At 32.5% G+C, this 72,089-nt stretch overlaps 3 protein-coding genes and 2 long non-coding RNA genes across 10 annotated transcripts; 1 reads left to right on the top strand and 4 right to left on the bottom strand.

Moving 5' to 3' along the window:
- Positions 1-1,230: 1,230 nt before the first annotated feature.
- On the bottom strand, positions 1,231-11,928 carry LOC113700973 (actin-related protein 7-like). 2 transcript variants are annotated; one of them, XM_027221400.2, is made up of 7 exons: positions 11,702-11,928; positions 10,640-10,855; positions 9,627-9,768; positions 5,343-5,587; positions 3,238-3,421; positions 1,989-2,056; positions 1,231-1,621 (listed from the first exon to the last, which is right to left on the bottom strand). In XM_027221400.2, exons 1-7 carry the CDS (start codon positions 11,777-11,779, stop codon positions 1,469-1,471), a joined length of 1,086 nt encoding a protein of 361 aa, XP_027077201.1. In that variant the 5' UTR covers positions 11,780-11,928; the 3' UTR covers positions 1,231-1,468. The 2 variants fall into 2 exon arrangements, with proteins under 2 accessions (XP_027077201.1, XP_071915728.1); XM_072059627.1 differs by lacking the exons at positions 1,231-1,621; positions 1,989-2,056 and adding an exon at positions 2,629-2,768.
- A 26,083-nt stretch (positions 11,929-38,011) lies between these two features.
- Positions 38,012-39,810, bottom strand: LOC113702167 (mitogen-activated protein kinase kinase kinase 20). Its single transcript, XM_027223201.2, has one exon. The coding sequence runs from the start codon at positions 39,377-39,379 to the stop codon at positions 38,135-38,137; it is 1,245 nt and encodes a 414-aa protein (XP_027079002.1). The 5' UTR covers positions 39,380-39,810; the 3' UTR covers positions 38,012-38,134.
- Positions 39,811-41,672: 1,862 nt separating this feature from the next.
- LOC113702168 (uncharacterized) lies at positions 41,673-45,248 on the top strand. Of its 5 annotated transcripts, none has more exons than XR_011818320.1 (6): positions 41,673-41,823; positions 41,917-41,982; positions 42,104-42,146; positions 42,325-43,220; positions 43,370-43,437; positions 43,580-45,248. It is a non-coding gene; the product is annotated as an uncharacterized lncRNA (long non-coding RNA). The 5 variants fall into 5 exon arrangements; XR_011818322.1 differs by having other exon boundaries at positions 41,917-42,146; positions 42,663-42,714; positions 43,097-43,220; XR_011818319.1 differs by having other exon boundaries at positions 41,917-42,146; positions 42,325-42,714; positions 43,097-43,220.
- Positions 45,249-51,092: 5,844 nt separating this feature from the next.
- On the bottom strand, positions 51,093-56,145 carry LOC140011084 (uncharacterized). Its single transcript, XR_011818323.1, has 2 exons — positions 56,037-56,145; positions 51,093-53,351 (listed from the first exon to the last, which is right to left on the bottom strand). It is a non-coding gene; the product is annotated as an uncharacterized lncRNA (long non-coding RNA).
- A 1,556-nt stretch (positions 56,146-57,701) lies between these two features.
- LOC113702043 (uncharacterized) lies at positions 57,702-65,638 on the bottom strand. Its single transcript, XM_027222991.2, has 6 exons — positions 65,265-65,638; positions 65,021-65,160; positions 61,762-62,114; positions 59,418-59,514; positions 59,052-59,339; positions 57,702-58,930 (listed from the first exon to the last, which is right to left on the bottom strand). The coding sequence occupies exons 1-6, from the start codon at positions 65,401-65,403 to the stop codon at positions 57,953-57,955; spliced, it is 1,995 nt and encodes a 664-aa protein (XP_027078792.1). The 5' UTR covers positions 65,404-65,638; the 3' UTR covers positions 57,702-57,952.
- Positions 65,639-72,089: the final 6,451 nt, after the last annotated feature.

The following is a 72,089-nucleotide window of genomic DNA, read 5'->3' as shown; positions in this document are numbered from 1 at the left end:
AGAATCTTTAAACTTTTGCCATGTAAAAGAAGATTGAATGATTTTATTTGAATGTGCTTTCCCAAAAACTACAGTTGTCCAGTGCACAAAAATAGGAATCGTATCATTGTTTGAACATTAGAATTTTTTAAATTTTTTTCCAGCCGATAAAGGATGGAACTTAAGAAGCGGAGAAAGGGTAGAAGTGTTTGAACTCAAGATCTCTAATTTTTTGGATCTCAACACTAGATTAAAACCTCCTTCGATATTTGAACCGGAAATTCCTTTTTTTTTTTCTTTTTTTAACATCCCACCCCTTTCCACACCCCTACCACCCCAAGCCCAAGAATCTAACCCTGAACGTAGCAATAGGAAATAATTGAACCTGAAATTCTTTATAATTCTAGAAAGATTAAAACAACCATTGAAATATTTATCTATAATTTTGTGTACCATTTATAAACACACACACATGCATATATACATGGACACATGCATATATACATGGGTGCGTACACAACACATATATGTATAAACTTATAATATGTGGCCCAAGTTTATTATATAAAAAAGTTGAATTATTATGTAATGATATTCTAATCCTAGTTTAATCATCGTGGAAGTCAATAAAGTTCTTTGTTTTTAGTACTATTTTAATTCTTCGGAATGGATAATGGGAACTTCTTTTCTTTTTTCTTTTTTTGGGGGGGGGGGGGTGGGGGAGGTGGGGTTGAAGAGGGGTTGTGGAGCGGGAATAGGGGGATGGTCGTGCAAAACTAGAGAGAAAGAAAGAAAATCTTCAAAATTTTGAGAGCACAAATGCAAGGTAAAACTTTACTAGTTTTGACTTTTTTTTTAAAAATAAAACATTAGCAATAACATACGAAGAGAAGTCTGCTGATATAAAGGTTTGCCAATTTCCTTTTACGCCTTGTACGAATGGAAGGAGGCTTTATTATTCTTGGCAGAAAAAGGGAAATCATTTGAACAGCCCTTCGATAAGTTGACAGAATAAAGATTGTGGGTCAGAAAAGAAAAATTAGATGGTATTCAACTCCAAAATACTTTTTGACCATAATACTCATCATCAAACTTAAAAAAGTGGGCAGAAGCATAGGACCAGCATACTCATCCCAATCTAGCAGCAAAGACCCAACACCCAACCCCTTAGTCTCCTCCTATCATCTCTGTCTAAGCTATCATCTCTGTTTAACATCTAAGCTAACAGATAATTGATCCGCCAGTGGGACAAAGCCACAAATCTTAAATCTTACCATTGGGAGTTGTCAGGGTTAACATAAAGAGCAGGTAGTTAGAAGTCAGAATCTTCTAAGCTTCACCATTACCGCATGTACAGTAAACAGCAGGTAGAATACAACACGTACCCGGTGAACTGTGGTTACTGTCCAAGAAACCACTTTGCAAAAATAAACATCAGGTGGAATGGAAGTGGAATTTACAACCAACTGAAAATTTAGAAACTCATTCCTCAAAAGCATTTGCGATGAACAACTGCAGGCCCATTCTCGTCATAATCTGCCTTGGTTATATGTTGATTCTGTGGGAAAACAACTTTGGCGAGTATGGCTCCCCCTACCCATGCTGAATATGTGATCAAGTTCTCTGGCATATATTCTGGTGGCTGTAATGATTGAAGAATCAGAAGAAATTTCTGGTTTTAATTGCCAGAACCACAACTCTCAAAAAAGTTCAAAACTTTCTAACTCAACCACAACTTCGCAAGTTTCTGGTCCCAATGGTCAAACCAATACCTTCTTTAGCAAACATAAGGAACAGATTATTTTTCAAAAAGAAAACTGAAATTTCTCAAGTTCATTTTGTGGAAAAATTTTAGGAAATGGAGTGATAAGAGAAAAGTTTAGCAAACAGAACAGAGAACCAAAGAACTGTAGGGCAGGAAAAGAATATATTATTGCAGAATTCCAATAGAAGAAATTTCAAATGCAGCAAAGGCAAAAAGAGCTGAAATAACTGTGAAACAACATCACCTTCACTAGAGAAGGGCGAATAGCTGATGAGCAAAGACTTGCTTCTTTCTGAAACCTATCCTCAAAGCCTGTAAAATCAAGCACCAAAATTTGGAGTCAAATCTCTTAGTGATTTCCACTGACAATGTTAGGTAACAAGTAAGGCACTTTTTTTAAGTGTCCATTCAGATTTCTAAACGTGAATGGCAATAATCAAGAACCAAGCTTATCCACTACATACGAGACAAGCTGCAAATACTCAAGCAAAAGACTTCCATGTTATACCTCAAAACTTACATGGCTACTATTCTCGTCACTTGTTTGACAGTCAAACCATAGATCTCCCATGGCATAAAACTAAGCAAGAAACAGTAAAATCTAAGTGGTGCTCATCTCTACCCTATATTTACCTGTTATGGTGGTGTAAAGTACTCAGCATCTTAACATTAATTAGATGATGTAGTCATCTTGAAATTAGTTTCTCACGACTGCTTATCAAATGACCCAAAACCAATCTCTAAATGTGTTATTTTGATAGAAAAGGAAAAGCAAATTATCTTGTATTACTTATTTAGGATACATACTGGAAAGTGGGAAATAGTGGTGAAACGGCATATAGTTTTAAGGCTGAGGTGGAGTTCCAAAAACTTAAAATTCCACATTTCATAATAACCAATGGGCTGGTGTAGTACAATATCTTCATCCCTTTTCGCTTAACCCATCTTTAAGCTGCTCTTTCAAAATGTCCAATTTATCTCGGTACTGACCAAAAAAGACCATTTGCCCTGTGATCCATTTGATCTGCAATAATGTAAGTTTTATTTCTTCAATCCTGAAAAAATATGGTCTACCCAACACCACACAAAAAGGTACCAACAAAATGCAAAATGTAAAGAAAGAATTAGAAGACATAGAAGAGCACAAGATGAGGCCACAAAGCAATATAGAAATGTAGCATCATTCTTCCTGCAAAATTAATGTATTGGCAGTCCACAGTATTATTAAATTTCCAAGGTTGCATTTGAAAGAAACAATATAAGGCAATATCAGGAAAGAAAGCAAATAAGCTGAACAGACAGCTTTATACGGCCAAAAGGACACTAAAAAGTTTAAAGAAGTGCAGGAAACAATTTGATACCTACTTCAACATAACCACAAGAGCACACAGATCACAAGAATATGATCCAGAAATGACGAACATATCAAATTAAGGGAAATCTTCATAAGGTTGCCTGTTCTGATTCAATTATGAACTGATGAGAGAACTCACCAGTCATAGAAGCAGTGCCACCACAAAGCACAGTATTTTCTAGAAGTTGTCGGTGGTTTTCAGAGGAAACAGTTGATATACTACGAACAAGCTGCTCTACCATACCATGAGCCTCTAAACCCATAACTGATGGCTGAAATAAAGCCTCTCCAATGGTGTATCTTTCTTTTCCGATCATAATCACCTGAAACAAAGGGACAAGCGAGCAATAATAAGAATAACCCAAATGTTATAATGTTTACAAAGAAGTTGTCAGGTTATACCCCTAAAAGTGACTGAATTACAACCTCTGCTATCAGAAACAGCTTAAGTATCCATTTGAAAAAGTTCATGAGGACATGCCTAATAAGTATATATATAAAAATAAAATGAGTTTTTAATCATAGATATGCATATAATATCAGCAAGATTTTAGTGCAAAGAGTCACCCAAGAGCCTTTGCACAGCAGGCTTGCACATATTTGGCCAAATAGTGGTGTGGAAATGGACTAAGTGGCAACACACAGATCAAGTGCAATTAAATGGTGGAGACTGACTCCATCTATCTTCCCCAACTTCTGTTGTGGAAACAACTATTTACGACTTATTCCAGACAAGATCCCTATTCTCTTTTGATGATTGCAGCCTGATGCATAAATAAGCCCCCAAACTTTGGTTTCTTGTAATTAACCTCAAATCACCCTAGTCAGCCACACTCTGCACCCCCACACATCAGTTGAAACATGCTCCCCACAAAAGAACTCTAACATCCACCCTTGTGTACCTCTCACCACAACCACCCCAACCCGGTAACTCCTGCCAAGTGGTTAGTTCAAATTTTGATTCGAGTAGACCAAAAGAAGTGAATAGTTTCTTTCATATTTTCATTTTCAATTAATTTCATATGTTACATATTGAATTTTGATATCAATACTAGGTTTTGGTTTTTAAGTCTTTCAAATTGAACTGTACTTTTATGAAATTTTGCTCATTATTGCTCGTTATCCACACGAGGAACTCAAATTCCAGGAAGAAAAAGTCAACCAAGAAGCCTATGCAAGCATCAGAAACCACTCAAGTTAGATAAGAAGGTGCACACGAGCAGCTAAGGACCCATGAGCAACAAAATTTACATCCTATCCGTGGCATCAAAAACACACAGCATTCAATCCTCCCACATATCCACAAAATCATATTCTCCTATTTGAGTAAACTATTCTAAAACATATCAGTATTGAGATTGACTGATCAACCAGTAGTTTTACTGCATTCAGATTAACTGATCAACCACCAAAACCCAGGTTAAACAGGCTTGATTTTGGTGAATATTGGCAACTTGATGCCAATGAAACAAAATTCACAGCTGGCGATGGAAGACAGTCACCCAATCAGCACATGCGCCACAAAAGGGAGCTATATTCTCATTTCCCTTTAATTTCTTTAAGTAAAAACTGAAGGAGCATATCCATTCTGTCCATGTATAACCTAACTCCAGGGGGGTCCCATGAGCACATGGTAGGCCTCAGCATAACATGAGGTAAGAACCCCATAGTACACTTATTCCAGTACTGGCAAAGACATCTAGCACTTATTTTCTACTAGCACTTATGATTCTCTACCAACTCTCCAGATTAACTCTAGGACAGTCCTGGCCTCAGAGATTCAGTTCAGGTTCTAAAATTAAAACAAATGCTTAAAACTAGCTTCTTCATATCTCAACCATCCTCAGCTTTCACTCGCATAAGCACTCACCTCGCTTTATGGCCTCAGGAATGGCAAATAGGTCACACGAATAAAGTTGCATTCTTAGGCACAAGTGGAGGCAAAGTTTTGTCCAAATATCAGTTATTAATGAATAATTTATAGCTATTATGAATGCTGAATTTCCAACTTGGAAGATTGATTCTTAAATTTTACATCAGAATAAGAACTTATCAGCTTGTTTGATATTGGTTAATAAAGTGCAGATGGTTAATAACCACTACTAGATGGGTGAATTCTGCTGCACATAAAACCATCGGAACAATTGTGCTAGAACTTTCAATTTTGCTGCTTTACCATTTAAACTGTTATAGTCTGAACTTTCAATTTTGCTGCATTACCAATTAAACTGTAATAGTCTAAACCTGTCCATCAGGCAAAGTATGCTGCTCCACAGGGCATGACACCTGGATCTTCTCATAATTAACATCATCCTCAGCACAACACGCATATTGCTCCTTTATTTTCTCAGCATCAGACAAACTGAGCTTCACCTGTGGATTAGATTTGGCAAGTTCCTGTACTAGCAGCTTTGTTAAATCCAAGCCCCCTAATTCAAATCTTCTTGAAGCTAGGTGCTGAACGGCACCTTCAATAACTGGTGCGATATCTGCAAATTTAATGTATTACTTAACAGATGACATAACTACACTGCAGCAGATAAGTTTACCATGGAAAACAAGGAAAATAAAATTGTCCAAAAATGAAAGTTACTTCTATAAAATGTTACAAGATACAATACAAAAAAAAAAGAGTAATCAATTATTTTGAGTGTCTCAATAAGGCTATACAATTAATTTGAATAGAAAATATAATGGTACGACATTGTTCTGATCAAGTATAGTTGAGAAGGAAATCATCATAATCTAATGAAGCAAATCGATTTGTCATTTGAAAGATGAGTAAAAAGTCCATATAGTTGAAGAAACATTCTACAGCTACACTGAAGCTGAAAGCAAGAGCCTCCATCAATAAAAAATTTCCTACATCCCAAAGCCACCCAAAATTCTCTCATGCCATCTTCACAACCAAACCCAACCCCCCCCCCCCCTTTTTTCTCCTTTCAGAACTGACCAAGTCCAATAACCCTTTCTATGAATTCAACAACACCATTAGAACTGTCTAAGAAACCATAAAATGAACGGAGCCCATGACAACAAAAAGCAAGCAAATATTGACTGTAGAAGACCAAAAACTATACAGAATTTCCAGTATCCTTTTGTCTGCAATCTTATTTCCAATCTAGAAATGCACTTTGGTAGTGGTTACGATGCAGCCACTTGAACATTTAAGCCACAAAATTATAGTGGCTCGAGGAGACAGAGAAATGGGCCTAAATTGATAGACCATGATAACTGAACACCCAAATCCCAAATCACCCCCAGCTCTCTCTAGCCATCTTCACACCCTCCTATCCACCTCATTTCAGTACTTGTCAAGCCTAATATCCCTTGCTCTAAATCCACCAACACCCTTACAATCATTTGAGAAAACATAAAATCAACAGAGCCCATAGCAACAGATCAAAAGACCCATATAATCTCCAGTACCATTTTGTCCAAACTTTTATTTTCAATCAATAAATGCACCTTGGTAGTGGTTATAATCGAGAACACTAGAAAATTTAAACGACAGAAGTGCAGTGGATTGAGGAGACAGAGAAACAAGACTGTATTGATACATGACAATCAGGAGGTACTGTTGAACTAGTTTTAGATTTTATTTTTTTTATGTTTTTGTTGATTGGTGTCATGCCGGAAGAACCCATAACTTTCCCCTGCCATCTAGAAGTCCTCCCTCCACCTCACTCATGGAACTTGTCAAGCCCAATATCCTTTCATGCAAAACCCACCAACACTCTTAAACTGTTGGAGAAACCATATATCTATATAAATGTCTTTTCCTTCAAACTCTTATTTCCAATCTAGACATACACTTCAGCAGTAATTATGCAAACAGAGACATAATTTGGACTAAGGGTGCGTTTGACAAAACTGAAGTCTGAAAACTGAAATCTGAAATCTGAAGCCTGAATCCATTAAGTTTTAAAAATGTTTAGTATTAAATCAAATACATTTGAATGCATATCACATTCAGTAATAAATGAATAGCTTATCACTTATTTTTGGGAGCAAGTTTTGCCTAGAAAATTCAGTGCCACTTAATTAATCCAGATGTTCAATTTTTTATTATCAAATGCGTCTGAACAAATTAAGATTTGAATCCACTGAGTTTAAGTGTTGAATCAGGGACTAAGAAACTATCGCAGATAGAGGAGATACAGGAAAGGGGGCAGCAATCCAGAGGTGCTCTAGAACAGGTTTTACATTTCCTTTTGCGTCATTGTATGTTGCCTTACTAGATTACTCTTAAAAGCTGTAAATAGCCTTTACCTCTTTTATTTGTAGGTGGAAGTAACCAAAACACCCTCTGTTCAGATGTCAAATATCAGGAAATGACTAATTTCAACTTTCACCATTTGTTAATAATTTGGCAGAACAATATGCCCTTCTAATTTTATCTGTCCAACCACCCTTTTCTACGCAACTGGGATGAATTAACCAAGCCCACAACAGCCACCACATGACTCCAAGCAGCAAAAGTTGAACCTCGGGCATTCTGGGTTTGATCCTATTGACTTGTACTGCTAAGCCATATCCTTTCAGGACAATATATATTTTAACAGCAAAGTTACAACAATAGTTCCCAACATTGAAATCGTAATTAAAGTATATCCACACTTAATGGAAAGCAAAATGAATAAAAAAGGCACTACTAAAATTGTCCTACAATTTTTAAGACAAATGGGTGGTGAGACGATATAGTGTAGAAGGTTTTACACATTAAATTAGAAAAAAAAAATTAAAAATTTAAAAAAAAGGTGGTTACAAATGTTGGTCTCAGAACTGGATTTGTCATGCAAATTTAATACTTATAGAGAAGTTTCCAAGAGCTAGGAGCACATATAATTGCTCATGATCATACTCTGAATGAGAAAGGTACATAGATTTGGATGTGATGAAGCTGCAGCAGGGAGAAAAAAAAATCTCTTATGGCTTAGTATTATGGATACAGCTTACAGTAATAGTAATGTTTTTGCTTCAAGATTTCACAAATTTCTTCCCAGTGTAGCGTAGAATTTTAATGTTACTTGGTTTTCTAATAAATTTACTTGGCAAGAGAATATGAAGTCCAGTTACATTTTCTCATCTTAAAGTAAGACTTGGCTGCTTATTTTTGGCCTTTTTCAGTTTACATTAGATGAAAATCTCTGCTAAATCAGGCCCATCTTCAAGGTTCTCTATTGATACTTGGCTGCTTATTTTCAGAGTTGTCAGTTTATTAGATGAAACCCTGGGCTAAATCAGGCCCATATTCAAGGTTTTCTATTGATACTCTATGCCTCTTGTAACTATAGCATACATTGCAGAAGGTATTTTAAGGCAGGCCATGGTCAAGTTTCAACCTAGGCCTTTATGCCACACACATAGAATCTTTTAAAAATTATTGTCATGTAGTTTTCTTTACATAGATCTTAATACATGCTTTTCAAACAACAATGTACTCTGTCAGGTACATCAACTTTATACACCACCACAGATGAAAATTCGTTCAAAATCCCCTAACAAAAAATGAATCACTAAAGTGAGAACCCTCTCCACTATAAAATTCACAAAAAAGGGAATGATTTGAAACTTGTTAGGTAACTACACAATTTCTATATCATTGCTTCAACCCTTCAAAAGATCAGTCAAACCAACAAAACATTCTTAAACACTACAATCAAAAAATCCTGTACAGAACAGAGCTATTGAAATCCATATATGAAGTGAGAAGGCTTGAGGACCAAAAGACATCACATGATGACTATTAAAACCAAATAAAATCACCATGATTTTCCACCAATGGACTTGTACATTGCAAAACTCCAGCTAACCCACGAATAGCATGGACTAGAGACACTAACAATACACTAGTTGTGAAACACAAACTTCAGACACAAATCGAGGCAATACATGCTAATATAAGCAGCACTGAAATGGTAAAGCTGTAATCATGTGAAAACTAAATGATCCTAAAAGATGCAATCACTACAAGGGCATCATGAGAAACTCCAGAAGCCTCATATCACTCTGTATTGCATCAGATGTACTAATAAATATATTAAAAACAAAGTCGCGCATTAGATAAGGAACAAAAATTGTATTCAAAAGTTCATGAAAAAAAGAATAAGAAATATACCAAGAAATTTGATTCATCAGAACACAATTGTGTAGGGGTAGGTAAAGAGATGATCTCAAGGTATGAAGGGGGTTAAGACTTTGAGTCAGCTTAGAATTGGCATTCCACCTTGAGAGGAAAACTAAATCCGCATGCAACAGGTGCTCAAGGACTATTCTATATGTCAAGAAATGTTCCTAGTAGTACGTAATAACCAGGTGAATCTTTAGATTGGTAATTCAGCATCACAACCATTTGATGAAATAAGATTCAGTTGATGTAAATAGCAAAAATCCCAGTTCTGAGTTTAGGGAGTGTTTCCTCTAAAGGTACTTTTGCATTATCTTTTTTTAAACTGAGTAGTTTGAGTTTATGAGAAAATCAAAAGCAGCAAGATTTACGTACTAAAGGGCAGTTAATTAACATACCAATCTTCCCATGACCAATATCAACCGTGCAGCCTGAGATGCGCCCTACTGCATAAAGCGACAACACTGCTTGCTCAGAAGCATAAAAGCCAGAGATGTTAAATGTTTCAAACATCAATTGCACCAACTGTTCCCTAACAGCCTGAAACCATCAAACCGTTATAGGCATGTTAAACGTTGAATAAGGAATGAATGATACATGATTTTGTACACTTCATGAAACATAAGTATCTACAAAGTAGTTCTTGGTATCTACGAAAATTTTAGCAACTTCTTAACCCAGCCTCAGCATAATGCAACATAACTTACATATCAGTGGGCCTTATGAAATCACCTCTCTTAGCTTTCAGAACATTTAACTCATCACATAGACATGGACAACGATTATTTAATAGTTCAAACATAAAAAGTTCCCAACATAGCCACAGTGCAATGGCACGTAAAATTACCAAAGACCTGGCCTTATGAAAGTACCTTGTTTTTTAAAAACATTTATCTACTCACATAAACATAGATGTCAAAGCTTTTAATAGTTCGAAATTGAAAAGTAGACATCATGACTACAACATACTTCATGATAGGCTACCCATCCTGAATCACTAAAAGCATTGGACATAATCTATAGAAATGAAACAATCTCACGAGGGAATCATCATACAGCACTACTCTGCAGCACAAGATCAACCACTGACTAAGAAACACAATGGTGTACCCAAATATGAAGCCAAAACCATGAAAAAATCACTTCCATCATTTTTTTCTTCTAGTCTCTAGTCATATGTGAATGAGAATGAGTATGAATGTACATATGCCATATATTTCCAGTTTGAATGAATTATAATCTAATACACACATACAGCAAGTTCTTGGTAGCTTTTCAAAATAAAGATACATTTTTTCCTTTCACATGACACTAAAGATATGTATGTCAAGGTGCTAAAATCTATATGTTTTTATATATAAAGATATATATATATATAGAGAGAGAGAGAGAGAGGGAGAAAGGATCAGACCTTGGGAGTGCAAAGTGGATCTGTGAATAAAATTTGGCCTTCATTGCCCATTTCCCACCCAAGGCCAGTATAAAGAACATGGTGCAATAAATCTTCCATGGCATCCCAATCTTTAACAAAACCTCGGACAATTGGATCCACCGTTATATCTTCAACCAAGGAAGGATCATCTAATGAAGCATCTATAGGCATCCGTTTCATTTGTGTCGGAATTATCTAAAGCATTCATTTAAATCACGTTAAACACCATCCTTCCAAACACTAAAGAATAAACCAAAGGACTAGAAAGCCACAAAAAGATAACACCTATAACATCTGTGATCATCAAACAACAAAACAAAACATATTTCAAACGACTTTCTGGGCTTTTTCCATTTTTAGAGTGGGAGAATGGTTTCAACCTTGGACACATGATACCGTTTTAGTCGGAAGAAGTTATCTAGATAATAACCAGCTCAAAATTCATGAAATATTTTGCTCCACTTGGAATTAAGTAGGAGGATTTTCCCCCCTTCTGTTTGTAGCTGTATTTTACATGTTCACATCAGTATTGTTGACATAACAAGAAAATTTCAGCTCAAATTGAACTGACTTGCAGATAAAGTCTTAAAGGCCTGAGATTTCGGTTTCCAACTTATTTTTACTAATCTGCACATAATGTTTTCCCAACAAAGCTTACCCAAGAATGCAACTGAGGTTCAATAACAACCGGATTAAAACCCCCAAGTTTCCTATAGCTTGCCGCATCAATTTGCAAGAACGGTAGACTTCAAACATGATTCTTCATTAGAAAAAGCTACATAAAAAATTCAACTTAAACATGAATTACTTAAGTTACTCGGAATGAACATAACCCTAATTTTTGGAATCCTCACTCCTCATTTCGACATAACAATAAAAATTTATCCAAAAATGAGAACTTTTCAGCTAAAGATTGAAGAACTATGCAGACCGAGAAAAAAACGCACGGTTTTTTCCCCCAATTACTTTCTATCATATTTTTGTCGGATTAATGGAAGGAGAGAGGCGACAATGGAAGTGGGAAAAGAATGATCAGCATACCATGGAAGGAGCCTGATCAGGAATTGCAAAGCCGGCTTTGAGGAGCTTAGAGCCGGCATCCACTACCACTGCCTCCATTTTACCGGCGAAGAACAGTTCAACGGCGCCGTCGGGCGGCGGGAGCACAATGGAGACTGGGAAGTAGAGGTACTGAGATAGGTAAAAGGCTAAAAAGTGTTTTTTTTTTTCAACTGAAATAATCCCTCCCTTTTCGTTTGTTCATTTGAAAATTGAAATAGAAAACGGTTTTACCCATTTTCGGGTAATTCCAAATCTTAAGTCAACCCACACGGGTTCTAATTGAAACCCGACTTCACTTGGGCTGAAAATGGGACCCGAAAAGTGAGAGCGATGCAAGTTTCGAGTATAGAATATGAGTAAATTTTGGGAAAATGGCCAAATTCGTCCCTAAACTTTTTATTAGTGCTGATTTTGTCGCTAATTTTTATTTCTTGCCAATTTGACATGTGAATATATGTTGTGGTTCTAATTAAGGACTTTCGAGGCAACGCCACCACGTAAAAGAAGTCGAACCTCTAATTGAATAGCTAGATAGGGATATTTTGGGAACTTCAATTATAGATGTTAATAAAACCAAGTAAATAAAAAAATCTAGTTTTTGGGGTATTTTAATATTTAAAACTTTTTTGAGGTATTTTAAAAATTTTTATTTTAATTTATTTCCTCTTCCCCTACCTTACCTCTCCCCTATCTCTACCATCGTCACCACTCTCCTCTTTGCCACCGCCACCACTCTCCTCTTTGCCACCGCCACCACCCCCTCCTATTCCCTTTCCTTTTTGTCTATCACTCTCTTCCTATCCCCTTACTAATGCTGCATCTCTTGATCTCATTCCATCAAAGAAAAGTCAAAAAGATAAAAAGCCAAAGTTCCCAGATTAAAGGAAGAGAAAAAAACTTTCAAAACCAAATCTTGCAAAAATCCTAGATTAAAGGAAGAGAGAAAAGCTTTCCATTCGAACTCACTTCATAGGATAAGATTTCTATTCCAAAAGTTGATCTTGCAATTCAAACATTTAAAAAGGTGACTGCATAAGAACATTTTGAAAGACCCAAGTTCAATATTAGAAGTCTTTGGCTTTTCTCCTCAGTTCGTTGAACATTGGGATTTGTTATCCATAGTATACTTTCAGTTATTTTTCTCATTGTTAGATTTCCTGAATGTCATAAAAATGTATCATTTCCTCGGGCAATTGTCCTTCAAAAGAAAATTTTACTACTACTGCACTTCGCTTCTCATGTCCGAAGGGAGAGGTGGGTGGCTGGCCATGGAGTTTGGTGGTGGAGGAAGAAGATAATCCAAAAATACCAAAATACCCTTATTTGTTCGGTCTATCAAGAACTAAATCGATGTTCTGTGGTGGCGCTGTTGCGGAGGTCCTTAATTAGAGCCGCAATATAAGTTTACGTATCAAATTGGTCAGAAATAAAAATTAGGGACTAAATCAACACTAGGAAAAAGTTCAGGGATGAATTTGGCCATTTTCCCGTAAATTTCATATACACTGTCAATATATACACAATCATGGTTAGATAGATGACACATGAGTAAATTTTAAATTTTAAATTTAAATTTTGCACATGTGTCATATATCTAATAGTAATAGTGTATATACTGACAGTGTATATAAGATTAATTCATAGAATATTTAGAGCGCTAGTGTTAGTGAAAAAAGAATTCTATCAAATTTAACAAAGAATATTACTATTAGATTTGTTATTTCTATTTTTTTTTCTTTAAAAGTTCCTCGCCTATAATTTTGATTCAAGTAAGGATTTCCCAGTCACTAATAACAAATTTATCTTTTTCTCATACTAAAATTATTTTTTATTTTCTTTGTGCATGTTCCGATTCAAAAGGTCCTTTTTTACCTATGAATAAATTTGATACTTAGACAGGTAGTTTCAGACATAGTATAGACTCAGGAGCCTTCCAAAATTAATCTATAATTTCAGCATATGAAATAAAATAAACTAATTAATAGAAGAATTCTTGAACAAGTTTTTGCTATTACATCATTCCATATTTTATCAAATGGATAACATACAATTACAAATATAAAAATATATGATAAAAGAATAGACTTACAATTCTCAGATGATGCAGACTCCTACTGAAAATTTATGAAAAATTCTAACTAAGATGCAAATACTGTTACTAGAATATTGGGGGTTTCTACAATTTGAGAAGTGCCTTAAATTGGCCTGTATAAAAGAGTAAGAGGATCTTCAACTTCTAATTGTTGGATCCTAAATTGTTTCCATCATCTCCTCTCCTCATTGGCATGATGCTGAGCTGATGATGTTTTAGTGGTGCGAGCCTTGTTGGTGGCAACAATTGCAGCCTTTTTTTCCTCTCAATCTCTTATTCTCTCCTAGGACTTGCTTTTCTATCCTCAGTTTGGGATCCTTCTATAGATACACATTGTTCCTGTTACTTTCTTAAATTATTGTCTCTTCCTGTTCCTGATAAGGTTCTGTATTGCAGGTTGAGTCAGAATTATTGTTTCTTCATGTTGTTGATAAGGTTTTGTATTGCCAGTTGAGTCAAAAATCATTTTGTAAGGGCTAATGCAATGTCTCTGAAATTGAAATATGGATGCTTTGATATTTTTCCTGTTGAAGTGGAGGTCGAGCCATTTAATTGCTGCTTCTTGCCAAAGATCAATTGAAAACTTTGTGGTCTTCTTGAACTCATAGGCCATGCATGCATTATGTTTATATCTCCTAATTCTACTAATGATTGGTGAATGACTAGTCTATTATTCGAATGGCCAAAATACATTATTGGTTGAATTTTTTTAAAAAAAAAACTTCAAGCATGTTTTCTACATTAATCATCCCTTTCGTCACCAATGATGTTTGCTAATCCTTCCTCGTCATCGTAGTCTTCATCCATGTATGGATCTTGAATTTCCTGATAAATTTCCTTTATGTGAAATTCCACCAAATTTTCGAGTTGGGTTCTTTGTAAAATATTTATATCAGAAAATTTTCATTCACAGTAGATTTTTTGAAAGTCATCTTCTAGGACAATCGGAGGCTACTGAGAATGAGTTTCATTTTTCTTCAATTCTATCATAAGCTAGTTGTCGTGCTCTCCAATGGTCCATTTGCTCTTCTACAGTGAAATTTTTGCAATCCAAAAATAATTTTTGAAGGGTATGCTTGACCTGTTTCTATGTTCGTCAAGAATAGTATGATGTTGAACTAGACAATATGCTTCTTGAATAAATTTGAGATCTTTGCTAAATATTGTGACTTCTATTTACACTTGTCTTGGGTGAATAAAGAATTAACTCCATATGCTAATCTTCTCCCAAATTGGTCTATCTTCAGAACGGTTATTCTTCTGGGAATTTTTCTTTCTTTTTAAAGGAATTCTCTTTACCATGATCTAGTGGAGAAGATGATCTTTTGCCTTTAGCCAATGGGATCGAAAGGTCAACTTAGTTGACCATAAATAGTTTCGTGAGAGACTCTGAGTTGACCTTTCTATTGAATTATGAATAAAAGACAATCAGGTTAGTAAATTACCTAAATAATCCTAGATCATAACTATTAAGGCCCTGTTTGGGGTTGCAGTGCTTTTGGTAAAAAAATACTTTAGATGTTAAAAGTACTTTTGAGACGTTTGGGGAACATCATTCCATAAATTTAGGAGTGAAACTTTTGGTGTTAAAAGCACTTTTAGCAAAAACTCAAATTTGGTGCTTTTAGAGTAACTTTTGTCATTTAAAAAATAAAATATTAAATTTAATCATTTTATCCTATATTATCAACTAAATAAAGAGATAAATGCATTTAAAATTTTTCAAATTACACATAATCCAATACAATAAATTCTTATTGAATTATGTCTCCAAACAATATATTTAAAAGTGCATAAGCACATAATAAGCACTTTTATTAAAAGTTCTATTAAAAAAGTATTTTTCAATAAACTACCGTAATCCCAACAGGCCCAAAGTCTAACAAAGTGTCAAATACCTATGAGAGACAATACCGGTACTTATAAAATAAAAAATTTTGCCAGAGATGTCTTACTCCCTGGTAAGCCTGTCAACGGGCGGGGTCCGGGTCGGAATTCATTATTTAGGATCCAGACCCGACATACCAAATCGGATCCGGATTCGACCCCATTTACCCGACGGGTCTTCTACTCTATGTTCCGGATTCGGATCCGGATCCGACGGGTCTCGGATCCGAGTTCGGGTCTACCCGAAAAAAATTATGAAAATTTACAATTTATAATAAAAATGAGAAAAAAATATATATTTTTACACTAATTTCTAACTAATACAAAAAAAAAACCAAATAAGAAAATAAATCAAATTGACTTTACTCAAATACATCACCCTAATCAAATTATATTGATAAATATACATATTTTAAATTATTAATCCATTTATATCCTGATCCGGGTCTAATACGGGTCGGAATACTATATTCCGTATCCGATCCATTTTTTTGTTTGACAAAACGGATCCGAATCCGGATCCGGGTAACGGAATTAAATCCCTACCCATACCCGCAATAATTTCACGGATCCGGGCCTAGACCCGGACCTTTGACAGGCCTACTCCCTGGTATCAGAGCCTCTTATCTAGTACATATACAACTAGTGTGAATACCCGTGCTACTCACGGTGCTGGCATTATTGAAAAAGTAAAAATAAAATGGTGAATAAAAAAAGTTTAAAAATTGTACCAACACAATTAAAATGTAATATCTGTCTAACAATAGTTTGAAATATGATAGAATGTGCATATCATTCAAGAACTGCCTTTTTTCGGAAGATAAATCCTAAAAAAATAATAGAAATTTATTTTAGAAAATGAATGATATATGAACAAAAATGAATGTAATTGAATGTTGTTAAAATGAAATACTTACAAATATTATGCATTCGATTTGATAAATACAAAAATCTAGACAAAAATCTATAACTCACTACTTGTTCCGTTCTTGGAATTTTTTTTAGGGTTAAATATAGTAAACCCCTTAACTTTACATTTAGCTGCACTTTATCCCCTCAACTTTACATTTAGTTATACATTTGTGATTTTTTTGAAACGTGATTGTAATTTGCAAAGCTCATTTGTAGGGGTGGTTACAGGGTTAGTTTGGGGATAAATATTTCTTAATTATAAAAATGTAACATTGTATTAAAATAGCATACGAATGAGCATTTGTCTTTAATTAAGGAGTAAAAAGAATTTAAAGTATAAATAACAAAGTATAAACGGTTTATGAAATAGATAGTGGGAATATTTTAAATTTTAAATTTGATTGGTAATAGGGTTGGTTATAACCCACTACTCTTTATGTATTAAAATAAATACAAAAATCTATAACCCACTACTTGTTCTGTTCTTGAGATTTTTTCTAGGGTTAAATATAGTAAACCCCTTAACTTTACATTTAGCTGCACTTTACCCCCTCAACTTTACATTTAGTTTCACTTTACCTTTAGTTGCACATTTGTGATTTTTTTGAAACGTGATTATAATTTGTAAAGCTCATTTGAAGGGGTGGTTATGGGGTTAGTTTGGGGATAAATATTTTTTTAATTATAAAAATGTAACATTGTATTAAAATAGCATACGAATGAGCATTTGTCTTTAATTAAAGAGTAAAAAAGATTTAAAATATAAATAACAAAGTATAAATGGTTTATAAAGTAGATAGTGAGAATGTTTTAAATTTTAAATTTGATTGGTGACTACTTTTTATGTATTAAAATAAATACAAAAATCTATAACCCGCTACTTGTTCCGTTCTTGAGATTTTTTTTAGGGTTAAATATAGTAAACTCCTTAACTTTACATATAGTTGCACTGTACCCTCTCAACTTTACATGTAGTTGCATATTTGTGATTTTTTTGAAACGTAATTGTAATTTACAAAGCTCATTTGTAGGGGTGGTTATAGGGTTAGTTTGGGGATAAATATTTCTTAATTATAAAAATGTAACATTGTATTAAAATAGCATACGAATGAGCATTTGTTTTTAATTAAGGAGTAAAAAGGATTTAAAGTATAAATAACAAAGTATAAACGGTTTATGAAGTAGATAGTGGGAATGTTTTAAATTTTAAATTTGATTGGTGATAGGGTTGATTATAATCCACTACTTTTTATGTATTAAAATAAATACAAAAATCTAGAAAAAAGAATGAGAAGTTTAGAAGCCATTGAGAAGGTCTCTGATAAAAACCCCTTCCTGAATACATATAGATTTAGATAATAATGCAACAGCTAAAAGACGAAATTAAAAGTATAAATATTTTGATCAAATTAGCAACTTTAAATACTCTAGTGAACTTGTTAAGAAGAAAGAAAAAAAATAAAAGATAAAATAAGGTTAGTTAGACAACAATTAGAATTAGTTAGTCTATGAAAAAAATATAATAAAAGAAAATTAGTTAGACAACAATTAGATTTTCAATTGCTAAGGTGCTAAGGATTAGAATGAAGTGTGTGTAATAAAAGAAAATTGTTAATTGATAATTTTTAAATAGATTGTAATTCTAACACTGATAGATCTAATTATAAATTTTCTAAACAATTAAAAAGAAGAATTTGATAAAAGGCTAAACATTGTTAGAGTAATCATAGGCTTTAATAAGAAAAATAACCAGTTAATAAAAGGGTTAAAGAAGAGACTAGAATATAAAAGAACAAGGTAATCAAATAAATATTAAAATAAACAGTTTAGAAGAAAGTTTTAAACCCTGTAGTACATACTTGATTGAAATAGAACTTCAAACACCTAAAACATTAGAATCTAAAATAAAAAATTCCCTGCAACAAGTAGATAAACAAATTTGTTAGGTCCATAGACAAGTATAGAAATTAGAAAATTTGCAAATAAAATTGAATGAAAAATTAGAAGAAATTAGAAAAATTACATATGGTGAATGAATAATTTAGAATATATAGAAGCATTAAAAAAAGTTAAAAAAATATAACAAAGATCCGGAAAGTCTTAGTAAATATTAAGGCATAAGTAAGAGAGAGCAAGTACAAACTAAACAATCCAATATACAAATTTTAACACTATTAAAATTTTGTGAAAAATTAAATAATCTTGAAACAAGGGTACAACAATTAGAAAATAAGTTAGGATAAAATAGTAAGTTTAAAGAAGACATAAATAGTTTAATAAGCCAATTTAAGAATATTAGTTTAGGAAATAAAGACAAGGAAAATAATCAAAATTTTAAAAGACCAATTAGTAAACAGTACTATAATTATGGAACATCCTAAACTCATTTTTTCTCAAAGTAAAGTCAATATAAACTGGATAACTAGGGTAATGAGTAGTAGAGTCAAAATGAAACCCAAATAGAACATTTTAGACATAATAAAATAGAATTAATAAAACCATCTTAGATATGCCAAAAAGGAAATATTTTAAGTAAATCTATATTATATCAACATTACAGTGAAAGATTTGTCTCTTACACCCATGAGTCTTAAATGGTTAAGTTAGATGTAATAGAAGAAGAAACTAATAGGCAAATAATCATTCAAAAATATAGGCAATTCCATATATGAATGATTGTACGATAAATTCAAGAATTACGTGGAGAAAATTTAGGAGTTAAAATATTAGTCACTCTCTATGATAATCGTTTTACGGATATACAACAAGCTTTGCTAGGAACTATAGAGTTAGATATAAATAATAAAGGTGGATTGGTGTATTTTACTCCAAACTATTTAGTAGAAAGCAAAAATTTCTTTAAAAACATAAAGATAGGAATTAAAAGTAGAGGTTATAATATGAAACAAGGAGAAAATAATTTATTAATATATGTAGGAGTTTTAAATAGGTTTAGTCAAAATAGTAAAACTAATTACAGACAAGAAGAAGACCAGATGATTAAAATACTAGGTAGCAAAGGAATAAAAGCTATACTTGCCAAAAAGTTTTCTACTGAAATAAAAAAAAATCAGAATGGAAAATAAAAAAAAATTTATAGAAGGTAATATATTAGTTCTTGAAGAAAATATGATGAACAAAAATTCAAATAGCAATCTAAATATTAGGTTTGGAAGCTATAGATATGAAGCAGGATGTGGTTCTAGCAAACAAGATGACAACGATTTAGAAGCAACATAAATCATTATGATGAATAGCAAAAAAGAATTCACATATTTAGATATGAATAGAATATTATATAATAGGTATGATGAATTAATGATACAATACAATGGTAATAAAACAAAAGCCGTAGAAACTTTAGATACAGAATATAAAACACAATATATAGAAGATATAATAGAATGAAAAATAGATACGATTTTGATTTTTAAATCAAATAGAGAAGTTTTCATTAATAGAAAGAACTATAACTAAAGAGGGTCGTAGTACCAATGCACCGCCATAAAGTGGGACAACCAGTAATAAACAACCTAGAACTTGATTAGCATAAAGACATATGATTTAAGAGGCAGACAAACATTAAATGCATGAAAACCTTTTAATAGACATGAATATAAATACAAAATCCATGGAAAAAGACAACCACTAGACAGTGTTAGTTATTTACCTGCGTCAGTTAATAATGGGACAATGTTAAATTTAGCAAGTTGGAATTCTCAACTTTGACCTGAAGTTATTGATAAATGGGAAGCAGATGCAATAAGAGATTGGCACAACCATCATATTCAAACAGATGATATGTGTAGTTATTTGGAAATGTTATTAGGACAAACTGCATTGAATTTATATTTATTATATAAGCAAAAATGACTAGATGAATTAGAAAAATTATAAGTTTTAGGACATAATCTTATAAATTTTATTAGCAAAATCAAAATGATTTTATTAGAATTTAATTCGAGTAAAGCAAAAAGTACAAATTTGCAAGATATTGCAATAGTTCAACTACAATAATTAACTTTAGGAAGCTGATACTAAGAGTTTAGAAATTTTACCGGTAAATCTTGATTCCAAATTAACAAGTTTTCCTCTCCAATACTTTGATTTTGCCATTCTATGTAGTTCTATGAAAAATGGTCATTGTTACTAAATTCTATTATAGTCATGCTAAAGTTTAGTCTTTATTTTCTATTTTTAACTAATATTTCCTTTTGATTCTAAGTTAACCAACTAGTAACAATTTAAGAGGTACTTTTGATATGAAATATTCTTCTCACTCTTGAAATCATTTTTTTATTATTGGTTATTTTGAATTGGGCTAATTTATTACAAGAACATAGTTTTAAGGGAGGTTAATGATATTTAGAAAACCTCAGGGAAGGGTAGTGAAACAGTCAGAAACCTCAGGGGAGGTTTTTAAAATTATCCCAATGATCTAATAACAAAAACTTATCTAAAGATTCTTCTATTAATCATTTTATCTTATTTCTTGTGTTGAAGTTATAGATTAATTTGGAAGGTTTTTATGTCTATTCTTTGTTAGAAAGTACTCGTCTAAGTATCAAATTATTTAGGAGAAAATTGACCTTTTCAATTGGAACATGCCCAAATAAATTAAGAAATAATTTTAATATGAGAAAAAGACAATTTTATTATTAGTGACTTAGAAAATCCTTACTTGAATTGAAAAAACCCTACCTTTTATTAGATCAAATCTTTTTATCTAAGTTGTAGACAAGGAACTTTTAGAGAGAAAAATAAAATAGTAAAAATAACTAACAAATATTCTTTTTTAAACTTGATAGAATTCTTTTTCACTCTTTGCAGCACTCTATATTCTATATTCTAACTCAAAGTTTGCATTACTATCACTCCTAGACTCAATCATACTTTTTTTTGGGACAAAATGAGGATCGTAAATGGTCTAATCAAGTTTGGTTCTACTCTCAAAGTCTTTAATTTTTTTTTTAAAGAGGAGAATCAAAACCTTAGAAGAAAAACATTTTAAAAATAAGAGTTTGAAAATCAAATATGAGATCTTGGAACCTTTTCCCATTTATGAGTTTAAAGTTTCCTTAACCTAAAACACAAACATTAATCGATAGTAAACTGTGAATTCTCTATTTTATATGTTAACTAGCAAAATGCATGTGCTTCGCACGTGAATGAAATGAATAATCTTTGCAGCACTCTATATTCTATATTCTAACTCAAAGTTTGCATTACTATCACTCCTAGACTCAATCATACTTTTTTTTGGGACAAAATGAGGATCGTAAATGGTCTAATCAAGTTTGGTTCTACTCTCAAAGTCTTTAATTTTTTTTTTTAAAGAGGAGAATCAAAACCTTAGAAGAAAAACATTTTAAAAATAAGAGTTTGAAAATCAAATATGAGATCTTGGAACCTTTTCCCATTTATGAGTTTAAAGTTTCCTTAACCTAAAACACAAACATTAATCGATAGTAAACTATGAATTCTCTATTTTATATGTTAACTAGCAAAATGCATGTGCTTCGCACGTGCATGAAATGAATAATGTTGCTTAAATTTATGATATTGAACTTAAATCAAAATTAATGTCATTATATGCAAGAAAAATCAAATGTCAACGAATCTATTGATGTTTAAAGTTGAATTGGTCCTATTTTATAGTTCTTAGAGCAAATCAGAAAAGAAAAGAATCCACTATCAAGTGCAAAACCATGACTATGGCTTTGAAAAGATTTTCAATTGATTAAGTTGAAAATTATATATTAGACCATCAAATTTTAAATTCTAAACAAAAAGATTGAAAAAAATTCTACAAATTCTTATACAAGTAATAACAAAATTGGTAAAAATAGTAAAGAGTTGTATGGTGTACAAGCTTTATAGACTTTCTTTCTTCATCCATTCTTTAGTTTGTTGTCTACTTTATTGTGCAACATATGAAGTGATTTCCTTCTCAAAATTAACAAGAAAAAGCTGTTTCTTTTTTTTTTTTAAGAATATTTAATATAACATTATGAGATAACTTTTATTTTTTACATTATGAGTTTTTTACTTTGTATCATCATTGAAAACGGTATTCTTTGCTTTAAAATATATAACTAATAGAAACTCATGTAACTTACAAATTTCAATATTATTTAGCTTTAACTTTTATTGCAATATGGACTCGGTTCAATAGAATTTATGAAAGATAAGTACAAAATCCTAAGAGTAACAACCATGATTCTTATTATCTAAATAAAGTTGTCGAAAAAAATTCAAAAGGATAAAACATTAAGATATCTAATATAACATAAGTCTAGCAGTAAACCTTAAATTTGCTGTCTCATCTTTAATTGTCATATTGAAATAGTTGGCATGAAAGCATATGTGTTTTAAAAGACTCATTTATTTTTCAATTTTTTATTTTAGTTGCATAAAGACAACACTACTATTTTTTATTTTTTTGCCTTTTTTTTATACTTATCAATGATTTTCTTTAAGAAGAATATCAATCCATTCCATTATTAAATCATAATACAATTCAAAAGTATCTTAGTAAAGGATATAGATATATTCATATAGGATTAATTCAGGTTGCAGTAAAACCTTTATTCCATCTAGGAGTAGATGCTCCTATATATTTAGCTTTAAGAGATATAAGACTTAAAAGATATAAAACTTCACTTTTATCTATGATTCAAACAAATGTATGTAATGGACCAATTTACTTTAATTGTGCTCCAAATTTTTCAGTAGATTTAACTGATCCACATGTTTTGAATTCAGTAATATTAGATATTCATTTACAAGGTGATGAATTTGAAAAACATACAAAGAATTTTGCTGTAATTTACAGAATGTATTATAGACCTTTGTCTTCACAATTAAATCCAAAATTCATTATGACTCCAACTTTAAAAGAAGAAACAACATTATTACAGGTTGATGCAGATAGACCTACTACTTATAGTCCACTAAGACTCCCAACAAACCTAAGACTCTCAACAAGCCCATTCCAGAGTCCACCACCACCGCCGAGAAGCACACTGACACCAATAACAATGGTGCCAAATCCGAAGAAGCAGGAGGCAGAGGACATAAAGGCGACTTCTTTGGAGGAGGCATTCGACACAAGCTGAGGAAGATATATCAACATGTTTCGGATTACCTCACAAAGAGACGAATCCATGTATTAGAAGCAGAGTTGAGTTCCCTGAAAGAGTCCGTAAAACAGATAGGTGGTGATGTGAAGGAGTTGAAAGGAAGGATTGAAGAACTGAAGGATGAGGTTGAACGGGTCAACAAGAAGGTTGACGAGATGGAAAGTAAGAAGAAAAGATGGTGGTGGAAGATCTTTTGGCCGTTCTGAGATGAGTGAATCTACTACCGCCATCACCCTTGTGGCTTAGGCTCAAGGAAATGACTTGGATCCTTTGGGTTAGCAGGTATTCATAAACTGTCTTAGGAGTTGCGTGTTACCTTCCATTAGCTTGGGAAAAGTTGTTTGTTAAGCCAAATTTTGTGACATGATCCTATTGTGATACTTGATAGTGGATTACAGCTCAGGATAATGGATGCTTTAAAAAAAAAAACTTTAGTAAGCTATAAATATATAAAAGAATTTAGTCAAAACTATTTAAATTTAGCTTCAAAAAACAAAAAGAGAATTTGATGAAGCTATAGCAGATGGATACCATAAAAAATTGTCTGAAAATCTAGAAAGAGAAATAGAAAAGAAATAGAAAGAAAGAAATTATTGACAAAATCTAGGAGTAGGTCTACGAGTAATGTTTACAATGAATTATTTTAGAGAAATGTCTAGAAATAGATATGCAAAAAACACTTAAAAAGTTAAGTTATGGATTTTGTAGAAAAGTTATATATATACTCTATAACAGTATAGAGAAGAAAGAAGGAGAAAAAAGTATTATAGAAAATTAGAAAGACTTGATAAATATGATTAATATATTAGAAAGAAATATATAAAGACAAAATTTATAAGAAAAAGTAAAAGTTACCAAAGGGTAGAAAATCCAATAGATATGTTAAAAAATCTAGCAATAAAAAAATGTAATTGCTATATTTGTAGACAACCTAATCATTTAGCAAATAAATCACTTAATATATATAATAAAAATTTAGAGAGAGTAAAAATTCTAGATGAATTAGATGACATGATAGATGTGATAAGCATTGATAGTAATGATAATGAATGAAGCATTACGCATTATTAGTATAAATGAAAAAAGTGACTATATAATAATAGAAATAGATGCTAGTGAAAAATAAGTTGGGGAACAATATTATTAGCTAAATCCAATAAATATAGCCGTAAAAGTGAAGAAAATTTTGTAGATAAGTATCTGAAAAATATAAAGAATCAGGATTGGGTAGTCTAGATTATAAAATTTTAGAAGTTCTTAATGCTTTAATACCTTTAGATTTTTTTTTTTCAAAGAATAGAGGTATTTTTTGTCCTTCATATTTGAAGCTTCACATTCTCTAGTATTCCCCATGCGCTCAAGGTTCATAATCCCTAACTCTCCAGTTGCTTAAACAAATTCAATTTACAGAATTATTGAAGCAAGAATTGTAAAACTTTCACTGCAGCTCTTCGTCTGCGTCATCCTCATCATTAAAGCATGTGTGTGTTCCAGTTCCTCTAGGCAATGTAGAGCAACCTGGTTCGTCCTCATCAGTAAACTGAATATGTCGTGACCCAACCTCCTGCCTATCAATCCCTGTGCTTCTTGGCTGAGAATCAGTTTTTGGCTTAGTTGCAGCGGTCAGGAAGTATTTATATGTCGCCCAACTGCTACGAGGTATGGCATCGGCTTTTACTTCAAATCCATCGCAGTAAATCTCATAAAGACCTGGATTTTGAAGCCTCGCATCGAACTTCTTGGAAAATACATCAACCACAAACTCAGCCAATACCAAGTCTATCGAACCCAGGCGACACACATAGGTTCTACCCAACAATTTTGCCGAATAGAACATACACATGACATCCAGTATATCAGTCAACACTCAATCAATATTATTTAGTTTTAACTTTTATTGCTATATGGACTCGGTTCAATAGAATTTATGAAAAATAAGTACAAAATCCTAAGAGTAACAACCATGATTCTTATTATCTAAATAAAGTTGTCGAAAAAAATTCAAAAGGTTAAAACATTAAGATATCTAATATAACATAAGTCTAGCAGTAAACCTTAAATTTGCTGTCTCATCTTTAATTGTCATATTGAAATAGTTGGCATGAAAGCATATGTGTTTTAAAAGACTCATTTATTTTTCAATTTTTTATTTTAGTTGCATAAAGACAACACTACTATTTTTTATTTTTTGCCTTTTTTTATACTTATCAATGATTTTCTTTAAGAAGAATATCAATCCATTCCATTATTAAATCATAATACAATTCAAAAGTATCTTAGTAAAGGATATAGATATATTCATATAGGATTAATTCAGGTTGCAGTAAAACCTTTATTCCATCTAGGAGTAGATGCTCCTATATATTTAGCTTTAAGAGACATAAGACTTAAAAGATATAAAACTTCACTTTTATCTATGATTCAAACAAATGTATGTAATGGACCAATTTACTTTAATTGTGCTCCAAATTTTTCAGTAGATTTAACTGATCCACATGTTTTGAATTCAGTAATATTAGATATTCATTTACAAGGTGATGAATTTGAAAAACATACAAAGAATTTTGTTGTAATTTACAGAATGTATTATAGACCTTTGTCTTCATTATTAAATCCAAAATTCATTATGACTCCAACTTTAAAAGAAAAAACAACATTATTACAGGTTGATGCAGATAGACCTACTACTTATACTCCAAAAAGACTAAAATGGAATGAAATCACTATACCTAGTGAGTTTATAATACAAAATTCACAAATACCAAGAAATATAGAACAAACAAATCCAGAAGATATTATAGAAGAACCTGATGGAAAAATTTTAATGAGATTTGCCTCATTTAGAGAAAGATCTTCAACTTCAAGCCATTCTTGGATGCCAGCTAGACAATCTAGTTACGAATCAGTTGATACAAATTTTCCTTTATAAAGTTCTTCAACATTTAAGTTTAAAACTCCTGTTCCAGAAGTAGTTAATCAAAATCAATCAGAATATTCTCCAACACATTCTCAAATGAAAGCAGAAATAAATGTAATAATTAGAGAATATAAAATAAATCATAAATACTTACAAGAAGATTTTGATGATGAAGAAAATACAGAAAAAAGAATTTGGTTTTTTCAATTATCTTCTAAATGTAAAGAAAAATTAATATTAGAATGGAAGAAAAAATTAGAGATAAGAAAGTTTGATTTTCCTTTCTTTGCTTGGTTATCATTCTATATTTCAAAAGTAGGAATAGATGATGCATATAATACTCCACAAATAAATGTTCAAACTAATTTATATAAAAAATGGAAATTAAAAGACGATCAAGTAATAACTTCAATTCATCCTCCATTACAAGAAGTAAAAATTAATATAGGACAAGGAGATATAATTGCATCCCCTTTTAAAAAGGTAGAGAAGCTAAATCAAGTAGTAGTAGTAGTAATAATATAAATTTGGATGATATTAAAAAATTATATCAAGTAGTAGTAGTAATAATGCTTTAACACTTCAAGATAAATTATCAATACTAGATCATACACAATATATTAAAGATGATTAAGGAAATATTCAAGTACAATCAGATGCTGCAGAATTTTTAATTGTAATAATAGTAATGTATTTTGTAGGGAATCCAAAAGAAGAGTTAAATGCGAATAAAACATTTTTAACAAATTTAAGATGTCCAACTTTGTCAGACTTTAGATAGTACAAAGATATGTTATTAACAAATGTATTAAGAAGACCAAATTGTAATGTTTCATTTTGGAAAGAAATATTTATTACAAGATTACCAAGTTTATTTTCACAAAGGATAATGGATAACTTACAAAAAGAAATAGGAACAGATGTTATTTCGTTTGAAAATATTACTTTTGGACAATTATTTGCTTTTGTGAAAAAAGAATGTTTAATATTATGTTCAGAATTAAAACTTCAGATTAAGTATGGTTCTAAAACAAAAGAAGTAGGATCATTTTGTGAAGCATTTGGTATAAAAAGAATTAAATCACCATCAACATATAAAAAGAAAAGTAAAAAGGACAAAAAATACTTAAGATATAAAAAATCTAATAAAGATGAAAATTATGAGAAAAAGAAAAGCAAAAAATTCTATAAAAAGAAAATTGTTTGTTATAAATGTGGGAAAGTAGGACATAAAGCAAATAAATGTAAATTAAAAGAAAAAATAAATGAAATCTGTGCAGAAGACGAAGAAATAAAGAATAAATTAATAAACTTATTAATAAATGAAAAAGAACAAAGTACAGAAGATAATTATTACAATGATATAAGTAGTTCAGATGGTGAAGAAGATTGTAATTGTTCAAATAATCCAAAATATATAAATGTAATTACAAACCCAAAATACATAAATGTAATTACAAAAAAAGGAAGATAAAGAATTTTTATTAGATATAATAGAAAAAATTGATGATCATTTAAAAAAGAATATTTAGAAAGATTAAAGAGTTTAATCATACAAGAAGATAAGATGCCAAAAATAATTGAACCATTTAGTATTTCAAAATTAATAGATAAATATCCTAATATAAATAGTATGAAAAAAAGAAACTACTAAAGATCTTCAAACAGAAATTAATGATTTAAAGACTCAAGTGAAACAATTACAACAAGAAATTATAGAATTAAAAACTAAAGATTTAGAAATCCAAAATGACATTAATAGAAAATAAAAAAGATCAACCTTCTACTTCAAAAACATTAACTACAGAAGAAATAATTATTCCAGAAAAACCAGTAAATGAACAACAATATCTAAATATAATAGAAAAAAATGACATTTCAAAAGTGGTATGCTTTAGTCACAATAATAGTAGAAGATTTTAAAGAAACATGTGTAGCTTTATTGGATAGTTGAGCAGATTCAAGCTGTATAAAAGAATGAATAATTCTCACAAAATACTGTGAAAGAACAAATGAAACATTAATGGCAGTAAATGGAGAAAATTTACAAGTAAAATATAAATTTACAAAAGGATCAATATGTAATAACAATTATTGTCTTAGACATAATTTTTTAATTGTAAAAAATATAAGTAATGATATAATATTAGGAACACCCTTTTTAATTCAAATATATCCATTTTCAGTAGGATATGAAGGAGTCTCTACTAATATTATGGGAAAAACTATTACTTTTAAATTTTTAACTCCAATTAGACAAAGGGAATTACAAATATTACAATCATCCTCTATTTATAAAACAATAAATACTATTACTAGAATTAAACAATATATAAATTACATAAAGGAAGAAAAATTTTATTTAAAAATTGAAGAACAATTAAAAGAAATAAAAATGCAAAAAAGAATTTTAGAATTGGAAGATTTAATTAAAAAAGAAGTTTGAGTAGACATTCCGAATGCCTTTTGGGATAGAAAACAACATATGATAAATTTGCCTTATGAAAAGGATTTTGATGAGAAAAATATTCCAACAAAAGCTAGACCTATACAAATGAATACTGAATTACTAGAATTTTGTAAGAAAGAAATAAAAACATTAATGGATAAAGGATTAATAACACTTTCAAAATCACTTTGGAGTTGTGCAGCTTTTTATGTTATGAATCAAGCTGAAAAAGAAAGAGGAGTTCCAAGATTAGTTATTAATTATAAACCATTAAATAAAGTTTTGCAATGGATTAGATATCCAATTCCAAATAAAAAGGATTTATTAAATAGGTTACATAATGCAAAGATATTTTCAAAATTTGATTTAAAATTAGGATATTGGCAAATAATAATAGCTCTGAAGATAGATATAAGATAGCATTCACAACACCTTTTTGCCATTATGAGTGGAAAGTAATGCCATTTGGATTAAAATATGCACCTTTAGAATTTCAAAATATAATGAATGATATATTCAACCCTTATAGTTCATTAGTATAGTCTATATTGATGATATGTTAATATTTTCAGAATCTTTAGAACAACATTTTAAACATCTAAATATATTTTTAAAGGTAGTTAAGAAAAATGGATTGGTAGTATACGCATCTAAAATGAAATTATTCCAAACTAAAATAAGATTTTTAGGACATGATATAGATAAAGGAACAATAAAGCCAATAAATAGAGTTTTAGAATTTGCAAATAAATTTCCAGATGAAATAAAAGAGAAAAATCAATTGCAAAGATTTTTAGGATGTTTAAATTATATTGCAAATTTCTTTCCTAAATTAAGACAAGAATGTTCCATATTATTTAATAGATTAAAGAAAAATCCTAAACCATGGTCTGAAGAACATACTCAAAAGGTTAGATATCTTAAAGAAAAAATTGAATCGTTACCATGTTTATGTCTTCCTCATCCTAAAGCTTTTATGATAATAGAAACCGATGCATCAGAATTAGGATATGGAGGAATCTTGAAACAAAGACTAGATGATTTAAAAGAAGAATTAGTTAGATTTCATTCAGGAACATGGTCTGATCCACAAAAGAATTATTCTACTATTAAAAAGGAGATTTTATCTATAGTATTATGTATATCAAAATTTCAAGATGATTTGTACAACAAAATTTTTTTACTTAGAATAGATTGTAAATCGGCAAAAGAAGTTTTACAAAAAGATGTTCAAAATATAGTTTCAAAACAAATTTTTGCTAGATAGCAAGCAATTTTATCAGTATTTGATTTTGAAACAGAATTTATCAAAGGAGAAAATATTCTCTTCCTGATTTTTTGACAAGAGAGTTTCTACAGGGAAATGGAGCAAAGTAAGCAATTGCTCAAGGCAATCCGAAAAAGATACAATGATAAAAATAATACGAAAAAATATCTTCGTATTATTTCAAGAGATACAATACATTATGTAGTTCAAGGAGAAAAAATTAAGAGAATTGAAGTCTATGATATTCCAAAATATGATGAAGTGAAGATGAGACCTTCAAAAGCTATTATTAGTATTAGAGAACGATGTTTTGCAAAAAGGAGAATGATTGATCTTACAATATTACAAAGAGAATGGGCTAAAAGAGTCCATGGAGAAGATGATGAGTCAATAGAAGGATATAATTATGAGATCAGAGAGAAAAAACAAAAATTAAGTTGTATTATTTGTTAAATTTTGCAAGATTATGGATTCAAAAGCAGGAAGTTCTAGACCTAAGACTCCTCAAGATTATGAGATAAGTTTTACTCCTGTAACTCAAAATAGATTTCAATTATTGCAAGATTTTCTAGCATTGACTTATAGTCAAGTTGCTCGTACTCCAACTACTTCTCAAATAAGACCAATTCAACAAATTTCAAGAACCCCGGAGAAAACCAATGAAAATCCCTATTTCTCCAAACCCTTTACTCAATACATTACTTTAACTAGATTTCAAGAAATAACTCTTTATAATACACTCAATTCCTTTATTCAAAGACTTTTCCCTTCAAAATGCTTTTGGCAACCAGATGACCCATCCAAAAATTTAGATTATTATGAATTAATTCTCACAGATACTCAATCTATGGAAATTTTCCCTATTCCAGATAAAAAGAACTCATAAATAATCAGCCATTCAAAATGCATTATAAAGAAAGTTTGTTCTCATAATGAATGAACTTCTCTTTATTCAAAAAAATCCTTCTCAGTTAGGTTTATTCCAGATGGATTCACTTATCAAGATTACAAAATGGCATCGTATCGTGCTTTTTTGTATAGACCTTTCAATCATTCATGGTTCTTCACATTCAAAGAAACTTGCAAGAGAGAATTCCCAATTTGATTTAATCATTGGTGGCAATGGTTTGGACCTCAAAAAGAAATTCTACCTCCAAACGTTTTAATGGGATTTCAGACTTATCTCAAAAAATGCCAGAACCAACCCAGGTATATAATAAAGCTAATAAATATAAAAAGAATGAGTATAATAAAGAACTTACAGAAAGTCAGAGTAACCTTTGAAACGGAAGCTTTAAATTGTAGAGCCTTTGAGATGAAATCAAACTTCAAATCTTTTAAATATTGAAATATGATAACAGAAAGATTTAGAAACTAGAAGTAAGAAGTTTTCAGAGAATTTCTTAGAACAGCTAAAATACTCGATGCCTCTACATTGGGTTTTGAATGCTATTTATAGAGTTTTTTGCCTTCGAATTTCATCTTTATTTGATTGCCGACACTTTCATTTGAATTTCATTTGCTTTTTTCTGCCGACACCTTATCTTCTTCTGATTGGTTGCTTTTGAGATTTTCTTTTGAAATTTGGCCGACAACTTTATCAAAAGTCTGCCGGTTCTTGAGCACAAGAACCACCGAAAGGATCAAAAGTAGATTCTGACGATGACCCAGCTGACTCATCTTTTTTGTCTTCTTCTTTTTTGTCTTGCTTCTGCAAATAATTCAAATATTCTTTAAGCATCTCTGGATTCTGCATCATCTTCTGCATTAAGAAATCATTTGCAATTGTCTCTGAGGCTGAGCTGCTTGATTTTTCTTTTTCTTTCTTTTGTAGAGTTGTTGGGGTATTAACTCCTTTTACTGCTGATTTGGATTTATCCATTTGAGCTTTTCTCCTGTTTCTAAAAATCTCAAAACATTCTTTTGATCACAGAATTCTTGATTGAATCCTATCCACCATTTGATCTTGAATTCTCTGACTAGTGACATTGGAAGTGGTTTTTCTAGTTCTTGATGAATTTTGAAACTCCAGCAAAAAATCCATGGAACTTTGAACTCCATGTGGAATAAAATTGGCCTTGTATTCTTATTATCTAAATAAAGTTGTCGAAAAAAATTCAAAAGGATAAAACATTAAGATATCTAATATAACATAAGTCTAGCAATAAACCTTAAATTTGCTGTCTCATCTTTAATTGTCATATTGAAATAGTTGGCATGAAAGCATATGTGTTTTAAAGACTCATTTATTTTTCAATTTTTTATTTTAGTTGCATAAAGACAACACTACTATTTTTTATTTTTTGCCTTTTTTTTATACTTATCAATGATTTTCTTTAGTGTTTTTACTCTTTCATGGCCAATAAATGTTGAAGATAATGTCTTGGAAAGTTACATTTTCTATCATATAGCATAATTTTTCATATTTTAGTTATCAACTTCCAATTTTTTAAATTTTTTTTATCAACTAACTGTTAGTTTAATCCTCACTCTTAAGATACTAAAATAGATCTTAAGCAATGCCATTTGATAACTAACATAGTCATAATATTTTAATATTTTATAATTTAGTCACTTAGTACTCATAAAATCAATCTAATTCAATAAAGATATTTTTCTACATGAAAGAGGTTATAAATAAAAGAAATTCACATTTCTTATACATATATGACTGGTTTGGTGTACACTATACACATTGAAGATTTACAATTATTGGCTTTAGCTTGTTATAGAAGATATTAACAAAAATGTATCAACTATACAATTAAAAATATTTATTTAGATTCATAGATATTTTACTTCGACTCTTGAGAAATTTTTTTTAAGTTACATTTTGACTAATATGTTTTGAGATTTTTTTTAAATTTTAGTTTGGAAAAAGTTCAAATACTTTCTAATTTTTATTTTTGTGATACAAAATATGAAAAATGTTTGATAGAAAATTGTTTTTACAAAGTTAATTTTATTTGTCCATGTACCCTTTTTTTTATTTTGAATAGTTTGTCACTGACATTTGTGGTTATATTTTGCTCAACTATTTGGTCACCATATAATTTATCAAAACTCTTTTGGATAAATTTGTCATTTACTATTAAAAGTTATCATATATTATTTTATTACTTTCAAATCGCATTTCCATACAAGGTCAACCATTTCCTCCAATATTCACATATTTAATAAAATCATACATTTCTTTCATTAATATATTATTAAAATATCTTACAACTTTTCATTGAAGTAGAGATTTTTCCTTTATATTTTTTCTATGTAGTTTTTACTTTCTTTTATAAAATTTAGCTTCAAAGAGAAATGCCTGACAAAAAAAGAACATACTGCATCAACTAAAAGGCCTAACTAAACTAAAAATGGTAAATTGTAACTATTAATCACCCAAAAGATTGCTAAAATTGTATATTGTGACTTGTGTTTTTGAATATTAGTGAGAGCGCGAGAGTGTGAGAGAGAGAAGCCAATTTGCAAGTTAAAGTCAATTCTTTTACTATTTTCAACAAAGAGTGTCACTTTTGATTTTTAGAAAATAGAGATTTATTCACCGACTAAAACGAAGTATTCAATCATTCTTGCACAACTTATGAATAAGATTTTCAGCCACTAATTTTTATATTTTTACTACATGTACAAACTATGATCACAAAATTAATAAGCCAAATGAATGTGCAGAAATGCTAGTTCTACACTCCAATATTGTGTACCACGACAAAAATCATGAGAGGTTGACCTTAATACCTTGCCAAGATATTGCATCCTCACCTGTAACCAACTTTATGGAGTTTAACATATACACGCTACATTTTCAAATGGCAACTTTAAGAATCTTTGCCATTAGAAAATCAAATGTCTAAACTAATCCATCTTCTTATAACTATGTCATTTTTAGTCTGAGACAACTAAATCATTTATCATTTTTAACTTTTCACTTATAAATTGTACTAATTGTCATAAAGATTGCTTGTTCGGGTCTTTCTTTTTAATATGAAAAATAATTATTTGACTCTAAATGTAACTTAGATTTTCATTCTCACCATTGTCATGCTTTTTTTCTAACTTATATTGCTAAAAAAATTAAAAAGAATTAAAATTGAGAATTTTTGATAATACTATATAATATCTACTATTAAAAAAGAATTAAAATCGAGAATAGGTATATGATAATACTATCTAATATCTACTATTATAGCCTTTATCTATATAATATATAATTTGGTAAATTAATCCGGTAAACGAATGTGGTAAAACGATATCCTATTCCGTTATATCTCATTTGAATTCAAGATCGGTTGTTACCAAATTGAGAATCTAATTATAAATTCTGCACCATAGTCGAATTTAATGAATTCAATTCACGCTAATTTCGTACCAAATTCCACCTTACAGATTTCAAATTACCAAATTCATTTCATAATCGATCGGTAAATCAGTTCACACCGATTTATACTCACCCCTAAAGGAAGGAAATTGGACCTCTCCGGTGGTCAAGTGTTTAAAAAAAAACATGAGAAGTGCCCCGACAAATGCCCAGTGCACATCAGCAACAGGTGAATGACATGATGATCTAGGTCAAAAATCCTAGCCACACTGCCATAGTCTATAAAGACTAAAAGACAAAACTTTTTTATTGATGGACAGTGGACACATCCACATCAGGGATTACAAATGTTTCATCCGATTGAAAAGTACGTGACCAGTTTGTGATGCAAGTGGTAATACTGTCTAACTTTCTATAGCAACATCCTAATCTGGGACATAATTTAACCACGGGCCTAAAAGGCCGGAAAAAAAATTAAAGAACATGTATTCTCAGAGCCACCATAATTATATGAAAACTAGAAAATCCCAGTAGCATAGTTGTTCTAGAGCAATTTGTATTATTTAATCCACTTGAAGTCCAGCTTAGTCCCTGTTTGATAATTCATTTCAGTACTTAAATTTAGTATATTCAAATCTTAACATATTCAGACGTGTTTGATTGAACATTTAAATTAATTAAGTGGCATGAATTCTATAGGTTTAATTTGTTCATAGAAATAAGTGATGAGTTATTCACTTATGATTTAATATAAAATACAATCAAATGTATCAAATTTAGTACTTAACAATTCAATAATTTAATGAATTTAAATTTCAGATTTCATACTTCAGTTTTTATCAAACGCACTAATGAATAAAACCCCACTCTTTCCGATCCACAGCTCGTGGTACGATGTAATACTAAGTAATAGTACTTGGGTATATCTATATGCGGATCTTTAGTATACATCAATAGATGTTTATCCAAATAAACCTATACATTAATTCTACTTTGAAAACACATTGTTGAACACGAAATGCAAATAGAGATATTCCAGGAGTCGAGAAAGTCATTCATGCTGCTGAGGATAAACAGCTAGATTTCCTGGGCCGTGGAAAAATATGGTGTAGTTCACTTTAAAGGATCAGTATCAGAAAAGGGGTCCACTTTATCATCCCACTATCATGAATAAGCCCAGGGTGAGATTCTGATTGCTTTCAAGCCCAGTATTGACTTTTCTAGCCTAAAATTGTTGAAGATTGTCCTCATAGATTTTAGGTACTTGGGGATGTACACATACTGAAGAGATTATGATAAACCAGGAGACGTAATTAGAGTATGGTTCTGGTGAATCCTGCTGATTTTTTTGGAAACAAATAGGGCATTAACTTCGAGAGTTAACAGAATATATTGCTGCATACATGACATTTTCCTTGAGAGGAAATTACTTGTACTTGTAGACATGGTTACATTCATGGAAACAATATAGTCTGAAAACACTAACCATTTGGACAATTGCGGTATGCTATTTGTGCAAATATTATTCTTAAGAAAAAAGTTGTCCATCTCTGCAAAACAAGAAGAGGGTGGGTTAGTACTATGGCCAGTTGGCCACCTCCAGACTGACAGAAGTCATAGAAGACTAATGGAAGTGCAGAAAGCTAGAATGTTGGTTCAACTGTTGCAAAAGAACAGGTTGATCATAGTTTTCACCTCACATTCTCTTCAGCTAGAATCATAAATTTCGAAATGGATGTCCCAAAATCCGAAAGAGAACGAAAGAAAAAGGAAGGGACCAAAAAAGAAAAAGAAAACAATGATCGCCAGAATTGTCAAAGAATGATTTTACTCCTATTTTCAGTCATTTCTAGTTGTGTCATGATAACGTATACGTATTAGAGCAAGAGATGAAACTTATTATGAGCAAGCTTCCTAGGTCAAGATTTTGCATTACATATTACTAATGCAGCAGACTGATTTCTAGGCAGCATCTATGGAAAGCTATACTTAATTTAAACAAAGGGAAACATTCAGTTATCGGGTTCCCACATAAAACTTACAATCAACAAAAGTATCTTCTAACAAGTCACAAGGTTCAGAAACCTAGTGCTGTTTCCATCTTAGGACAAACATTGAGAATGTAGGAACATTTTAACTCTAAAGCAGAATGGAAAATGATATTTCAGTCTAATCTGCCTATGTCAAGAGCATTAGTTTGGCTTGCCATAGTCTGATGCATATAGGTGTATTTAGCATCTCACAGAACTTTGAAGCCACGGATGTCAAGATCCAGAATCTTATCATGCTATGCAAATGCAATGTCATCATATAGTTAGTCAATCTAATAATATGGAACTGGTGCTATTACTCATGAAATCCATTACATATTTGCACTCCATGCATGGGAGGGAACAGGAAACTCGCAGAAGGCAAGATTTTGTTAGATGGTGGTGGGCAAAGGAAACCAAGTACAGATGAATGAAGCAAGCGGAGTATATCACAAGGACTATGACAGTACTTGAAAGCAGGCGTTCGTGATGTCTGTCGATCTCTTGTAACTTATAGAGACTAAGATTATTCTGGAACAATCATGAAAATTTGTAGATTCCCTTACAATGAGGTATCTGTCTTGACGGAAGCTTGTTTTTAAGTAATGAAAAGTCTTAACTCACCTAAGTTTCCTAAACAGTTGGGATCATACAACAAACATACATACTGGTAGATCAAGTTGAAGTTTTGACCAGATTAAAGAAGCTAGAATGTCCAGTGTAGACGGTTAGCTGATAAAGAAAGTCCAACTAAGTATGATTACTAGCGCAATTGCAGCTGCTATAGACCAGTTAATAAGGATCTCAATATTTAGCCTATTACCATGGACTAGAAGAGTTTTGTATACCAGGACACATCAGGTTTCTGACTTTCGTGTAATAACTCCTCTATGCAAACTCGCCTCAACACCCATGCCAGCAATTCTTTTTCTAATAAGCTGAAGGCAGGATTTGAAGATTTTAAACTTTGATGGAAAAACTCTTAGCTACAAGAAGATGCGTAAGAAACCTCAATTTCTTCCCGATGCATTTTTAACACAAGTTAAAGCAAATGCAACTTATTTATGACAAAACTTCAGATATACATGAACAAGGTATAATGAAGCCAATGAATGTGAGCCAGTAAAAGGAGTTCCAAAAGTTCCACAAGGGCAAAGTATGATCATATCACCGGCCAAACCGCTGTGATCTGAAATTTCTTCTGGACATGACTATTATGATAATGGAGTGTAATTGAAACTTGTACCGTACTTTGACAGCAAGGAATTTGAAAAAGAATTAATTCAATATATTTTAGTATATCGGTAATTGATACAGCAAGTACTGACTAAAAATAATCAGAAAGAACACTAGCTACAAAATTGGACTCTGTATCAATCCATAATGTTCCTAGACTCCGGCAGGAATCCTAAAACTAACTGGATATTGCTGTGTAGTGCTTGGCGGGATCGGTAAGGGAATTTGCAATGATGCTTCAGTAGCATGATCAAGTCCAGCCTCTTCAGTGGAGCTTATTACGCCGTTACTTTGTTCTAAATCCAGTTTCTGCTCTTCACTGATTTGAGATACAATTTCATCCTCAATCTCCCCTTCATCTCCTTCAGACCAATAAGATATTGAACAATCTTCTGATGCAAAGCTCCACTCATCAGAGACATAGCCACAAATGACCTCATCATCATCAGTTTCAGATACTACCAGTATAGACTCAATCCCATTAATATCTTCAACCTCGATAATTTCTTCAACATCATCATCACCATCAACCAATCCTTCCATAAACGCATGATTCAGCAACATCTCAGCTGTCAACCTATACATGGCCTTCTTCACAAAACAGCCTTTCAGAAAATCCTTTGCCTCCTTAGACAATTCACTAGGAATCTGAGGCAATTCATTCTTGATCCTTTTCAGAATATCCTCAGCATTCGGCTCCTCTTTTGCATCCCATAGGGGTTTTCCCGTCAACATCTCTAAGACAATACATCCGAGAGCCCAAATATCGCTAGGTTGCTCTTGTACACCATCTCCCACAACCTCAGGTGACAAATAGGTAGGCGTTCCCCTCCAGTAAGGCTCTAATTTCCTCTTCTTACACTGTTTAACCCTCTTAGCCAACCCAAAATCACCTATCTTTGCCCTGAATCCAGCTCTCCCACCTCCAGCATTGTTGTGCACAAGCAAAATATTCTCAGGCTTCAAATCACAATGAACATAACCAATCTCATGAATGAAATTCAACCCTTTGAGGATAGACCTAGTATAACACCTTACCTCAAATTCAGGCAATCCCTTGCCCCCTGATTTCTTGATCTTTTCGGCTAGGGTTCCACCTGAGCCATATTCGAGCAACAAATTAAAAACCATGACACCATTCACCCCCGTGGTAGTCTCTTCACCAAAGCATTGAATTATGTTAGGACAACCTTTGACATTACTCAAAACTTCGCGTTCTTTCTGAATTGAACCTGAAACAGAAACCTCAGCTGATTTCACAGCCATAACCGATGGCAAACAACTATATTTTGATCTGGGCTTCTTCAAAGTTGCTAAATAGACAGACCCAAAGCTTCCTTTCCCTAGCATTGCACCTCTTTTCCATGCCACCCCATCTCCATATTTGTTCTCCAACATGATGATCCTCTGCTGCGCAAGATTTCCTTCAACCTTCTTCTTCTTTGTTAGTAGTATTTCTTTCCTCCATTCGTTTGCTTCACTCAACAATATTCTTCTCCTTTCTTCTCTGTTTCAATTGCTTCTCAGGATTGCTTTTGTTTCCTTGATGTACAAAGTGAAGAAACGAAAAGGGCTAATGCAGAATGCACAAAATTTTGCAACTGCCCAAATCCTTCAGGTGCTTGGATTAATTTTCAGGGGTATTTATCAGGAGGGAAAATAAACCAATATCAATACCATATATATATATATATATATATATGTTTTTTTTTTTGACTGGGCTTACTTTGTTGCAATTTTTTCTTGAATTAATTATGTATAGTAATGAAAGGAAATCACAGACAATTAGGGTTTTGGACAACAACTTGCGGGGTGGGCTTGCCAATATGTGTGGTGGATTTATTTCTTAAAGAATACAAGAGGCGCGTTTCTTCGAAGGCATACAAAGTATAGTACTCTAATGTGTTAACTGGAATAACGGTCAAGTGTCAACCCCCTTCTTTTTTTCGTGTCTTTTCGGTCAGAGAAGGCTCAAACGCGGTCTTACTTATACGGCTTTACAGGTCAAAACACAGTAGCAATGAGGAAACTGCATGTGCTTTTAGATATTTGATGAATTTGTTAAAGATCCAAGCAGATCTATGGAATCTTTTGATGGGTTTTTCTATTATTTGTTTTTGAGATTGCTGCGATTTGATATATGTAAGGTAAAAAGGTGATTGAAAAATATGTTCACGGAAAACGTAGAGATTTTTTGGTGAAAAATCCCTTGTTTGTCTAAGTGTTATTGGTGATATAATACTAACATCATGGTTAGCTTAAAATTGTTCATGTGAAAACGTCATTAAGAAGGATTAATTTCTGTTATCTTAATTAATGTATATTTTGATGTTTCAAAAGTCCAAACGTTATATGTGCCTGTCTTTGCTGCTAGAAAGATAGAAATTTAGAATTAGAACTATCTTATGATGCTATGGTATGTGCTGGATCTCTTGATTTGTTGTGGTTAAATGGGTGTGTTGTGTTGGATCTATGGCAAAGAAAAGGTGAAAGAGTGATGGATGTGATCTAATCTATGTCTAAAATATCTCAAGGTGGTGATAAGCGTTGTGTTCATTTTTATATTCTTTTTCTTGGAAGGTTTTGCTCAACAATGTAGTTGATTTTCTAATCGGAAAAAAAAGGTCATAGAGGTATTGCCACGTTTATCCATCTTTTTCAACTTCAACTTAGGACAATTTCAAGGAATTGATGAGAATAGTAGTATTATTCAATGTACTTCATTTTGGCCGAAATTTCCATTCGAGTTCCCTTATCAGCGGTCGTGGATTAAGTCATGAGTTTGAGAATTTGAGGGTTTGGTCAACCATTCAAATTGAAGGCTAACTAACAATTTGTAATGGTAAATTTGCAAACAAGATGAGTTGAGTGGAATTTTGGATCTAATCAAATTAAGTTTCGACTTAATTTTATCAAATTCGGACTCGATCTCAAATTTGATGAATTCTCAATATAAAGATCGAGTTCGAGCTCGACTTCAAATTCGAGTTGAGTTGAACTCGATCTCAAGTCTTCTTGATTTTAAAAAAATAAAAAATATTAATTTTATTTTTTAAAAAATGAATAAAATAATAATTTTTAATTAATATATTATAAAATATTACGAATATTATATATATATACACATATATATATATATATAAATAAAACGGAGTGGCTTCTGGGTTAACGTTAGGTTTCAATATGTTGGACCTCGAATTGGAGTCGAATTTTGACGTAACCAATTTACTAACATGATTCCTTTGGGGATAATGTTGGACCTCTCTCTCCTTTTAGTTCTTCTGTTTCTTGGGAGCATTGACGCTGTCTTTCTCTTTTAATTATTGGTTTGATTTTTGTAGGTGGGATAATTTCATAAACCTCTCCTAAAATTTTTAATAATTTTACTAGACTTTTCTAAAGTTTGTAAAATTATACAAATCTCCCATAAGATTAAAATTTTGATAACAAAATTAGTTCAATTAAAAAAAGTAACATTAAGAAAGTATTTTAAGGATGGAGATGAAACTTTTATTTTATAAATACCGCTTATGCATATATATAAGTTATAGTAGTAAAAGAAAAAAAATAATTAAAAATTAAAAATAATTAATATACATATTTTACTATTCAAAAAATTTATATTTAATAAATTAAATAACATAAATAAATAATAAAATAATACTAATGATCACAAGATTTAATAAAACAGACTATTCCTCTCTTTTAACACATGATGTTTGCTATGATTTATGAATTTTAGGGAATGAATAATTCATCTCTTTACTATTCATCTCAGGGAGGTTTATGAATTTTACAAATTTTAGGGAAGGCCAGTGAAATTGTTAGAAATCTCAACGGAGGTATCTGAAATTACCCCTTTGAAGGTTCTTCAAAACATTGACTCTTCTCTCTCTCTCTCTCTCTCTCTCAATTTTTGGTTTGTTTTTTTGAAGGTTATTGAAGATCCAGTCGTGATTCTGCTGTACTGTCTCTTTTGAAATCGTCCAAATCAATGCTTTGTAATTCCAATTAATCCCATTTCCTTTTCTGGTTAAATTTTTTTTTTTTGTTGGTGAATTTTATATGTTAATCTCTTCTTTTTAACATATTAAACGAGGTTTTAATATGTGTAATTGACAGTACTTGAAAGCTGTCGTACGAGGTTTATTAGCACTACCTGAGGGTTAGTCGTTCATTGTTTTTTTTTAATTTAAATATATAATTTAATTAACTTTTATCACTTAAACTTTTTGGTTATATGGGTGGGATTTCAAAAGTTGCAATCTTTAATTGCTCTGTGCTCTTTATTTTTATTTCTTGTTATTTTTGAAAAATTTATGAAGTGATTTGGGTTTTTGAAGGTTAATGATGTACAAGTAAAAGATAAAGTTGAAGGCTTTGAGAAGTATCTTTTAGTAGTAATTTGCAGGTTGAAAAGACTTGCGTTAGCACAGTTTAGCACCTGTACCTGTAAAAAGATGGTGCTTTTTTGAATACAGAACAAGGATGTTACTTGAGGACTCATTCTTACTCAACTTTCTATCTTCTGTTTCAATACTTTGCCTGCACTAGTGGTATAATAGCTTTATAGCTGAATGTTCGTCTGCCAATGCTTGCTTAACATTTTTTTTTTTATTTTTTTTGTCTTTTTCATTGTATTGGATTCTAAGTATGTTGGTTTTTGAAAGCAAATTTATAGGGGAGGTAGTGAATGCACTTGGAGCTATAGCATTGGGAGCACCCATGATTCAGTATGTGACTTATCTGGTTATTTCCAGTCTATTTATGATGATTTTGAGAACTAGAGGTTAAATTTCAGGTTGGACAAAATGGTCTCTGTTCTATTCTATCCCATGGTACAGCACAGCTCTTCCAGGTTACGGAGTATAGCAAATCGTAGAATATCTTGTCACTGAAATGGCTGAATAATAGTAACCATTACTATGATCAAATAGACGTGCAGAATAATACACATCCTGAGTAGCAAGCATGAAATGGAGTTCTTTTTTTTGGGAAATTATAGTTCAGGAGTTATTTTGACACTTCACAACTATTTTGTGGAACAAATTGAGATAATTTTCACAGTTTTTATCGTGTCCTGGATCAGAGGTTTTATTCTGTGGTTAATTACAGGAACTTCAACAGGACCTCTACTGGTCTCTTCTGATGTCAGCACTTACTGTTAGGATTTCATATGACGTCTCATTTGCCATGCTGCCTCTCATGCTTCAGTGAACCCCTGGATCAAATGGGCTAGGTGGGAAATCTGTGCTGGAAATTAGTAACTTGATGTAAAATTTGCTTAATTTTGTAAGTAATCATAGATAACCATCAAATTTTCCTCTGTGCAATAAAGATCTTAATCAGTCATTTCCTGGTCCGGAAAACTTCTTCTGCTGTTGACAGTGTGTCCCAGCGGCTTCTCTGTTTGGTTCTCCTTGGGCTTCCTGGCACTGGATATTTGCTCACACAAAGTAGGCGTATGAGAATAATGTGATTTTGTTGGTTTTTTTTTTTTTATAATTTTCCTGACTTCATTCCCTTTTTGTTGTTCTAGCATTGACAAGTAATACTCATGTTATTCGACTTCTGCAATTCTTCGTAACTTTTTGTTAGGCCAAGTGGACCTGTAGAGTACATGATCTGTCTACCTGCTCATGGAGCTGTCATTGGAGCTTGGTTTGGCGCTTAACCAATGCCACTTGGCTGGGAAAGACCATGGCAGGTAGGCTTACCTTCCTATCTAATCCTGGTCATTTGAGACTTATATGAGTTATGCATTCCTTTTATCTACATAATTCATCTGGATATTCTATGTGATTTTTTACCACTTTAAAGACAAAACTTGATCTAGTACAGGCTTTTTTCCAAAGAACTTTAAAATTGTCCAGTAAAATTCAAGTATTGGTTGCAGAGCGAAACTTGAAACAGTTATTCGTTTCTGGATACATATTGAAGTTTGTAACATTTGAAACTGTAGCCGAATGAAGTTGGCAAAAGGTGGCAGGTTTCAATTCTCTTTTTTCTTTCTTACTGTGTACATGAACAGTTGGTTTCGTCAAGAACTTAGTAGTAAGAGTGGCTCAGAAATAACTGACAACTTCAAGAGTTACCTGAGGTCTACCATCACATGGCCAAAAAATCTTTGAAATGATGTTCTCTTGTTACATTCTCTAAATTGACACAAAGTATGGAACTTGATATGTTAATGCAGCAGTATGATATAGTCAGGGTTCTGAGTTAACAATTCAACAATTGATGCTTAGCTTTCATGCTTAGATTGTTGTGTTGGCTCTGATATATTTGTTCACTTTGCCTTTTCATGTAAAGATGCCATATTAACATTGTCCTAGTACAAATATTACACCTTGCATGTGAAATTGTGCCTTGAAAAGCACCAGAGAGATGATGAGGGTTTACATAGTAGTCCTGATGTGGTTCTGATAATTCCGCGATGTAGTGATGTGTTGATCTACTGTTCCAAGTATAATCTCCTAGGACAGGTTAGTTGCAATGGTTTTGGTAAATGTAGTTGACCATGTATGTTTGAGCTCGGCAATTAGATTCTGAATGTTGGATGTCATTCAGCCTTGGTTTGCAGCTTGTTGTTCAGTTTGTTATGCTTTGTACCCTGATACTGAGATGATTTGAAGTTGTTTGTAAGACTGGCCAATTTTTGTGAGCTATGGAGCTTTCGCTGGGTACTTTGTTGGGATGGTGGCAGCTTAGCTTTTGTTTGTGTCCTCTTCTGAAATAATCCAAGGCATGTAAACTGAGAGACTAATGATGGAGAATTCGACATTAATCTTATTGAAGGTTGCTATCGATGACCATATTGATAGACCGAGTTGCATCCAGCTGACCATAGGACCTCACCTGCTCAGTGGAAGTTTTGCAATTTTTTCCCAGTAACATTACAAAACTCACCCCTCCCATGAACTTCCCTTACCCACTTTTCTTTTTGCCCAGGCAATGCAATTTGCAGAAGCTTAGAAGTACCTTTGGTTCTCACTGGAAGTTCTTTCTTTACCTTTTTTCCCTTTAACTCTATTTCTTCAATTATGATCTGCTGGTGTCTTTAAATGGAAAATCCTTGTCTGATGCATGCTTACTTTGTAAATCATTCTGTCCAGTTTGTGAGGAAGAAGGATGTTGTTAGTGCTTAGAGATTAGTATACATGGCACATTCCTCAATTATTCGCTCTCTAGTGTAAAAGGCTTGAATCACTAAATCCTGGCTTTTGCTTAACAGTTACAGGTGAAGATATTTCACAGCCATTGTTTATGTTTTGTCTTTAAATAAACTTTGGGCTGATGGACCCTTTATAGCTTTTAGGTTTTAACCCAGCCATGTGCATAGATTTCCACTTCTCATGGACTCGCTAGACTTGACAAGGAGAAGCAGACGCAAACGAGGTCATCAGTCATTACTCATCCCCTGTCACTTATCTAAACCGTCTGAATTGGCGCTTTCACCACCTGGGCCGAAAGTGAGATCAGATATCCGATCTTTCGAACAAAATGAATGTAAACGGGTCTAATCGGGTCTAGTTTCACTCTCAAACTCTTTAATTTATTTTTTTAAGAGGAGAATCTACACCTTACAAGAAAAAATGAAAACAAAGAGTTTGGGAGTCGAATATGAGATTTTAGGACCTTTCTCCATCTCTTATGAATTTATAGTTTCTTTAATCCGAAATACAAATGCTAGTCTATAGTGAATTGTGTATGCTATATCTTAAATGTTAAAAATATATTCTCCCCAAGGAAAACTAACAAAGAAGCAAATGGTAGTCACATAATATTTAATCAACTATTCAAAATAAAAATAGAAAGAAGAATGTTAGTTACTTTGTTAATTTGGTATATACTTTTAAATATTAACTAATCAAAAATTCTAGTTTGCTAATATCTGTTTAAATTGTTAAATTTCTGGTTATCCATAGGGGTGACAATTGGGTCCAAATTGGGTTGGCGGGTCGGGTTGAGACCCCGGTATAATAGAAATCCGTTGACCCGAATCTGATCCGTCAATCCAAAATGGGTCAGGATATCTGACCCGAACTCGAAAATTTTGGGTTGGCAGGTCTATCTGAAATTTAATTTTAATTTATTAATTTATCAGTGTAATTTCTAATAAAACCAATTTCACACAAGACTAATTACATAATTAAGTAATAAAATTTTAAATAAATAATTTCAAATCAAATTTAAAATAAATTGAAACACCATAAAAATGTTTTATCCCAAACCAAATATAAAATAAATTAAAACAGTATAAAAGTAAAAAATAATATAATACATTATTTGTCTAAATATAATAATTTCAATTTCACACAAGTTAAATAAATTTATTTAAGATTAAGTGATTAATGTCTTTGGAAAAAAAGAATACCTTAGTCTTGTTAGATAAAATAATTTTTATGTTTATTAAATAATTTTTAATTTGTAAACGGGTTATCAGGTCATATCGGATCACCCACGGGTTGATCCGAATTCGACCCGTTTTCTTTTCGGGTTCATCGAGTTCAACCCGAACTTGCGAAATTTCAACCAAAACCCATTAATTTCGTGTTGGATTCGTGTCGTGTTTTCAGGTCGTGTCAGAAATTGCTATCTCTAGTTATCCATGCTTTTGACTATGATAGTTATATAGTACAAAATCATGAATTTCCTATTAGTGAATACATATGTAAACTAAAATGAGAACGAAATTGTAAATAAAAGAATACTAAAATGTTATAATAAGCATACAATCAGTAATACTAATAGGAAAGTAAAAAAAAAAATAGTGACATTCGAGAAGTGAAAAAATAAAAAGAAAAATAAAATATCAAAAAAGAAAAATAAAGGATGAATAAATAAGGAGAAAATTAAAATAATATAGTAAGGGCACTTTTATTCTAAAACATCAAGCAGGAAAGTAAAGTACCTATTTAATGAGTTTAGGGAAGTTAAAGTGCAATTGAAGGCAAAAGTCTCAAGGAGGTTTAGTACATTAATCCATTTCAAAAATGCCTATCACTTTTGACCCAATAAATGTACAAACTCCTGCCCAGTTGGTAGGTTATGAACCAATGTAGACAATATGACATTCAACATAGCTCATTGGTTGCTCAGTCGATTAAGACATATCGCTAGCCTAGCCACTAGCATGAAGGTGATAAAATACACATTTTGTAAATGGTTTCTATACATTTTTTTCTTTCTTGATTTCCTTTTTCAAGATCGCCAAACACTTCTGATAGTATGGATGGAGTTTCTGCTTGGGAGTTTGTGGTTTCTTAAAAATCTAAAAGGACGGAATTTGATATCCATCAAAGCCATTTCTTTCTGACATGAAGTTGTCAGTATCAGGGTCCTGTGGTTCAAGATCTGGTTTACAGGGTCTTTCCTCACATGACTTTGTCTTTTTCTTCCCTTTTGAAGGTAATGGATAATCATCATCAAAATGATATTCCCACCAACAGTCATCACATTTAGTACATATATCAAAATAAATATGTCCAGAAATAGGATCTTGAAAATGACATACTGGTTCACTTTCCTTAGTGAAATGAGCAATAATATTTTGGGCAAAACCTTTTTCTCAGTTTTCATCATATCTTTCAAGAGCTATTTCTTCTTCAGTTAGTGTCTCCATGGAAACCTGTGCAAACATCATAGTAGGATAAGATTTTTTTGAATTTGGTTTTAAATGGGAATGATCAAAAGTAATTGAAATTCTCCCTTCTTGTGTCTGAGAGATTTTTGAGTTTCAAAACTCAATAGGTTCATTTGCTTGAGAATGCAGGGACTCATAATCAGTAATCCAATTGTCTGGTAACAATTGAATTAATTCTAATTTTGAAATTTGTCTTGGCATATGGGTATAAGTGGCTGAATTCTTCTCATTAATACGGATAAAAAGAGCATCTTCTCCACCAGGAATTGTGAGATCCAGAATATGATTTTGGATACGATAAACCATCTGATAGTGGAGGGTTGCAGCAATAGCATCTGTCATCTGGTCTGCTCCTATGATTTGTACCTGGACTTTAAGAGCATCAAGCAAATGGGGATCTGACAGAGACATGTTAAAATTGGAGAAAAGAGTCACAAAAACAGTTCCAACATTTAGAGTAGTTTCTACGGTTGCTATACAAGCATGCTGGTATTTTGTGAATCTGGTGTCAAACAAGGCTATGCGAGCCACCATTGGTAGCTCCTTTCTACTATGAAAGGATAAAAAGAATCTAATTGCACCAAAATGAATATGAGTAAATCCTTATTGCTTCCATTGAGAAGGAAATTCTGGAGGAATTTAGAGAGTAATGAACTATTCCTTCTTAGTAACAAGGATAAGATGTTGATCCACTTTTGAAGCCTGAATATATTCTTTTATGCCCTTGGGATAATGCTTGATCAGGGATTTGATAGCCCTGATAGGTGAGAATTGTTGTTTGCCAAATGTAGTATATGGATTAATAACATGCAAAGAGGTAGGATTAACCATCTCTGGTTCAACAGACACTTCATACAAATAATCGAATTTATTACTATTAGTTCTATTTAATATAAGTTTACTGGAAGTAGAATCACTCATTTTAGAAATAAAAGAACTCATATTTTTAATTTATTAAAATCTTTCTCACCATTTATCTTATAAATACGATACCATAACATATATATATATATATATATATATATATATATATATATATATATATATATATACCTGTCTTCTAACTATCTGGTATGATTTAGAATGCAAATAATCTAGTAAATTAAAACTTTCTAACTTAAGTACTCTTATGTAATCTATATATTCTCGCTTATTATAATATTCAAACATAAAACATGGAGAACCTCTACAAACATCATTAAAAACATAATTATATTAATTTCCTGAATGTGGATCAAAGTGGTGTCATGAACCTATAAAAAGTATAGAAAGAAATTTTAATATTGAAAATTTGGATGAGAAATTTTCCTTTTAGGTATGGCTCTGATACCAAACTCAGAGTAGCCAACTCTAAATTTTAAAGGTATTCTCAAACACAATAGCCTCTCTCTCTTGAACTTTCAAAAGTTCAAGAGACTTTTATCACAAGATCATAGTGATTACCTTCATAAGGATCTCGGCCTTGTTAAAGGGAAAATAAAAAGTTTAAGCCACCATAACTTTGGGAAATTGTTAGAAATTTTATTGGGTTTCTCAATCTTTTCTTCGATGATCCTTCCAAATGGTAAGAGTCATCTATTTATACAAACTAAAGTAACCTTTTGGACACTTGACCTTTCAGAAATCAAATAGTAAAATGACTTTTGGTGAAAGGTAATAGACAACCTTTCAAGAATTCAAAAGACAAACAACCTTTCAGAAAAATAAAAGACAAATGACCTTTTAGAAAAGTAAAGGTTACAGATAAAGTTACAGACAACCTTTATTATTAGGACCTATTATTGTCTAAACGTCCCAAATCCACTGGTAGTTTTCATCAGGGGTATCCGAGGGAGTGGTGTCAGGATCAGTGATGTTGTACAGCTCAACTCATGTGCTTCTCAATTTTTCCTTTTATTCAATTGTCTTTTTTCTTTTGATCTTGTTTTATGAACATAAGAAGATGAAGAGGGTCCAACTTCTGATTGCCTTTTTAACTTTAGTCCAATGAAGATGACTAGTTTCATAGTTCCATGAACCATAATGTCTTTTGGCCAAATCTCAGGTGGAATGCATCTGTTTTTCTAAAATATATATCTCTGAACTTCCTCATAATCAAGATCTAAGATAGTATGAGACATATGAGACAAGCCAATCAGAAGCTGGACCCTCTTCATCTTTTTATGTTCATAAAACAAGATCAGAAGAAGAAAACAGTTGAATAAAAGGAAAAATCGAGAAGCACATGAGTATCATATTGAGTTGTACATCACTGATCCTGATACCACTCCCTCGAATACCCCTGATGAAGACTACCAGTGGATTTGGAATATTTAGACAATAATAGGTTCTAGCAATAAAGGTTGTCTGTAACTTTTACCTTTCTAAAGGGTCATTTGTCTTTTATTTTTCTGAAAGGCTGTTTGTCTTTTGAGTCCTTGAAAGGTTGTCTATTACCTTTGACCGAGAGTCATTTTACTATATGATTTCTGAAAGATCAAGCATCTGAAAGGTCACTTTAGTTTGTATAAATAGATGACTTTTACCATTTGAGAAGATCATCGAAGAAAAGATTGAGAAAAATCCAATAAAATTTCTAACAATTTCTCAAAGTTATGGCAGTTTCAACTTCTTATTTTCTCTTTAGGAAGGCCGAGATTCTTATGAAGATAATCATTCTGATCTTGTGATAAAATTCCTTTGAACTTTTGAAAACCCAAAAAAGAGAAGCTGTTGTGTTCGGGAATACCTTCAAAATTTAGAGTTGGTTATTCTGAATTTGGTATCAGAGTCAAATCTAAAGGAAAAATTTCTCGTCCAAATTTTTATTCTTAAAATTTCTTTCTATACTTTTTAATGGATTCATGACACCACTTTGATCCATATTCAGGAGATTGGTATAATTATGTCTTTAATGATATTTGTAGAGGTTCTCAATATTTTATGTTTGAATATTATAATAAGTAAGAATGTATAGATTATATTAGACTATTTGAATTAGAAATTTTTAATTTACTAGATTATTGGTATCCTAAATCATACCAGATAGTTAGAAGACGTGTATGTATAAATCTTATATGGTATCGTATTTATAAGATAATAGTGAGGAAGATTTTAATAAATTAAAAATATAAGTTCTTCTACTTCTAAAATAAGTGCTTCTACTTCCAGTGAACTTGTATTAAATAGAACTAATAGTAATAAATTAGATTATTTGTATGAAGTGTCTGTTGAACTAGAGGTGATTAATCCTATCTCTTTTCCTGTTATTAATCCATATACTGCATTTGACAAACAACAATTCTTACCTATCAGGGCTATCAAATCTTTGATCAAGCACCATACCAAGGGCGTAAAAGAATATATTCAAGTTTCAAAAGTGGATCAACATCCTATCTTTGCTACTAAGAAGAAACAGTTCATTACACTCTATATTCCTCCAAAATTTTCTTCTCAATGGAAGCAACAGCGATTTACTCATATTCATTTTGGTGTAATTAGATTCTCTTTATCCTTTCATGGCAGAAAGGGACTGCCAATGGTGGCTCGCATAGCCTTGCTTGACAACAGATTCACAAAATACCAGCATACTTGTATAGTAACCGTAAAAACTACTCTAAATACTGGAACTGTTTTTGTGACTATTTTCCCCAATTTTAACATGTCTCTGTCAGATCCCTATTTGCTTGATGCTCTTAAAATTCAGGTACAAATCATAGGAGCAGACCAGGTGACATGCTATTGCTGCAACCCTTCACTATCAGATGATTTATCGTGTCCAAAATCATATTTTGGATCTCACAATTTTTGGTGGAGAAGATGCTCTTTTTATCCGTATTAATGAGAAGAATTCAGTTTCTTGCACCCATATGCCAAGACAAATTTCAAAATTAGAATTAATTCAATTGTTACCAGACAATTAGATTACTGATTATGAGTTCCTGCATTCTCAAGCAAATGAATCTATTGAGTCTTGAAACTCAAAAATCTCTCAAACACAAGAAGGGAGAATTTCAATTACTTTTGATCATTCCCATTTAAAACCAAATTCAAAAAAATCTTATCCTACTATGATGTTTGCACAGGTTTCCATGGAGACACTAACTGAAGAAGAAATAGCTCTTGAAAGATATGATGAAAACTGAGAAAAAGGTTTTGCCCAAAATATTATTGCTCATTTCACTAAGGAAAGTGAACCAGTATGTCATTTTCAAGATCCTATTTCTGGACATATTTATTTTGATATATGTACTAAATGTGATGACTGTTGGTGGGAATATCATTTTGATGATGATTATCCATTACCTTCAAAAGGGAAGAAAAAGACAAAGTCATGTGAGGAAAGACCCTGTAAACCAGATCTTGAACCACAGGACCTTGATACTGACAACTTCATGTCAAAAAGAAGTGGTTTTGATGGATATCAAATTCCGTCATCTTGGATTCTTAAGGAACCACAGACTCCCAAGCAGAAACTCCATCCATACTATCAGAAGTGTTTGGCTATCTTGGAAAACGAAGTCAAGAAAGTATGAAAACCAGTTCAAAAACCCATTTAATCCGTACAGCCATCAAGATGCCTGTACCAAAAACCTGAGGAATCACTTCAACAAGTTTTCATGTTTAATGAAGAAGATTTCCCCAAACTAGAACCTTTTATCAAAAATGGTTCTAGACATGTGCCAATAGTTTAGAATGCTCATCCTATAGTTCTCCCAACATGAGAAACTGTTAGATCCAATCCTACTGAAGAAATTCTGAATTGGCAAACTGAAAACTCCTTGGTTCAGAATACTGGTCTTACTTCCATCCATAAGAATGTGACTGAGGTAAAAGGGAAAATTGATCATATTGATACTGCTGTTAAAACTCAAAACTCTCAGGTATCTCATATGATTGAAGTTCTTGAAAAAATGCTAGAAAACTTGAAATATGAATTGCCTTCACATTTTTCATCTTTAGCTAACTTTGTTTTGAATCAGGAAAAGAAAACTCGCTTTATTAAAAATCAAATTGAAACTCTCAAAACTACAAGTGAGGTCCCAAAATTTGATGTTTGACCATTTGAACCAACCGCACCCAAGGTAAGTCCAGGATTTGGTACTACTTCCATAAAAAATTGGCCTACTCCTTTTTACTTTGGTGGTGTAGCTACACCAAATCCTTCTGACTTCCTTCCTAGTCAACAAGAGCAGACTCCTCCTCATTTTGATATTGTTAAAGTATTACAAGAATATCGTAAGAAGAAGCAAAAACAAAAGGATGAAGAAAGAGAAAGGAAGAAGGTTGAAAAAGAAAGGAAAAGGAAGCTGTTCAAGAACCAGAAAGTTCATTGATGTATACTAAAATACATACTAACCCTATATTTTCTCTTGAACAGGAAAAGGAAGCAGGAAAGACTAAAAGTCTATGACAATCCTTTATCATCTATGCTCCAAGAATTGCATGATGAGTCAGTACCATACATTTCTACTTATGACTAGATGACACATAACTCAGAAAATTCTAATACAACAGATTCAGAATCTGAATCAAATGAAAATCAAATCTTAGAATCATCTGAGAAAGTGACATCATCTGAAGAAGAAGAAATTTCGATCATAAATATGGCTACTGAAGCTGAAGTTGTACATCTTGATGATGAGGAAGATGGTGAAGGAGAAACATCAAATGCTTCCAGAACTCAAAGGACCACTTTTCCAAAATCAAAAGGAGTTCAAACTTTTACTATTGATGATATCCCATCTGAAAAATGGGAAGCAAGATTTCAGGATTTTCATGCCTGGATGACTATCCAAAATATTATTGAAGAATCTCATTTTGAAATTTTGTCTGACTTTACTGCTCATTTTTTCAGGAATTCTTAAAGATTGGTGGGCAAGCCTTGGTGATCAAGACAAGATGTATTTCTTGACCCGTCAAGACTTTTCTGAAAACATCAATATACTGCACTTGATGTTCATAGGAGATGTAAAGGAGAGCAAGGAGATAAAGAGAAAAGAATTCTTTTAAATGAAATGTTTCTCTTATGATCGTAGAGATATTAATAAACATTTCAAGAAGATGACTAAACTATTTTTTGCTCTTGGTGCAGATATTAATCTTAAACAAACTTTTGTAAGCTCACTTCCAAAATCTCTTGCTAAGGGAGCTGAAATGCACATCCATAATAAATATGGATCCATCTTAAATTTGTCCACAGGACAAATTAAGCAGGCAGTTATCTTATCTTTGGATGATCTTTGCAACAAAAGAAAAGTTATCAGAGAATATCTAAAAGGAGATGTTTGCTTAGATCAATCTTGTAAAAAGTCAGAATTGATTACAAAAGGAAAATGTCAAGCTTGTGCTCCACACAAAAGAAGGAAAAAATTCAAAAAATTCAAAAGCTTCAATAAAAGTTGTCCTAGAAAAACCTTCCGCAAAAGATGGAAATATTTTATTAGGAAGGAGAAGAAGTTCAGAGAAAGAAAAGGCAACAGATGTTACATCCGTGGAAAGCCAGGATATTTTGCAAAACAATGTCCTCAGAATCAAAAGGAAGTAAAATTAATTTCAGAAATTAAGGATGAATTTAAATTTCAGTTTCTGATTTAGAATCTGAATTTTCTGAGTAAGAAAATGAAACTGATCATACTCTTTTGGCTTTGCAAGTTCCAGATGAAATCTTTACTATTTCCCCCAATAGTAAAGAAGTACTAGGGAAAACTTATCCTCAGACCCTTGCTCATATTCTTTTGGATAAGTACTGCAAATCAATTCTTGTAATTGCTTTCTTTCATTCACATGCATCCTTGTCAATCATGAAATAAGACATTCTACCTGATGAATGTTGGATTCATGAAATTCATTATTTTAGAGTAGCTAATGGTGAGCTTTTTCAAACAAAGTTTATAACCAAAAGACATTCTAACTGATGAATGTTGGATTCATGAAATTCATTATTTTAGAGTAGCTAATGGTGAGCTTTTTCAAACAAAGTTTATAACCAAAGATCCTATCACCATTAAGTTTCTTCCAGATTGTCAAGTCAAAGCAAAGTTTTTAGGCGCAAATTTTACTAGAAAGGATCTCATTCTTGGTTTTGATCTTTACAGAACAAATCAATATCTTGTTACATCTTATGGAATTAAGTCCAAAAAGTTTTTTAAAAATTTCATAGAAATCCCAAAGTTGTACGTGATCCAGGATGAGGTACTCTCTCTTGAAAAACAACTCAAAGAATTTCAAGATCAAATCATTAAAGAATCTTGTGCCTCAAATCATCAAGAGTTCTTACAAAAATGTGACCATCCATTGTGGGAAAATTCTGATTTTTATATCCGATTTCCTTTTAAAAAGAATGAGGATGTAAATCCCACAAAAGCTAGTCATTCAGGAATGAATCTTGAAGATTCTAAAATAGCTGAGCAAGAATGTGTTGAACTTTTGAAATTTGGTCTTATTGAAAGATCTGATTCCCAATGGGCATGCCAAGGTTTCTATGTCAACAAAAGATCTGAACAGGTAAGAGGTAAGATGAGACTGGTAATTAATTATTTGCCTTTAAACATCTTTCTTCTGGATGACAAATTTTCAATTCCCAACAGATTTACATTATTTGCCCAAATTTCAAAAGCAAAATAGTTTTCAAAGTTTGATCTTAAATCTGGATTTTGACAGTTGGAAATACATCCAGAAGATAGGCATAAAACTGATTTTTGCATTCCAAATTATCACTTCCAGTGGAAAGTGATGCCCTTTAGCCTAAAGACGGCACCTTCACTTTTTTAAAAGGCCATGATAAAAATTTTCCAGCCTATTCTTCACACTGCACTGGGGTATATTGATGACATTCTTCTTTTCAGGAACACTTGAGAAGAACACATCCAATTGCTTAATGATTTTCATAATATTGTTAAGCAATATGGTATCATGATTTCTGAAAAGAAAATGATTTTGGGAAAACAAGAAATTCAATTTCTTGGAATGAAAATTTCTGAAGGAAAATGTACTCCTGAGCAGCATGTTGGACAATCAATTGCAAATTTTCTTGAAAAAGATTTGTCAAAAACACAAGTTCAACAGTTTCTTGGAGTTGTTACAAGCCGATTCATTCAGTCACTTTATAGTGCGATAAAGTACACAGTAAGATTCATGGTAACAAGAATATGCTGGTCAAGTAAATGACAATTTAGCATATTCATCTTAAACGACAATATAGCATTTAAACAAAATAAGAGCATGCTTTATAGTAGTTTTTAACCATTCAAGAGTAACAATTATTAATTTTACTTGATCAGATTTTAACATGAGACTAGCATATCTACTATTATGGATGTAGATCTAAAACTGTACACTCAATGTGTAATATGCAGGTAGTCATATCGTAGTAATATGAATGCAATATTTACACAGCATAAATTAGCATGTTCTTGTCTCGAAACTTACCTCTATTTGGTATCTCCTTGTCCTTCTTGCTTTCTAGATGTTGTTGTTTCATTTCTCCACTTGTTTGCTTGCTCTCCTCACATTTCTTACAGAATTGTGTGGATGATTTTTCAGTATTAATGTTTAAAATAAAAGAGGAAAGGCTATTCATATGGTCAAGAAAAGTGATGAGTCAGCATTGGACAGACAAAATTATAACACATGTCATTGGTTCTTGATACATATTAAGTGGTGGTGGCACATGCCAAATTGTGGGAGAAAGGAAGTTATTGACAGGTTGATTTTTCTGTTTTGAAGAATAGCACTCAGGCCACAAGAAGGTCAGGTTATAAGCATTTATGACTTATTTTCGTGTTATTCATTTAAGTAAACAGACATCTAGTTTAGATATTACATGTAAACAAGGAAATACCTCCAACCAAGTCTCTTGTGGATGAAAAATTAAATTTTCTCACAAAAAAAAATTTGAGTTTATAGCCTAGGGTTTAAATTTGGAAATATTGCAAGGAGAGTTAAAGTACTATAAAAATTCTACCAATATAGGTATTAGTCTAATTTAATCAAAGGAGAACAATTATCGACACCTTTTATTCCAACTTTCTTAGCATTTTGTATACCCGTCTTCTATAGACTAGTTAAAATTGGTCGCATTTACGGTCAAGTTATAAAGTTCTAAATAGATTCATTTATTTAGTGCTTATAACCGTATCATAGTACATTTCTTTTGTGATTAAGAGTTTTCTTTTGTAATTATTTATGGTCTCTTCTTTGGTGGCTTAACAAAGGTTGTATAAATGTGAGGTCTTAAATTACTTGCCTATTTTTGAAAGTTGAGGAAACGAGAGGTTAATTGAGGAATTTTAAATTAGGGTTAAATGCACTAAACCCATTGAACTTTTATCATAGTTACATTTTATCTATTCGAGACTCAAAATGATTTATTTGATAAGCTCTCATAGTAGACTCTAATTACTGAAAACATTTAATAGTGTCAATAATTTATGAACAAATGTGTTTATGATAGGGCAAAGCTCTTCTCCTCGAAAACTAGCAATATTAGGGTGATGTGCATTAAAATGTTCTTCTACTTGCACTCGATTTGCTTTCCTCCACAAACAAAATAGTGGTTTCTAGTATAATTAATCTAAATAAGTTTTAGATTACTAGGCTTAGTTACTTATTAAGTTGGTCAAAAGTTAAAACCCTGTGTATTGTGATGTACTCTAATGAACTATTAACAAAGAAATTGTCATTGGGAGACCATAAAACATTAATGTCATTTTATTTAAGGAAGAAAGTAAAAGATGCTATTAAATTGAATTCAACCAACTAATGTTGAAGATTTTAATCCAAACTAAGAGAGACACATGATGAAGGTGATTGCTTTGTTTAACCCAACGATAGAAAAATATAGTAAATAAAGAAATTGGAACTAAATAAGATAACTTATAGAAGAACTATCCAACTCAGCACAGATGGTTGTTTGGAAAATTAATTTGTTATTGGCTTATGAAAACTTAATGTTGATTATAAGGTTATTCCTTTATAGTATAAAATGAATTTGATTCCTTGACAAATGAACATGTCTACCCTTTTCCTCACAGTTGAAGAGAAGAAACAATTACTGGGAAATGAGGGAATCGAATCTCTTCGGCTGTCAAGTCATTAAAAAAAGAAGCTCAAAAAAATATATAAAACAAAAATCATTAAAAGGTAACATAAAAAGTGCCCTGGCAGCAAATTTTAACTGCCCAGTGCAGATCAACAGCTGGTGAATGACCTGATGAATTCCTAGGTTGCAGAGGCTGATGATCCAGCCAGAAAAAAAAAATCTTTAACCATAATTCATATAGACTACAAAATCAGGAAACTTTTCCAGTCTCCTGAAAACTAAGAAACAGCAGCTGTTGATCCAATTAGTTACGCGACTTCCTCCTCGATGACTTGGACGAAGGTTTAGATTGCTCAGCATTAGCATTCTGTGAAGATCCTTTGGAACTAGAAGTTTGGGTTGATTTCAAATTGACATTTGTGGCTGTCTCCTTAGCCACTGCACCCTGAGAACCTCGAATTTGAGCAGCTCGCTTGTCCTTTCTTTTGGGTCTGTAACTCGATCTTTCCCTCTTAGGTAGCCACCTTTCTGGATCTGGGGGAGGACCTGGATTTGCCGGGTCGAAACCTTTTGGGTACTTCGGCTTTCTCTTCCTCTTCTTCTTCGTTTTCTCCTTGGTTTTGGCATCATATGCTTCAGCTATACCTGCAGTGGGACCGCTCTCAACAGGCTTAGCTCCAGAAGTTTTTTCTAAGCCATCCACATCAACTGCCTTCAAACCAGGTAGCGGTTTAAGCTGCTTTTCATAAGTTTCCGCTTTTTCAATATCAGCATGGGCAACAGTTTGGATTAAGCCAACCAAAGCTCCCACACTCCCATGGCTTTTGACCAATTCCTCGTAGAGGCGTGCTGCCTCTTCTTTCCTCCCATGCCTAAGCTTAAAAGCAGCAGCCTCTTGCATGATGATATCAAGCTTGTTGTCTTCAGTCATGGCATTTGACCACCATCTAATTGAGGAATCAAACACTGCCTCAGCACCATCAATATCTCCAGCTCGTTCTTTGAGAGACACGATCGTGGCCACAGTGGCAGGCATGTGCTGGATATCAGCTATTTTTGCCAAAGACTCAGCAGCAACTTGGGGGTGACCCGCAGCAGCTGCAATCTGTGCCCTTGCAAGCAGGATAACCTTGGACTTCTCAGGGAACTTTTCTGCGAACTGCCCCAGTATTTCCTCAGCTTTGCCTGCCTTATTTTCTCTCACATGCATAGCAGCTTGAAGAAGAACAGGCATTACACTGAGAGGAAACATGCCAGGTAGCGCAGTAACTAGTTCACGAGCCTGCAGTTTTTCAACTAATATGTGTTATACAGATGATCGGGGAACCATTAAATGAACAACACGTGTAATTCATTATGCTGTTAACAAGAATCTGATCAATGCAAGTTCCTAAACATGTTACCTGATCCAACTTATTAGAATGAAGCAGTAGCAGCATACGGTTAGTGTATAATGCCTCTCTTTGCATTGTTGAGAGCTTTAGGTCAAGTCCATGAGTAAGCTTATAGCTTTGTGTTCCATCACCTTTCTCAATTAGCCTATCAAGTTTTCTCAGTCCATCAGACACATCTTTAGGACCCTTCAAAGCAATAAGATTGTTTATTGCCACAGCAAGCGATGATTCATCTGCCAGGTTTCTTTTGATAATATCAGTATAAGATACAAGCGCGTCTTGTGTGTTTCCTAGCATCTGTTGGAGAATACCGAGTTACCTTAATAGATGTCTCTACCACAGAAAAATCAAATACTTCTCTAGAAATCATCTTACTTGCTGAACATATGCTAATTGAACAGCTATAGGTGCTAACTCATTTTCTATCTCATCATCAGCAAAGTTCTCATCCATTAGAGTTTCTTGCCCAATTCTGCGAAAATGAATGGACAAATTTAGTGGAACCCAAAGTACTTAAAGTAAACACGATATCAGATGAAAAATGAAGTGAAAGCTACACAAAGCCACAGCATGCTGGTACAAGGTAAGGAAGATAAGACTTAAATGACTATGCAAGAATCAATGCAGGCAAAAGCTACAGTAGAACTCAGCATATTCTATCCCTTCCCTGCAACATAAATTACAACAAACGCAAGCAATACTTGGTGTATAGCTAACCTTGCTCTATACTATCAAATTCAGCCACATAGTAAACCTGCTGACTCCACATAACCCTAATTTCAAGTAATGGATGCTGGAACAGTGAACCAAAAACAAATTTTACTGTAACAGAATTATGCCATATAATGAGTTGTGTCTTCATTTGTTCACCAAAATATTTACAGCATAAGTTAAGCTATTTGCACTAGCCTACAAGCCAGTACAAGCAGAAATGAGACAACTTTGTAGAAGCAACTGCAATAAAGGGAATTCAAGGAACAAAAAACCTTCTCAAGAAAATGGATCACTAGAAACAACGATGCCAACGAAGTCTCAACAATAAAAGTATTCCAAGAACATAATAGATACTATCAATTATATTGCAACTGTAGCTCCTATACAGCCTCCAATGGCTAACAAATTATAGAGCAGCTATGTAGGTGATAATATAGGAAAGGTAACCAATTCAAGTGAACTTGCTTCTTCAAAAGGATACCTCTTATAAAAAGAAATAAAGAAAGAAAGACAAAATCTTAATCAACACATACAAGGCAATAAAATACAACACCAGATAAAAAATTTGGTAGAAGCAAGCGTACAAAAGGAGAAATTGCTAATTGGTGCTATACGTTTTCACAATATTTAAACATTTTGGGGGTAGCAGTTTGGCCAAAATTTTCAAGAGTCCTGCAAGTATGAATAATAAAAAGGACAGATTTCTGACTTTTAGTCCTGATCTAGAAGTCAAATAAATCAGTATGCTTTTTTTAGCCTGAAAAGTCACCAAATCTAAGTCAGCACCTAATTCAATTTTACTTTTGCGAACAAAAGAATTTCATGAACACATCAGGAACTATTTTGGCAACATTAACACATAAAAGTTTAAATAGTTACAGATACAGCAAACTGTTTCCTAAAATAGACAGACCCTTAAAAAGGCTTTGAAGTGAATTGATAAACCACTAGAAAGGATGATTAGCAAAATCTCATCTAATCTGTTTAGAAACAATTACAAAGAAGAAAAGGCTCAGTTACAAAAAAATCAATATACAGCCTTGTGATTTCCTACCGTAGACAATTTTAAACAAAATGTCCACCCATTAAGAAGTCTCAAGTAAAAAGGTAAACCCATAGAAACCATGATTAGCAAAATCTTGTCATCTCTTTGCAGACGAAATGAATTTAGAGCAAACTTTGGCATCTTTACACTCAATCCATAGAAATCATTACAGCAAAACTATCCATCCATACCAAACAAGCATCAATAAATCCACAAAAAAGAAAAAGATTATTGCTATCATAACCATCAAGACAGTGCAAACACAAAAAGCAAGGTAGTTTACTTTCTTAAATGCATAAAAAGAACTAGATTTTACAATGTTTCATGGTCTCTGCTACAGTCTCTTCATCACTCGTGTAGAAAACTTGATAATGGTATTGCAAATTTGCTTAACAAGTGGTAGACTAACATATGAATATTTTAGTCTGGCTTGAAAAATATAAACATTACTAATCCCTCCTTTCCTTTTCATTTGTCATGGTTAATTTAGCACACTACTTTACACACTTCTTATTTGACCGGCTAGCAACATAATTTTTCTGTGATTGCCCCTCAATCTAAATTCAGATACTGTTTGTTGCTCTTGGAATTTTAAATGTGAAAATGGTTTGTTCCATTTAATTTGGAAACTGAGTCTAATGTTCCTTTTGGAATTGTATGAAGGACAAAATTAGAATATTTGTCTATTTCTATGTCCCTTCTAAACCATGACAAATAATTTGGGACATAAAATACAAGATATCATAACTAATAAAAGGGGATAGACAATCCTGCTTAAGCTCTAGATCTTCATTTTACCACTTAGGTCAAAGCAGATTTTGATCCACAAACACACTGACAATAAATAACTAGCTTCTAAAGGCATAAAATATGGAAAGAAAATATAGACTCATGGAAGCAACTTCCCTCTCTATTGTCTAATTGAGCAAATGAGCTTCAGAATTGAGAAAGTGACATGACCTTCTAGCTGATAACAGGAGTTGCTCTGCATCCTTATACTTGCCTCTTTCAATCAATGAGCAAGCTGTGTTATATGCCAACTCAAAACTGCTAGTTGCTTTAACTCTGAGTGAGTCCATCACTCCTTGCACTTCATTAGCTTTACCAGCAGAAACCAAACCCGCTATAACATTTATTTCTAATGACTGAATTTTGGACTTAAGGAGCTTCTGATAAACATCCACACAAGCATCAACTTTCCCCAGACGATATAAAATCTGAGATTCTAACAGCATAGTCTCAGTACTCCCTTCCAGTCCTTTCAAGGACTCCAATGCTTCCTCCAGCTTATTTTGCCTATACAAGCAGTATGCCTTTCCAAAGAGAAGAAGCCAAAAAAAAAGGATCAGTAAAAAAGGGCAATATCTACCTTCAGAGGAATATTGAAAATTTAGAAAAAAAAAAGGGGGGCTAATAATGCCATCTGAACAAGGAAAAAGATATCATCGTCCATCCACATACTAAAAATAACTACACAAAAGATTTATCACAGATGTACTATCAGAAAAACAAGACCTAAAAGCAAAAAGGTGAAGCATTACACAAAATTCATTTGTAATTTACAGCATTGACTCAGTCCCTTTTACATATTTAGCATCCTCTCTTTCCAGGAAAGCAGAATATCCCCAGTTTAACAGAGCCCACAATTATCTTAAATAATTCTTCATCAACCAAACATCTAACTTTAAAATGGTACCTAGTTAACAACATCGTGTACCTGCTTCTCTATTCTAAAGCTTTATGCCTCCCCCAGCCAGAACCAAAGATGGCAAAAGTCTGAAGTAAAGGAAACATGTAGGCAAATTTTGACAGCTACAATAGTAATCGGACATAGAAAGGGAAGAATAATAAAGGCCCAAAGTTTAACGCAAAACACTATTTCTACAATTAACTGTACTCATTGGTTTGAACTTGCAGATGTATCCACCTAAAATTGGCTTGACTTGCTTAAAATGGTTCTATGTATTTCCTTTTCTTGCCAGATCATAGAGATTTTACCAGCTTCCCAACCCGCATCTCTGTTACAACACTCCAGGAGTTAAAAACTAATGAACATGGAGGGCCTTGATGTGACTCGGAAACTTGATTATAATTACTTACTCTAGATATGAAATCACTTTCTAATGGCTAAATTCTACCTAGTGCATCAATTGAATCACTTGTTTATCTAATCAGCATAAACCAGATAGAAAAAAAAAAGCCCTACTGACAATCTTTCTAATTTCCCAATGCAAAGGTGCAGCCTCAACTCACTGAAGCTCTCAGTACATTAGGCAAATCCAAGAGACATTCAACCCGGTTCAGTGGAAACCACAAAATCTTGAAATATCTAAAAACATAAAAATTTCAATGGAAAGTTACCACTTTAGAAAAAATGATGTTCACAAAGAACATCCCATGCTCAGATAATCTATAAGAACCAAGTGGAAAAAACTATTCCTGAGAATTAAAAGGAGATAAATCACTCGGCTGTTAGGCGTTAGGAGGAAATACAACAGTGAAATCTTGTTAGAATTGTTATAAGAGAATCTATGCAATAATATACAGCTTATAAGCAATGCTTTTGTCAATTAAATATGGGATATAATCATGAACAGACATAGAAGGACAAGAGAAAGAAGAACAAACAGTTACTTGTACAGCTCAGCCAAGTGACAAACATATGAAGGATCAAATTTAAAATTTCCAAATGAAGGAAAAGCCAAGAAATATACTCAGTTGGCAGACAGGATTACCATCTGTATTTCTTGTAATGTTTTAACAATTTTTACTCCTTCAATCTCATTAAATTATCATACTGATTGTGCAAAATTATCAATTCTACCCTCATATTAACTGCTATGAGTTGAAATGTTCTCATAAAGAAAAAAGTCAGTGGCACCAATATCTAGAGCTGCTTTCCAGAAACTGTAGGATTGCCCTGTGCAGGCATGTAACATGATTGGCATGTTTATTCACGCACTCACAATATTGTTTCAGGTTGGACCGGAAATGAAGGTATCAAATTATCAATCGGGCTGACAGAGTATCTAAGTAAAAACTCTGACATTATGAGTTAACCTCAAAATATATCATCCTACAAGTTATTCTCCAAAGGGGGAAGAGAAAAGGTTTATACTCCGGCCAATAACCCCCTCCCCATCTAACCAAAGCTACCTAAAACTACATGTCAATGCTGAATGCAACAACCACCAAATATTGACTTATGCAGACTCGCGTCATTAGCTCATGCAAGACACACAAGGTGGTCTTTACTAATATGCGTTATCCATATTAAAAATGTAAATATGAAGCCAACGAAGTTTAGGAAGACAGACAGGACATTATCATCCTAAATGCAGTCAATCTAAGTAAACTTGGACCCGCGACAAACTGTCTGATCTTCCATCAAGTTTCCCTCTTCCTCCGAAAAAATTGAGATGGAAGTTAATCTAGCCAATCAGAAATTGTCATCTATTTCTTCTGTTCTACAGGTAAAACAAAGTTGTTTAAACGTTTCCAGAAGTTACAAGTAACGTAATAAACATCGTCAGCCACTCCAGTAAATTGTTAAGAAGTTTAAAACCGTCAGGTTAAATAAAATTAACAGTAAGCCAACATTGGCAAGTTATGCTTTTTGAACAGTAAAGAATTAAAGACCAACTTTTGAACAGTCGTTTTGTTACGTGTATACACACTTTCTATGAAAAGTGGCATAGACATAGTGGTTGTCTAAGGCGATACCATACATAAGAGGAATCTCCCTCAGGCAAGTCACATGTTGCATATTCACCACTTGTTTTATAATTTTAAGAACTTGAATTATACTTTATCAACTTCCATTTTATATTATGGTTGAGGCCATAAAAATTGGTGAAGTTTACTATTCCTTTTAGAAATTCGAGAAGTGCCTGTGGAGCTCCTGTTTCTGGTTCAATCAATTACTTCTTCGGAATGTTTGCTAATGATTTTATTAAAATGTAGCCCAAATCCTTTTTCCTGGATTGATTTTATGCTTTTCTTTCAATAGATACCAAGTTCAGATTGAAATTCATGAAAAGTCTAGTAATTAGAAGGATGGGACATAAGAGCAAAGAAATTATTTTAGATTGATTGAAACAAATGCAATACAAATACATACAACAAATAAATCGTATTGGGAGCTATGTCAACTCCACCCACTAAAAGAAGCTGAAGTCACTGGAAAATTTAGACAAACTGGATAATGCAAATAAATTACCTTTAAAAAGCTAAAATCCACAGGAAACTTCTTGGCAGATTCCTGAATTGTCGTCAAGGCTTGATCGATCTTATCATTTTTTATCAACGCCACAACTTTACATCGCAAAGCATCCTCGTCACTAGGTGCAACCGATAGCACTGCATCAAAAGTTAAAAAAATGATAAACAGATCGAAGTTCGAAATGTTCCACAAATATCAGCATTGCATAACCAACAAAGGAAAAAAGGAGAAAAAATTGCACCTTGATCTGCAACTTTGATGGCTTGATTAAACTCAGACCGCTGGATGTGGCGATCAAGAGATGTGAAAAGATCCTCTATCGCGATTGTCGGAGTCGCCGCCGCCGGCGTCGGCTTCATCTGCTTCTGCTTTGGAGCCATTTTTGAATTCTATGCAATTTTTCTTGCTTCCTGAGACTTTTAATAATTTTAATTATGCAGTTGTATATTTGAGTACATATATTAATTACAAGAAAAATACATTTGATTCGTTGGTAAAATATTTCAGAGAGAATCAAAGAGATTTTGGAGAGCTGTTGGTTTCTTCTGCATTTTCAGACGAAAGAGGCAGAAGGGTTTTTTGCTTTCGGATCCAAATTTGGGCTGGGGATTTGATATTGGGCCTAACTTAGAAACAAAAGGCGTGCGGGCTTTTTAGTGCTTGTTGTACAAAGAAACCAATACCATTTGGTCAAAATGAGCGCTTGCAGGAGAATATTTGTAAATGGAGCAAATCATCCGGTTATCTATCAAACTTTTGAAATTGTATGTTTTGGCCATTCAAATTTTAAGAGTAAGAAGTTATTAATTCAACTTCCAAACATGCATATTTTTGGAAGTTATTAATTCAACTTCCAAACATGTTTTGGGTCCTTCTATTTGTTTTCACTGTCAAATCTACATCCCAAATCTTGCTTATGTTCCATGATTTAATTCAACTTCCAAACATGTTTTGGGTCCTTCTATTTGTTTTCACTGTCAAATCTACATCCCGAATCTTGCTTATGTTCCATGATTTATGAGAATTCTTAGATGTGGCAACTTGATGATGAAATAGATCGAATGACTCAAAATATACATGTTTAGGAGTTGAGCGAATAACTTCATGTTCTTAAAAGTTGAGTAGCGAAAACTTATCATTTCAAAAGTTAGGTGAGTATCCCGATAATTTGCTATTATATATATTGAAGTGTTGCTTGCATTTTACCTGCCTTAGGTTTGGCCAAATTTTTTTAACCCTTACTTTTTTTCCATCAAATAAAAAACTAATAATTACTTTCAATTAGATTAGGACATGTGGATGAAAGAAAGATAAGAAGAAAATCATGTTTGAAAATAGGGGTGTTCAACTTTCAGAAAAAAAAAAAAAAAACCGAATAACTAGCCTAGGTCGGATATCAGATATTGGTAAAACCGAATTTAAAAAAAACTAATTTATATCCAATTTTTAAAAATTAGTATAATAGTTTTGGAAATGGATATTGAAATTTGATTCTTGAATTCTCGAATTATATACACACACATACACATATATTGTGTGTAAATAATATTTATATATGTGCGTGTGTGTGCACGTGTGCGTGCGTGCGTGTACACACACGTATATATATATATATATATATATATATATATATGTGCATGCGCAAGTGGCACATTTAATTGAAGAGAATTAATGGGTCAATGAATACTTGGAATTTACCTATTTTTCATCTAACTCTCTTCTAATCAATTTTACTTATAAGTTCACTTTTTTCTAACAACTTCTATCTTTTTTTAATAAATTGAATTAATCTTTTTATCTATATATGGTAACTTTGATTAGTGTAAATTTAATCATTACATAGTAAAATCTATTAAATTTGATAAAAAGTAATAAAACATTTATGTAAAAATATATTGCTGCATTTTTTTTTCATCTTGAATTGAAAATGAATATGAATAGTTTTATAATCATATTCATGAGAAAATTTAAATACAACCCCAAAGAATACCTATTATTTTATTTTTTTATCATTATATTATATAATGAATATTATCACATTGTAATAACTTAACATATATAAGTCTTTAAAGACTAATATGGTAATTAAATGGTTGGAATACAATAGTTTCATGACGTAAATATGAATAATATGTAAAAACATCATTGATGAATTATTTATATCTTGCACTGATCATAACTAATCACAATTAAAAAAAGGGTGATACTAAATTCATACCTCTATATCCTAAATCCAAATCTGATATAACTTTTAACACTAATAACACAAGTTATCAATGCTCGTGGTACAAGTCATTAATGTATTAGGGTGTGGATTGAAGCTATAAACATGTGACTTTAGTCCATTGCAAAAAGAATATTTCATGATAATGCACATGCCAAATACTAAAGATAACCAATGGGATAAGAGTCGTATCTTATTTTTTTTTTTCAGCAATAGACAGTATGGAACTTAAGAAATTGGGAAGAGGGCACGGGAATTTGAATTCAAGATCTCTAATTGGAATGATTTCATAGAACTTCATTTGATCAAGAAGAGAAGAAGAGTGAAAAGTCATTGAATGTTCTTTGAATCCTTTTATTTATAATACTCCAAAAGGCCTTTAATGAATTAGTATCTCTTTGAATAGATACATTTAAATTGACAAGGACCTTGCCATTTATAATAAAAGACATATCTTCTTAGAATTAACCCCTATCAATAATTACTAATAGTTAAAATATTTATGTTAAAGTCATAAAGGGTCTGTCTAGCAGGTGCATATAGTACAGTCATTAAAATATATTTCAATTATCATATTTTTGAAAATGTAAGATTAATTAAGGAAAGTATATAAATATAAAAGCAGGTAGATAAGATTAAATAGGAAAAATATAGAAATACAAAATAATGTAATAATTGTTAATATATGTATATACATGATAGTTTAGATGAATGTTAGGTATATTAACGGGTGCCTATAGAAAAAGTCAATCATAAATATTAATTTTAGATTTTGAAGGCCCAAGACCCAGAGTGCCCCAAGTTCCCATCTTTGAGCATGAAATAAAGATTAATCTAATGGTCAATAGAAAATAAACCGATATGAAATTTTGGAGTTTCTTTTCAACATTTCTTACCACCATGATTAAATGAATTGGTGTAATGTTTAATATATATCTTTTCATTGCCTCGTAACTTTTCAAAGCAGGATTTTTTTTTTTTGAAATGATAGAGGATTTTATTGAATTAACTAAATTTTACAGTATTTGAGCAACGGTTCAATCATCTTTACAAAAGTGTACCTTGACATTTAAGGAGTAGCAAAAATTCTCTCCTTATCTCTAAATATACCTAATGCATTTGAATTGAATCTATTACATAGATCCATATTATCAGAAATTCCTACACAAAAAGGAGCACAATTGAAACAAGCTAGTTAGTGCATTGATATCTTCCTCCAATGTAGACATCTAGATGTCTTTCCTTGTTCTTGCACTCATCAAAGCAATGAGTTGCCTTTTTTCACATATAATTCTAACCGGCTGCGACTGCTACTCTCTTACTTTAATCAGAGCTAATCTTATTGCTTCAGCCTCACTTTTACTTTTTGTTTTGAGCTTCTCTCCACTAGCATTCTGCTAGAATTTGATCTCAATTCTGCTTAGCTACAATTCCTATTCTCAACTTATGTGCCTTTTTGTTGTTTTCAATAGCTACATGGTGTTCAGTATTATCCCCTTCACTATTTCCTTCCTTCTCCACTTTACTATTTCCTTCCTCCTCCCCCTTGTTTCTATTGTGCTTCTATTTTCCTCCCTTTTAACAATTTCTTCTTACTCCATGCATCCGTTTACTACTTGCTCGTTGAATTATCCTAATTCCTTCTTTTTGCTTGCCATTGAATTCTATGTCATTTATGTCCTTCCAATTTGCCACAGGATGTTAGCAGTCAAGGCCAAGTGTTTTTGGCCATCCCTTCTCCTTCTTGCTTAAGCTACCGATACCCACCATTTCCTGAAATAGTCAGTTTGGTTCTGAACTTCATCCCACTGAATTGGTGCTAGTTGCTGTGTCTGCTTGGCTTGATGGTAATGAAACAGTGTATGTTCTACTGTTTCCATTTGCTCTCCACATCTTGCACAAATTAGAGATCCTTGCATTATTCTCTTGAATATTACCTCTCTTTCTGGCAATGTATCTATGATATACTTCCAAATAAAGATCTTGATTTTGTGCTTTGTGTTCAGTCCCCATACAGCCTTCCAAATCTATGCATTGGAATCATCAAAGCTTGTTCCTGCCTCCTCTGTTCCTTCTTGTTGCTTCTCCTCATCTTTCTTCAACGGACCTCTATAGCATGATTTCACAGTGAACTCCCCTTTCCTATTGTGCATCCAATGGTGTTTGTCTGTCCTTCTTGAAGTACTAATTGGAATCTTTAGAATATTCTCAACATCAACCCTATTGAATTGGTGATCAGCTCTCCCACTTTTTGCTTTTCCCAATCCACTGGTCTCATAGTAGTTGGCCTTCCATTTGGATTGCTAGGGATCCAATTGTCTTTCCAGCTATTGATGCTCTTGCCTATACCTACTCTCTTCATTGTTCCTTTCTTGACAATGTCCCTTGCTATCATGATACTTTGCCAGAACCAAGATGAATTCTTAGGGACTTTACAATCAAGAATAGTTCTTGGGGAAGTATTTTGCTTTCAGAATCTTGCTAACCAATGAATTTGGGTATCGAATCAATCTCCAAACCTGCTTTCCAAGAAGAGCTTTATTAAAACATTGGAGATTTTTGAATCCAAGTCCTCCATTCTTCCTTTCTTTTTATATTTTAGTCTAGGAACACCAATGTATTTTGTTCCTCCCTCCTATTTCTCCCTACCGGTAGTTTGCCATTAGCCTTGCAATTTTTTTGCATAATTTTGCTATCAGCTTGAAATATGACATTGCAAATGTTGGCATTGCCATAGTGACTGCCTTTAGCATCACTTCTTTCCCTATTGTACTGCGAAGTCTATTTTTCTAGTTGTTCAGCCTATTCTTGATGTTGTCTCTTATAAATCCAAACACCTGTTCTTTGGTCCTTGTAACCACCATGGGAAGACCTAGGTATTTACCTTGCTTGATTGGTTGAACACCTCTCATGATTGCACAGATTTCCTCTTTGATATCTTCCTTAGCATTCTTGCTAAAGAAGATTGATACTTTTTCAAATTGATCATTTGACTAGACTTCTGCTTATACTGGTGTAGTATTCCCATCAATTTCCTTGTTTCCTTCTTGTTTGCTTTGCAGAAGATAAGTGCATCATTAGCAAAGAAAAGATGAGTAACTGCTGACCCGTTTCTACTTATCCTTAGACCACTTATCTGTCCTTGATCAGTTGCTTTCCTTAACAGATTAAAGAACCCTTCAGAGGATAGCAAAAAAGGTAAGGTGATAGAGGATCACCTTGCCCTAATCCTCTGGAAGGGTTAAGATATTCCTTTGTTTCTCCATAAATGTTAAAAGAGATGAAACAGAATTGATACAATTCATGATCTAGTTCACCCAAGTCTCATTAAACCCCATCTTTTCCATCATTACTTTCAAATAGCCCCACTCCACCCTGTCATGCTTTGCACATATCAAGTTTGATAGCTATATGACCATTCTTACCTTGTCTTTTGTTTTTAAGGAAATGCATGCACTCATGGGAGATAATAATGTTATCCAAAATTTGTATGTTTGGGATGAAGGCTAATTGATTCTTACTAATGTAACATTCAAGCATAGGTTTGATCCTATTTGTTGCAACTTTAGAAATGACTTTATAAAGCACATTACATAGGCTCATAGGTTTATAGCGTTTTAGATCAGTAGGGATGCCAATTTTGGGAATAAGAGAGATGGTAGTATGATTCAATGCTTTAAGCATGTGGCCAGAATGAAAAAAACTCTTAATAGCTTTTATCGTGTCCTCTTTGATTGAACTCCAGTATTTTTGAAAAAAGAGAGAACTCATCCCATTAGGCCCTGGGGCCTTGTTGGGATTCATAGAGAATATAGTAGATTTTATTTCATTTTCTTCCACGAGTCTAGTTAAATTTTCATTAATTTAAGAAGTAATTGTTTCAGAAATACCATCTAGTATCACATCTAAACTAACATGGCTTGTAGAAGTGAATAACTGTTGGTAGTACTTTGTAATTTCTCATCAGTAACTATCTTATTCTCATCAGTTGTCTAGGAGCCATTTTCCTTTTGTATATTCCCTATTTTGTTCTCCTTTCTTTTCCCTTCCACAACTGCATGAAAATATTTTATATTCTTTTCTCCTTCTTTAAGCCAATTCGGTCTTGCCTTTTGGCCCCAATACTGCTCCTCCTTCTTATATGCATTAATTATTCCTCCATCTTAACAGTGCAACTCTGCATGTCTTGGTCTTGCTTATTAGTCTGAACATTCTGGATCCCACAACTCTCTCATCCTAAGACATTTTGATAATTTCTCATACTCCTCTTTGTGTCCATTTTTTGTCAAAAAAGAACCACTGGGGTTGTTTGCAATATCAGCATACTATGATCAAAAGCCATGCTTTCCATATGTGTGCTTTTTGGCTTCTCAAACAAGGTGGTCCATTCTCCACTACTTAACCCTCCATCCAGTCTTTGCTTTATTTCCCCATTCTCTCAATGATTAAACCAAGTCCATGGATTATCTTCATAACCAATGTCTACCAATCGATTATCATGGATAAATTGTCTAAAATCATTAAAGCTCTACTTTTCTCTGACTCTTCCATCCTACTTCTCCTCATTAGAGCACAAATCATTAAAATCCCTATGATTATCCATTTTCTACCCCATTATTCTTTTCTTCTTTTGATCACCTTCCACTGATTCCTTTTAATTTGATTAGCACAGCTTGCATAAATACCAATAATGCACTACTCATTTTTCATTTCTTCATCTTCAATCAATGCTTCAATTGTGAATGTTGAGTGATATATTTCCTTAATTCTGGTTTCATTGTTCCACATCAAGGTCATTCCTTCAGATCTGTTCATGGCCTTCATCACAAAGCAGTTATCAAA

Source organism: Coffea arabica, chromosome 7e (assembly GCF_036785885.1).
Source record: "Coffea arabica cultivar ET-39 chromosome 7e, Coffea Arabica ET-39 HiFi, whole genome shotgun sequence".
Taxonomy (NCBI): domain Eukaryota; kingdom Viridiplantae; phylum Streptophyta; class Magnoliopsida; order Gentianales; family Rubiaceae; genus Coffea; species Coffea arabica.
Note: the sequence above shows the minus strand (reverse complement) of the source record. Positions and strands in the feature narration are given on the sequence as shown.

Coding starts and splice junctions, on each gene's coding strand:
- LOC113700973 (XM_027221400.2), bottom strand. CDS start 11,779: ATGGAGGCAGTGGTAGTGGATGCCGGCTCTAAGCTCCTCAAAGCCGGC. Junction 9,769..10,639: donor ATCCACTTTGCACTCCCAAG/GTCTGATCCTTT, acceptor TGATGGTTTCAG/GCTGTTAGGGAACAGTTGGT. Junction 3,422..5,342: donor ATACTTTGCCTGATGGACAG/GTTTAGACTATT, acceptor CCTTTGTTTCAG/GTGATTATGATCGGAAAAGA.
- LOC113702167 (XM_027223201.2), bottom strand. CDS start 39,379: ATGTTGGAGAACAAATATGGAGATGGGGTGGCATGGAAAAGAGGTGCA.
- LOC113702043 (XM_027222991.2), bottom strand. CDS start 65,403: ATGGCTCCAAAGCAGAAGCAGATGAAGCCGACGCCGGCGGCGGCGACT. Junction 59,515..61,761: donor CTCCTGTTATCAGCTAGAAG/GTCATGTCACTT, acceptor TCATTTTCGCAG/AATTGGGCAAGAAACTCTAA. Junction 59,340..59,417: donor AATTAGCATATGTTCAGCAA/GTAAGATGATTT, acceptor ATTCTCCAACAG/ATGCTAGGAAACACACAAGA.